At 36.9% G+C, this 62,183-nt stretch overlaps 3 protein-coding genes across 8 annotated transcripts; 2 read left to right on the plus strand and 1 right to left on the minus strand.

Moving 5' to 3' along the window:
* The first annotated feature begins 2,503 nt into the window (after positions 1-2,503).
* Positions 2,504-46,329, plus strand: LOC127811706 (uncharacterized). 4 transcript variants are annotated; one of them, XM_052351834.1, is made up of 9 exons: positions 2,504-2,665; positions 17,787-17,906; positions 21,285-21,354; positions 38,324-38,574; positions 42,240-42,356; positions 44,103-44,154; positions 44,721-45,234; positions 45,784-45,961; positions 46,050-46,329. In XM_052351834.1, the coding sequence occupies exons 2-7, from the start codon at positions 17,811-17,813 to the stop codon at positions 45,224-45,226; spliced, it is 1,092 nt and encodes a 363-aa protein (XP_052207794.1). In that variant the 5' UTR covers positions 2,504-2,665; positions 17,787-17,810; the 3' UTR covers positions 45,227-45,234; positions 45,784-45,961; positions 46,050-46,329. The 4 variants fall into 4 exon arrangements, with proteins under 4 accessions (XP_052207794.1, XP_052207793.1, XP_052207795.1 ...); XM_052351833.1 differs by lacking the exon at positions 2,504-2,665 and adding an exon at positions 16,098-16,702; XM_052351835.1 differs by lacking the exon at positions 2,504-2,665 and adding an exon at positions 16,098-16,702 and having other exon boundaries at positions 44,727-45,234.
* Positions 2,659-12,447, minus strand: LOC127811707 (TNF receptor-associated factor homolog 1b-like). Of its 2 annotated transcripts, none has more exons than XM_052351838.1 (5): positions 12,135-12,447; positions 10,020-10,178; positions 9,226-9,502; positions 5,256-5,368; positions 2,659-3,606 (listed from the first exon to the last, which is right to left on the minus strand). In XM_052351838.1, the coding sequence occupies exons 1-5, from the start codon at positions 12,194-12,196 to the stop codon at positions 3,513-3,515; spliced, it is 705 nt and encodes a 234-aa protein (XP_052207798.1). In that variant the 5' UTR covers positions 12,197-12,447; the 3' UTR covers positions 2,659-3,512. The 2 variants fall into 2 exon arrangements, with proteins under 2 accessions (XP_052207798.1, XP_052207799.1); XM_052351839.1 differs by lacking the exon at positions 2,659-3,606 and adding an exon at positions 3,621-5,100.
* A 1,631-nt stretch (positions 46,330-47,960) lies between the features above and the next one.
* On the plus strand, positions 47,961-53,718 carry LOC127810851 (cellulose synthase-like protein G3). Of its 2 annotated transcripts, XM_052350420.1 has the most exons (9): positions 47,964-48,788; positions 49,051-49,137; positions 49,586-49,708; positions 49,810-50,022; positions 50,135-50,237; positions 50,491-50,669; positions 50,809-51,156; positions 51,644-52,100; positions 53,430-53,708. In XM_052350420.1, exons 1-9 carry the CDS (start codon positions 48,201-48,203, stop codon positions 53,486-53,488), a joined length of 2,157 nt encoding a protein of 718 aa, XP_052206380.1. In that variant the 5' UTR covers positions 47,964-48,200; the 3' UTR covers positions 53,489-53,708. The 2 variants fall into 2 exon arrangements, with proteins under 2 accessions (XP_052206381.1, XP_052206380.1); XM_052350421.1 differs by lacking the exon at positions 49,051-49,137 and having other exon boundaries at positions 47,961-48,788; positions 53,430-53,718.
* Positions 53,719-62,183: the final 8,465 nt, after the last annotated feature.

Below are 62,183 nucleotides of genomic sequence, written 5' to 3' on the forward strand. Positions count from 1 at the left end.
CTAAACATTGAAAAATTTCATGTATACCCAATAATTTCACAAATTTCTAATTTTATTCATTCATAAATTTCTTGAATATTACACTTGTCATCGTTCATAATAGTTGTTTGAGATATATTAATAGATTTATAATTTCGAAAAAGTCATATTCAGTTATTTGGGAGATTGCAAGACAAAATACAATTTAGGGCACTAGGATTTTCTCGTGCAAGCCTTCAAATGCCTAAATTAGTCTTACACAAAAAATAAAAAAGTATTATAGTAATTTGTGCATAAGTTTTTGTATATCTAGGTAGTATTTGTTAACCAATATATAGATCGGAAAAATGGGGATATGAATAGCATTCCAGACAAAAGTGTATTCCATTATATTCGTTCAATTTATTTAGCGACACTTGAAAAATAAGTTACGTGACTTCTTATATGGATTTTTTCAGATAAATTTGTCTCCATTTCTCAAGATAAATTTATTTTGAACATTACAAATAAAAAAAATAATGCATGTGTTATCTAGTGCATTTCAAAAATTTTAATAAATTGTTTGATAAAAATATTAGAATGCTTCAAAACTTATCTTGACCATTCCATATTTTGTTTCCAAAAGTATTCAAATCTTATCTTGATACAATATTATCTGACTCATTTTAATAAACCTTACCCTAGAAAGTAAGAGATCACCCTTATTTATAAAGACTAAAGCTGATAGATGAAAGAATGTCTACATTTTTTCAAGATAGTTTATTCAAACTTTAAAGGCATTAGTTTTTTAAGTTAGTTGACTTAGTTTTTGAAGTTGATTTGAATGAAGTCTATGAAGACCTATATAAAAGAGAGTCGGTTCAACGGAGTTGGAGACTTTAGGTGAAAAGATTTGTTGAGGCTTTCGAGTATTAATTTTTTTTTATAAAAAAAAATAATACATTTTTTTACACAAATATTTTATTATTTTATTAAATAAAAAAAATAAAATTCAATCAACTATAAAATATAATAATCTTTTAATGATAATAAATTTTTAACTAAAATATAATATCTCAGAGATAAGAAAAAAAAAAAGTCAAACAACTTACAACAATAAACAAAGAAAAACAAAACTAATTTTTCCTAAAACTCTAAAAACGTCAGTGTGAGCAAAAAAATTATACAGTCATGATTCTCTTATAGAAAAAAAACAAAACAAAATATTAAACTGATAACATTAAAAAGATAAAATTCACCAATAATGAGTAACTTCTCATTCTATAAATATGTGAGTTTTATGGGATATTGGGATTTGGGAACACCACAACAACAATTAAAAATTGAAAAATGGTAAAGGGAAGTTAAAAATAAAATTATAATGTTTTGTATTTAATTTTTTTAATAAATACTAATTATTAAAAAAATAAAAAAATATACATAAATATTATAAATTTTTAAAATTTGGGGCCTTGTAATTTTGGAGGCTTAATGCCATAACATACATGACTTAAGGGTTGGGCCAGCCTTGATATAAAGGGATATCTCAATCATTCGTCATTTCTTCTTTTATCTTTTAAATTTGATTATTTTTTAATCTAACCCTTTTACAAATAAATGGTGATTCAAAACACATCAATTATAAAATTTCCTTTACCCTTGGAGAAAGATAATTTTTTGATATGTCAATCCTCCATTAATAGTCAATTGAGTTGTGTTTTCTCATCGCGATGAGGATTAACTCATACTAGCTTTGCGTTCTTATGTGCCTCGATTCACGCACTCCTTCCCCTCCCAAAATCTATTGCTTGCTATGTAGTGCCAAGGAATAACTAATTATATGATTTTGAATCATTTTACATGTGCATTTAATAATAATTAATTAACATAAATGTATAATTAGAGACATAATAAGATATGTAGTGCAAAGGTGTCGACAATGATGGAAGGTGCAAAGGCCATTGACAGCCTTCCACCACCGTCTATAGCTTTGCCCATTCATCTTCTACCTTTCACAACCAACAATGGCCTCTGCACTTGTTGTAATAGTCGTTAGCCTACACTTGCCTCGTAACTTACCATTGAAGAAAGAAATTGTGGTAGAGATGGTCGTGTGAGAGGTATATTTGAGCATTTTAAAGTACATGTGTTGCATACTTTAATTGAAGTATAGGCTCGGAACTTACCATTGAAGAAAGAAACTCTAGTAGAGATGGCAGTCATGCGAGAGGTAATTTGGGCATTTCAAAGTGAATTTGTTACATATTTTAACTGAAGTGTATAATTCACTCGAAAATATATAATTCAGGAATATAATCGAAATAATAAAAAAATTGAGTAACTGAATGAAAAAACATAAAAGTACAGAAATAAAAATATCTATTTGGACAACAAATATAATATATTTATGATATTTATTAATATTAATAAATAAATTATGCAATAAAATCTCTCAAATTGTTTTAGTTACGATCTAATTTTTTCTCACAAAAATTCCTATAAAATCTGTAATCCGCCTTCAACGGCCTTCAGATTGTCGTTTTGCCGTTTCGTTTCATATTCTTTGCAGTTTCACGCGTCCCCAACCCCCCGACACGACACGAAACCAGGTGGCGGTGACGGATCAGTGCAACCTCTGCTACTTCTTGACACGATAAAAACCCACAAAGAGTTCTTTTTGAGATCAGGAATCTCCTCGAGGGCACAGGTATTGGATTTCAATCTCTCGCTCGGCCCCTTTCGGATCAGAGAACATGGCAGAACACTTGCGAAACGAGTCTCTGTAAATTGTTTGCTTCTATCTCTTCCAAAGAAATTTTACTGTAAATTCCTTGTTTGTTTGCAGTTGTGTTTGTCTGCCATTGGGCAATTTTGAACTTTAGGTCTTTCAATTTTGAATTCCCTTCTTGTTTGCGTGCTCGTATTGAGCAGCGTCCCGAAATTTGTGACTTGCTCAACTTTTACTGCGCGAACCAGAAATTCAGAGAGAAGGTTGAGAAAGCAATAGGTTTTCGACTAGAATTGATGTATTTGTTTGGTTGTTATTTTAGGGTATTTGACCTAAAATTTGCCAACAACTAGAGTATGCTATAGTCTATGTTACCTGGACCAAATAGGGTGTCCGCTTGAGAGTCTAAGGTAAACGGCTCCCCACTGGGCTCTAATTAACCTCATTTAAAGTTAAAACAAGTGTAAAAATGAAGATATAGGCGTGAGGTTTAGTTGAAGATTTATTAAAATAAGTACGTAAATGGGGTTAATCGCTACACTTGTTGCATGTTTCTAATTGTCAGATCTGTCAAAGATTGATAAGAAAATTTATAATTATAAAGATATTTGAGGTAAAATGGAAGTTACGTGTAGGTGTTACACAGGTTTTAAGAAAACTTGTAAATTTTCAATGAGTACATGATAGAATTGGTATGTTGAACACACTTGTCCTGTTCAACTGCCCAAAGTTTTCGACAGGCCACTTCACAATTTTAGAAGAATGCCAGAAGTGCCCAACTATTGTGTTTAGTGGGTTTAAGATCATCAACAAGAGAAGCCTCATGTTAGGTGGGGTCAGTGTGTTCAAGATCATCTTCACGGATGAGCTCCTCTGGCCTTTTCAAAGCAACAGCTTCCTGGTATGTAACTTCAATTTTACTGCCGATGCATAAGATTAAAAAAAAAAAAAAAAAGAGTAGATAAACATCAGAAATTGGAACAAGAGGTATGATCAATTCACAAATCAAAGATTGCAACACTAAAGCCATCAAATATAAAAACAAGAGGGAAATCAAATTACTATATCCCCTGGATCCCATTAATGGCATTTCATCAACCACAGGATATGACTGTTTTACATGAAACATAAAAGGATTACTACATGCCGTACAAAGCCAGACCGTTCACATAATATTCCACTTTTGGTGGTCAGGAAATTAAGTACTACTTCACTACAAACAGGCAGAGGAAGCTAAGTATAGGGAACACCACACAAACATATATTGTACCAAAAGAACAAAGAGTAAAAATAACTTTGGTTTATTGAGGAAGTATGCTATCACCAAAACTACGTGTATATTGTACCATACGGCACGCTTATTTTAAAAAACAGAGTATGGCAACAAATCAACCAATTTAAATATTTGCACATCCACATGGCCCATACGACAAGAAAAGGCCATAAAAGAAGTAGGTAGCATATAATGTGAAAGGTATCCACAGTCCAACTTCCAATGCGAGTGAACAAAATATACAGCTAAAACAATTCAATTATGCTATTTCTGGTGACCAGAGATCTTAAAAAGAGGCCGCCCTTAGTTTGTAATGCAGAACTTGGAGTTGGACAAAGGTATAGGCACTTATTTGGCTATGAATTTTTTGCTGAAAAACATTTTGGTATTAACCGACATAAAATCATTCAAATCATGCATTGCTAAATTTTTCTGACTCTTCCCTCCGCAGAACACGTAAAAAGTATTAGGCATGTGTACATATAAAAATGGCCTCTTAATTCAACTCAACGTCTCACAGCTCATCATTGAATAAAGAATGTCCAAAGTAAACAAGCCCATCCGACAAACAAGGGCAAAACAGTGGATTACAAATATCAAGACTCAAATTTCTGACATCACTACGCTGTCCTCCCTCAATAAGTTATAAAGGAAACCAAAAACAAAAGGTTATATGAAGTAGCAATTGTCTTGAATGAGTTGATCAAATGGAAAAAGAAGTAATTTTCTCCATATTTGTAACCTTACGGCAGAAAGGAAAACGACAATGTAGATAGTTTCCCCTCTAATTAACAATGATCTAAGTATGTCATTCGCAGGTCAAATAAGAACAAAAGTAATCAAACGAAAAGAACTTTAGTGAGCTTAGCATCATACTAGTTTGATACAGGTAAATCAATCATTAGCAACCCAAGAGGCCCGAATAAAATGTCAATCAGTGAAAAGAGTATGTACTATTAGTGGACATTAAAAGAAGCTGGCATAATTTGGGTTTGTAATGTAATTTATCTTCAAGCTAATTCCACATGAAGAAGCATAATCAAAGTTATTGGTGCTGTCTAACTGGAATCAGAATGGAGAAAATTCAGAAGAAAAAGAGCTCTTAGGTCCTCTGCCAGATGTTGAGAAAAAATGGTAGCTTCTGTGGAATTAGGAAATTCAAACATTAAAAGGAATCAAAATACAAAAAGAAAGAATGTGTGCTTCATAACCCAAAACAGCAAATGAGTAAAAGAACAAAGTAAAGGGAAATAAGTTTTTAGGCGCAAGCATAAGCATAACAAATAGACAGGTTACCTGAATACATGGGCTAGGACAAATATTTCAATTGTCCTACGACCTAGCTCAGTAAGATGTCCTTCATCACGCTCAATGGAATCCTTGTTGAACTCCTCCCCAGCACACTCATCCTATAAGTAATGGTTGCAGTCAATGAGTACCAACACAAAAACAATCACAAGCCTAGATCCCACTAGGTGGGGTTGGCTACCTGAATTCCAGATCTCCATGCACCTCTAAGCAACAAACAAAAAAGGAAAGAGTAGCAAAACAAAACGACTTCACCAAATCAGCAATGAATTAATAAAATAAATGTTGAGCAAATAATAAATTATTCCACAGAAATTAACACATTATGATACATTCAAGGGATAGGTTGAGTTTTGGCATGACAGGTGGTGTAGTCACATGCTTCTTTGTGAACTTTACCAGAATCTCTATTAAGTAGCTATTAGTAAGGAAGCTGCTGCAACGGGTTGCTTCGCCATCATTCCTAGACGGTTATCATGTTAAGATAAAAACTACAGGACTCGAAAATCAACTAGTTGCCAGTTTTCTCAACTTGTAGGGTTATCCTCTAACAAGATAGGAAAGGATAAATAGGGCATGCAGGACATCATAAAGGAGGTTTTTGTTGTTTGCTCTTTTTATAGTGCTCATCTTTGCGAGAAATGATGCCAGGAATTTTCTTGAAAGCCGTGTGGAAGACAAGTTTCCCTCCCAAAGTTGCCTTTCTTTTGCAGACAGCTACCCATGAGTCTATTTTGAAAATTGATAATCTATTAATCTCAGGAAGATAATCTGAGACAGGGCAACCAGTTGGATTAAGATTGGTGCTACTTCTGTAGAAAGTGGCAAACCAATGATCACATCCTTCTATATTGTTTGTGACTTGGGACATCTAGGGGCTGTTTAGTTATGGGAAATGTTTTCTAATTTTCTATAAAAGCTCCAGTGTTCATTTTCCATAGAAAATTTGGAAAACACATTTAAATGTTAGAAGTGCAAAAATTAATTTCCAATATAGAAACCAAAATATATATTCAAAAAAGAGAGAAACAAAGAGGTTTTACATTTGTTTGATTTAGGGGAGAGAGATGATTTAGGAATGTTTGGAAAACTCCTGGACTCCAAGTTCACTTCTATTTTTTAAAACTGCATTTCCAAATCACCAAGTCTGTTTGGAAAATTTTTATATTTGAACAAGTTCTATAACTTTGCATTTTTTTGTGGAGACTTGGGCTGTTTCCCACAGCTAAACAGCCCCGCAATATTAGACGTTACCCAATCCAAGTTTAAGTGTTCTATGCATACCTCAGCGTACAGGTTTATACAATTATGGTGTAAGAGCTGTCCATAGATCAATTTGGAATAGAGGCGGTGCATATGGAAAGAGAGAAACAGAAGGGCATTCAAGGATATGGAGTGTTCTGTTCTGCAGCTAAAAGAGCATCATCATTACCGCTTCATTTTCTTGGTTTTGAACAAATATCCCTCTTTGGCTTCTTAGCCAGAACTTCTGTTTGTTTAGGCAGTTATCTTTTATTCATCTGTTACTTGCCAAAAAAAAGGAACTAAGACATCACATGGCATGGATAGTGAAAGCAACAAAGATATAAATATTGTAACAACCTTGAATAATATCAAGCAATGCATCTGAAAAAAATCATAAAGAGCAAATAATAGGCAAAGGGAGAACAGAATCAACCTAAGTAAATAGCAGAGGCATCAGGACCATATCATACTCCTCTATTCAACCACTTTCAAAATCATCTTTGTAAGATTATTGCAGTTGCTTCCTATCTTCTGGTGACAAGATAGATACAGAATTCATGTGTTCCTGACGTGCTGACAATTATAGAGCCAGGCTAGTTCCAGATTGTTACAGCCATCTTTTTTTTTTTTCTTTTTGCTATTGATGAGAATCAGCAGTCACTGCCCTCTCGGTGTGAGCCAGTAAACTCACCATATATGCACAATAGCCCGCAAACCAAGCACACTAGGTAAGCATACAAAAACCTGTGGGAGGGTTGGTGCATGTAGGAGCCCACTATAGCCTCTTTCCACCAAGCCAACCCTCAGCCTATTTTGATAACAAAAGCATGCAAGTTTTTGGGTTATCCAATGCAAAGAATCTACTTGCAAACATATAAATCATGCTTAGATTTTTTCCCCTTGCCCCACTTGTTTTAATACCTAATTTCAAAAACTTCAAATTTAGTAAGCCATTGAACTAGCACAATGTCTCAACACTTGATACAACTTCATCAACAGTTATCACACAATGAATATACACAACAGCACTTTACAATAATGCCTTCGCTTATTAACTGCCAAATGCCCAAGATTTAGACCAACACAACCAAACAAAACTAGTTAAACACACCACACAAGACTTCCAAAGGAACCCCTCTAACGAGCCATTTAAAATCTGGATTAAATAGTGATGGGATAAAGTTAAAGATGGGGTGAAATAGTGATAGGACTAAATAATTTTGTTCCATGTTTGGTATCCTAGGTTTAAAGGAGGTATAAATGAAAATTATACCTAGCCCATGTTTGGTATAGTAAATTTTGAATGAGGTATAGCTGGACTTTAATTGCTAAATGACAGTTTTACCTACTGACCAAATGCAACTTCCACTGGTAACCTACCGCCAGAGTTGCCACTTGCCAGTGACTCCGAAGTCACCATCCCAAAAGCCATGGGAGACAAATCTCCCAGACAATCTGGGAGCCTCATCTCCTATGGTAGAAACTCACTGGCAACTGGAGAAAGGATAAGAGAGGGGGAAGGGTTGGAAGAGAGAAAGTTCCTATGGCATTATACATGAGAGGCAAAATTGTCCAATGCAGCTAAAAAAACTAAACCCACAAAAGTGGGATTAAATTATACCAAGTCCCATCCCCAAGTAATACCACATGACATGTTTTCTTGAACAAGGTATGACCTTGTCAGTTGGTAATACCACCATTCACGCACCAAAGGGCCGCAAAAACCCATATTTGTAGCAGGCGGAGGCAGTGGGCGGGTGCAAGGGGTGGTAGCAGCATTGGTGGTTGATTATTGATGGTGCCAGGAACATGACGTGTGCAGGTAGACTAGTGGTGCTCAAGGTGTTGGTGGTGGGTGCCTGGCAGTGTTTGTCCATAAAAAAGTGAGAACAAGCTTTGGAAACTATAGGAAAAAATTATTTCTATAAATTTCGAAAAATATTTGAAAAGCTTTCAAAAAAAGCTCCAACAAAAGCATTATAAAACATCATTTCTTTCTCAGCTATCAAAAGTATGGAGAGAAAAAGAACAGAGAAAGCAAAAATTGTCACCAATCATGCCTCTTTTGAGTATCTTTAAGATTTTGTGAAGATATATAGTATAAAATGATTTTCCTAGACCAAAAATTATCCTGCAATAGAAACTGCATTCACTAAAATTATTACCTAGAAAATTGATTATAAGCCAATTAGGTAAGTAATATTTTCTCCTGGATGCATAACATTGTATAAAATGCAGCACAACACAAGTGTTGGTAAGTATCGGATTTTTTTAATCTACCATCCACGTCTAAACAAAATTGTATGTGGAAACTTCACTTCAGATATGATATATAAGAAAGCACGGCATAGCACATAGTTACAAACCCACTCAACTATACACCAAGGCATTCGAATGGCAGTTATCCACTGTGGTGTGTGCCTAATGGCTACTGTTAATGAACAATTACCTAAGCATCCAAGATAACTGCAACAAATAATAAGATGCAGTGCAATTGCTTACCCCAAACAAAGTTGAACCATATCTGACACCAATTGCTCATAACAAGCAGCTACACACCTTAACTAAAGTTACTAATTTATCAAGTACAATCCTTCCACGCGGTTGGAAACCAAAAGGTAATATTATGCACCAGGGAACCAAAAAAAATTGCAGTAAAAGAAAAGGGTCTCGTGATTCAATAAATTTCTAACACCATGTTCATGTTGCTCACCTTCATACGATTCTGAGGACCCTTATCATCCACAGCAGCCCTCTCAAGTAGTAGTAATACATCATCCACCAAAACAAACATATCCCTCTCTATGCATATAATAGGAACTGGCAACTCTTCTGCATCCAGTAATTGTCCCCTACCTATCTTGCTCTTTGTCTGGCCTTCTAGAGCCTTCAGACCACTGTATAAGGAATCCATGACCAAGGTAGAGGTGACTTCCTTTTCAATAAAGAAATGCTTCACAATAATTCTCAAAATTGCATCTGTTTTCTCCCTGGACATACAGCGCTTAACAGTTTGGTCAATGCCCATCCAGAAGGTGTAAAAGCGCCAGCCATCACAAAGTTGAGTCATCATTTAACCACAACAATACACCCACTAAAAATGGGTGTAGAAACAGATTATATATGAAAACAAACAATAAGATAATAGATGGGGAGTTAAGAATCATCATAAAAAAAATAATAAATAAATAAAAGGGGGAAAACGAAGTTAGAAGAAGAAGAAGGACAAATTCTTATGTTTGTAGCCTACAAGCAACAAACAAAAAATTAAAAGCTGGCTTGGAACTATAAGACGTCATACAACTCAGGGAGGTTTAAAGGTCTTAAATAGAAAGGCAATATTTCTGTTGATTAACCCAAACAAGAACAGCAGGATAGCAGGCAATATGAACTGGAAAATATTAGTGCAATTCAATGTCTTAAAAAACTATATTTCAAGAAAGAATACGTAATGTTAGTAGGACAACAATAAAAAAAACAAAAAAAAACAAACAAACAAATGCCTACCTTGACCATCTAGCTTTATCTTCTATTAATTTCCCAAGATTGCTTCTCTCCTCTTCCACAAAACGGCGACAAGTTTTCTCTACATCTGTTAAATATACTCGAACAAGTTCCCTCCTATACTGGCAATCAAAGTAAAGAAAGGGACGATCTGCTCTCTCCCTACAAACCAAAAGCATAACATGATATCAATTATCATAACGATCAATTCTTAATAAAATTATTAACACAACCAAGCAAAACCCAAAACACCACACACACATACAGGGATAGGATGTAACTATGCTGCAAAAATAATTGTTGTAGAAAAGGGAAGAAGGAAGTTATATGCTTCTCAATTATAGAGTACCAAAGTATTTTATTATTATTTATTTCTTATAAATAAAAAGCTAAAAATGTTAGACATAAACCAAAGGGGGAAAAGAATGAGAGAGCAAATGTAAAACTAGAGTACAGAAAAGTATAAATAAACTCAACAAAGAAAACATTCGCCAATATACGCATGTTTGAATTTAAAAAAGAAAATATTCTCTCATCAATGTTTAACCTACTTCACATTATACACATTAGGTATCATGCATTATCACAACGGTGAGCTAACAAACTTATCAGAAATACAATGAATTCTTTTTTTAAATACTCAGATATACCCAACAATATACATATAAATTAAGAAAAATATTACATTTCCAATATATAATAAAAGAAGCATACTCAACTAAACAAAGCCTTGTCCCAAACTAGGAGTGATTAGAATAATACCACATTTCTCCATGGCGAGTTAGAAGAATAAATTCTGATGGATCAGCCTAGAGGTTTTGAAATTAGCAGAAAAGAGGACAAGGTTTGCTTGTTGAAGAAGTCCTTCTATGGACTAAAACAGTCTCCTAGGCAGTGGTACAAGAAATTTGATTCATTTATGATAAGTCGAGGGTTTATAAGAAGCTTATTTGATTGTTGTGTCTACCTTAGGCATGTTTCCTCTAAAATAGCAATATACCTTCTATTATATGTAGATGACATGCTCATTGCAAATCATTCACCATCAGAAATTCAAAGTTAAAAACAGAAACTTAAGCCTTTGAGATGAAAGAGTTAGGTGAGGCTAAGAAAATTTTAGGAATGGAAATTACTAGGGATAGACATAACCGAACCCAGCTATCCCATAAAACCTACCTAGAGAAAATCATAAAGAAATTTCATATGGTGGATGCAAAACTGGTAAATGTACCCTTTGCACAACATTTCAAATTATCGCATGCCCAAACTCCAACAAATGAAGAGAACCTAAGAGAAATGGAAAGAATTCCCTATTCTAATGGTGTTGGCAGCCTTATGTATGCTATGGTGTGTTCTAGGCCGGACTTAGCGCATGCCATGAGTGTAATAAGTAGATTCATGGCTAACCAGAGAAACAACTTGCATTTATTGTACTTCGTTTTCAACTCCAAAACAAATCTATTGGTTGGTAAAATGTTTCAAAATATGATGTATTTATAATCAACTGATAGAAGTTTTTTTATACTGAAAACAAGGTGCAATAGATACATCTTATCCAAAAACAAGGTGCATTTATAGCACCTCATTACCCAAAAAATAAAAACACTAATAAATCAAAGAATATGCTCCTGCATCAAAGTGTGAACTTATCCAGCAATGCTTTTTACTAGCCACCTTAATCAAGTCAGGTAAAATATAAGCCTCCAATAAAATTAAACTTAAGGTCCCACAATCATATATATATATATATATATATATACATTTGCAGACATAATCTATAAGCACTGGCAATTTGCAAGTCATAAATGACTTTTTGACTGTTACCAGATTTTATTGGAAGCCCCGGCTATTACACTGTCTGATCACCCACAGTCAATTATGCTTCGCCTGGAGCGTAACAATTTTTAAAACCGAATTTCACATGACACCAGATTCAGATAGAACAAAATGCCTTCACTTCAGCTCATATATATATCTTATTTAGTAAAACCCCAAACCAGGTCAACAGACAGTAAAATCCCAAAACTACATTCCCCCTTCTTACTGTATTCCAATGCCTTTTAAGGAAATAGAAAGGACAACAAAATATAAAGAGTACATAATACTGGAGAGACCAACCAGCATACCGCAATCATCATCGTCAGTGTCCCAATAAGGGGGAGAGGTCGATGAAATCCCATTTTCCACCTGCTCGGATGACAGCCGTTCTGTCAATGCCTCCATGGATTGGCAAAGCCGCTGCTCACTCGAAACCCCCTTCAAAGACCTTCCATCTCCAGATTCCTCACTAACGGTCCCAGCCATTCCCCACTCCACAACTCCCCCCACAACCCTTCAATCACCTACTAGTTAGAAAGCACGGCCATTAGGGGGTCGAGCGAAACACAAGAAGATGGCATCCAATAAAGCAAAAAGTATCATAAGCTCGTCAAAAATCTATCCTTCTCCAAACAAACACAAGTTCCCTCGAGAATATAATTTATATCGTGGAATGTCTTCCTAAAAATAATATTATATTTCTTGAAATAAAATAGATAATTTATTAAAAAAATAATAATAATTTTTTAGGTATATTAAAAATTATTACATAATTTGATCTAATAATGCAAGAATATTTTTGACGATTTCAAAATGATGAGGTTCACTATCACTATCTAAGTCATAAGATTCAAAATAAATTGATAGCTTTGCTGGCTTCAAAAGTTAGAAGTGCAATCATTAAGAAAATCAAACAAACAAAATATTTTTCAGTAATGCTTTATTGCACTACTGATTTAAGTCACAAGAAACAAATAACTCTGATAATACGATGTGTGGATATGTCAAGGAGTCCAGTGAAAATAAAAGAATACTTTTTAGAGTTTTTAATTGTTAAATATATATCAAGATTAAGACTTTTTAATAAATTACAATATGTCCTAGAGTTTCTTGATCTTAAAATTGATGATGTTAAATGACAGAGTTATGATAATAGCTCTAATATGAAATGAAAACATCAAGGTGTACGAACAAAATTAGTTGAAATAAATCATAGAGTTTTGTTCATGCCATGTGGTTGTCATTCTCTTAATTTAACACTATATGATATGACAAGCTGTTGTATGAAAGCGAAATCATTTTTTGGGGTGTTTCAATGCATTTATCGTGTTTTTGCTAATTCTACAAAGCGTTGGAAGATTTTACAAGATTATGTAGATGGTTTAACTTTCAAAACATTGTCAACTACGCGTTGGGAAAATCGTATAGGGAGTGTTAAAGCAATAAAATCCCAAATTGCTCAAATAAAATAAGATTTATTTAAAGTAGTATAAACTAGTGAAGATGCTAAAACAAAAAGTAAAGCTGAAAGTTTAGCAACACATTAACTGAAAAAATTTAAGTTTTTATTAGACATGGTTATTTGGCATGATATTTTGTTGAAAATTAACTTAGTCAGCAAAAAGTTACAATCTAAATATATGTGCATTGATGCTACTTTAAAAATTTTGGAATGACTCGTTTCTTTTTTTGAGAATTATAGAGAAAATGAATTTGCATTTGATATGATTGAAACTAAAACTATTGCTTGTGATATGGGAATTGAACATGAATTTCCTAAAAAACATCAAAGTCATAGAAATAAACAATTTGATGAGAATGCCAATGATGAGACAGTACAATCAGTTGAATAGTCATTTAGAGTCAATTATTTCATCTATGTAGTGGATATGGCTATTTATTCATTAAGGAGTATATTTGAACAAATGCAAACATATGATAGTATTTTTTGGTTCTGGTTTAATTCAAATAAGTTAATTTCATTGGGTGATGAGAAATTGAAAAATTATTGTGTGAAGCTTGAAACTACTTTAAGAAATGGTGAATCTTTTGATGTTGATGCAAGTGATTTGTTTTCAGAATTACAGGTGTTGTAATATATTTTACCATCAACAATAAACACAACACTTGAAATTGTAGAGTTTGTAAAAGATACGGATTGTTTTTCAAATACTTAGATTGCCTATAAAATACTATTGTGTGTACTTGTGATTGTAATATTTGCAAAAATCAGTTTTTTTAAATTAAAATTATTGAAATCTTACTAGAGGCCTACCATATCACAATAAAGGCTAAGTGTGCTAGTAATATTATCCATTGAAAATGAAATGTTAGAAAATCTTGAATTTGAAAGTGTCATTGAGAATTTGCTTATCAAAATGCAAGAAGAAAATCATTTAACTAATACTTTTTTAGTTGTGATTTTGTTGTTTTTCACCATATCTTGCAACTGGTGATGATATATTGTCTATTGCTAAGGATGCAAAAGGATTTCAAGTAGGCTGCTATTGTTTGATTTGGCTATTGAGGAATAAAATATATTTTTATTTTGTTGGTTGCTAAGGATATATAGAGATTCAAGTAAATTGTTGCAGTTTGCTTTGGCTACTGAGCAGGGGCGGAGCCACCTGAGAGCCTAGTGGGGCTGTTGCCTCCACTGGGCCAGATTTTTTTTTAATTTTATTTTTTATACTGATTTACTATTAAAAATAAAAAAATTATATTATATTTCACTACTATAAATAAAAAAATAAGTATTGAAAAAAGTAAGTATATAATGGCCCATAATAACCATTACAACATTTTTTATAATTTGTTCATAATTTTATTTTTTTTTACAATGATGATACAAATAAAATTAAATATTAAAAAAAATTGTGAAGCAAAAAAAAAAAAACGTGGAATAAATTTATATTGAAGAAAATGAACAAATTAACAAAGCAAATATTAGGTAAATTGATGTTACATAAACTTCTTATGGATACCGGACTAAGAACTACAATAATATATTACAATATTAATTTTCAATATCAAATTAGAAAAATTTACTTGTAAAGAGATTTGTGTTAGTCTTGAAATCAAGACGATTCATTTTAGTTTGGTTCAATAAATCTGATGGTTAGTTGAAATATAGTATATGCAAATATGTCGCATTTTTTCTTATACTATTATTTTTTTTAAACAAATCATGGGGAACAAGAAGATGGTGACTTTTTTTGTGAAAGAAGGGTTCAGTAATTTAAAAAAAAAAAAGATTTTAAATTTATGTTGGAGATGCTAATAGTGCACACAATTAAGCTTTAAATAATTGTAAAACCTGAATGAATCAAGAGCAAAATATTAAGATAGTTTTATTTAGACAGTTAAAACAAACACTATGTGATTATCGAATTCGTCTAAATATATCAATTGATTGTGTTCGAGTTCTTATACGACAAGAATTAGCTTTTCGTGATCAGACGAGTCTAAAGATTCAAATAATTAATATAATTTTTTGAACAATTATAATTTTTAACATGAAAAGTTTAAAAGAATAATTGTACAACAAATTTATTTTAATATTATCATTATTATCTTATTTTTAAAATTATATTTTTTGTATTTAAGTTCGCCCCACTCAATCAAAATCCTGGCTCCGCCCCTGCTATTGATGATGTAAAGACATTTTTGTTTTGCTAGTTACAAATACTAATGATGTAAAGGGATTTCAAATAGATTGATATTGTTTTGCTTCAACTATTTAGCATGTAGATAATATTTTTTTTTTCGGGATGAAAAATAATTTATCTTGCTAGATAAAAAAGAACTTATTGAATTGTTATTAAGTATTTATCTTGTTTATATATTGTAGCATTTATTCTAAATTTTAATATATTGAAGTTTGAATCGATATAATTTATTTGACTTTAATGTTAAATTTGTAGTTAATTTAGATAAATTATTTATCGATTGAGAAAAATAAGGATAAATTTATCACTAAATTTAAATATATATATATATATATATATGGGGTCTAATTTTTACTTTTGTCGTGAATCCAAAAAAATCATTGGATTAATTACACGACTTAACAAGCAAGACGCAAATAAATCACCCAACCATAATCCAAACATTTAAGGGTTATCCAATTTAACTAATACATGATCCTAGGACTTCAAATATTAGCCTTTACCTTGTAAAATTTCTCGAAACCCATTTTAAGTCAACTTTGGTTTACATAAATTAAAATGATTTGATTTTAATTTATACATACATACATACAGACGGTCAGAAGGGGAGAGAGACAGAGAGAGAGGGGTTATTCAGAGGGAATGACGGCGACTGACAAAAGGAACAACTGTCTATCGCTCTCGCTCGCTCCGGCCTCCGTGCCTCCGTCGGACCGTCGCTGACTCGCTCGCCGCCTCGGCCACGACGGCTCGCCTCCCCTCGCCCTCGGTCGGTCGTTGCTCGCGGCTCGCCCTCGCCGGCTCTCCCATCGGTCGCTCGCCCTCGCCGGCTCTCCCCTCGGTCGCTCGCCTCGCTCTCGCTCCCTGCCTCTCTCGACTATCTCGCTCCGTCGCTCGCTGGCGTCGCCGCCTCGGCCTCGGCCTCGCCGGATCGCCCCTCCGGCCCTCCGTCGCTCGCTGCCTCTCTGGCTCTCTGTTGCTCGCTCGCCTAAACCCCTGCTTCACGTAATCAGTGAGCAGTAACGACGCCCTCACTGGAAAATTTTCCTGGCTCCGCCCCTGCCCAACACCCCCGACACGACACGACACGACACGACACCAGGAGGCGGTGACGGATCAGTGCAACGTCTGCTACTTTTTGACACGAGAAAAACCCACTAAGAGTTCTTTTTGAGGTCAGGAATCTCCTCGAGGGCACAGGTATTGGATTTCAATCTCTCGCTCGGCCCCTTTCTGCTCAGGGAACATGACAGAACTCTTGCGAAACGAGTCTCTGTAAATTGTTTGCTTCTATCTCTTCCAAAGAAATTTTACTGTAAATTCCTTGTTTGTTTGCAGTTGTGTTTGTCTGCCATTGGGCAATTTTGAACTTTAGGTATTTCAATTTCGAATTCCCTTCTTGTTTGCGTGCTCGCATTGAGCAGCGTCCCGAAATTTGTGACTTGCTCAACTTTTACTACACGAACCAGAATTCGGAGAGAAGGTTGAGACTTGAGAAAGCAATAAGTTTTCGACAAGAATTTATGTATTTGTTTGGTTGTTATTTTAGGGTATTTGACCTAAAATTTGCCAACAACTAGAGTATGCTGTAGTCTATGTTACCTGGACCAAATAGGGTGTCCGCTTGAGAGTCTTAAGGTAAACGGCTCCCCAGTGGGCCCTAATTAACCTCATTTAAAGTTAAAACAAGTATAAAAATGAAGATAGAGGTGTAAGGTTTAGTTGAAAATTTATTAAAATAAGTACGTAAATGGGGTTAATCGCTACACTTGTTGCATGTTTCTAATTGTCAGACCTGTATAAGATTGATAAGAAAATGTATATTTATAAAGATATTTGAGGTAAAATGGAATTTACGTGTAGGTGTTACACAGGTTTTAAGAAAACTTGTAAATTTTCAATGAGTACATGATAGATTTGGTATGTTGAACACACTTGTCCTGTTCAACTGCCCAAAGTTTTCACAGGCCACTTCACAATTTTAGAAGAATGCTAGAAGTGCCAAACTATTGTGTTTTGTGGGTTTAAGATCAATAACATCAACATGAGAAGCCTCATGTTAGGTGGGGTCAGTGTGTTCAAGATCATCTTCAAATTTTAGGATCAGAACAAATATTTGTTGTTTACTTATAGATCAGACATGTCATAATTGTTCATAAAAAGTGGTGGATTTTGTCATGGTTATTGCTTAAATACTAAATTGGCAATTATTATATTCTTGAATTCCAATCCAGCATTTTCACTTTTTTCATAGAGTAGCTTCATGCTGATATCAATCTTGCAGCTATATACCATTTGGTGAAACATCATGGACAAGCAGGAATTGCTCCCTTTGGAAGTTGGACAATTTGCTGAGTCAAGATCTTTCCAGATTGGATTCCGAAGTGCATGGTTCCGGTGCAAGGTACTGTTGGGTGATGCAACATTAACCTTTTTAGACATTACGTGCTTTATGTGGTTGTTGGTAATGGCTTTTTTTTACGTGATGTGCCTCACTAGGTGCTTTTTGTTGTTTTCCTTTGGAGCTTTCTTAAGCATTACAACTAGTGCACCGGGTTGTTCCTCAATCTTTCACTAATAAAACTCATTTGAGTTGATGACGTGCAAGCCCTTTTGTTGCATCACCTCCCTATGTTTTTCCAAATTGGTAGGTAGAGGTGGTAAGGGATTGAGTTGAATTTTCCAGCCCTTGTATATGGAAGTGCATGAGTTGAAGTGATTAGAAATTGTGACATTCCTATCATACAACCATGGTTTACTAGAAAGAATGCGTCAACATCCATAGGAATGACATCGCACCAAAATACAATCCTTATAGTAAAAAAATTGACTAGTTTAGGCAACAATCTGTCATAGCTGTGGGAGATGTGTCTGCCTATGGAACAATGCAAGGATTGGGATGAGGAACTAATTTTAACCCAAGGTGAGTTATCATGGAAGAGGAGTCTGCAGTCGTGCAATTTGGGACACTATCATAAAAAAATTTCATTTAAGTTTTCAAATTTTTCCATGTTAGATTCATAGACTTGCTCCTCTATGTGTTACTCATTTTTCACTTCTTTAATTTCTTTATTGACCAAAACCTTTTCATTCAAGACATTTGACTTGGGAGTTGGTGTTCCGGTTCCATTCAATTGGGACTTTACATTGTTTCTTTTATGGATGGTGTGTTGTGAAGAGGTGGACTAACAACGAACTTACTTTTTTGGGGAGTGACCTAATCTGAAGACGGGCAATCATCTCCACATCTAACATATTAAGGTTTAGACACAAGCTTATGATTCTAGGCCAGAGAATAATTGCCCAACATTTTGAGTCAATACAAAAGAGATGGATTAATAGCCACTTGATAAAAGTTCTCTTTTAACTTTAAAAGGATTTTATGATTGCATAAATTCCACACTGTTGAACCTCTTATCATAACTGAGCGATGGAATCCTACTGTTTTTTGTGTCTTGGGAGATCCTTCATAGTCTCTTCATTCAACTTGTACCTCTGCTTTGTTGGTCCTCCATCTTCCAACAAAGGAATTTCAACACATAAAGCCTTGCATGCGTGTCAACACATACACAATACTATATGTATATACTTATAGATGTAATTCTATGTATATAAGATGAAAACATCATGATATGTGACCATACAAGAAATATATAATTAGAAATAAGGTTAGAGTGGCTCTGGATCCTATTGAAGATAAGATGCATGGGACATGATCATGTTGATTTGGTCTTGCGAGAAGAAGACCAATAGAGGCTCTTGTGTGGTCAGTAGATGAAATGGAACAAGTATTTAGCAGAAAAGGTAGAGAAAGACCTAGGAAAACTTGGCTTGGTATGTTGTTGTTTCTTTCATAGTAGTTCTTTGTGGAGCAAAGAATTTTGAAATGATGGATATCATCTGTACCTTCATTTATATATATAAAAAAATCATCCATACTTTGTTGGTCATGCACTTTACTTCATTTAACATTCAGCTCAAATGCTAATTCTACAAACTTGGTTTTGAAAAAATTGTGGACCCTTGTCCTTTATTTAATTTGAATAATTTCATGGCATTTTAAATCTAGTTTTTAGCTAATTGTGGACTGGCCTTCTCCTCATCCAAGTTGTTGCTCATGTTTTATTCACATCCTTCACATGAAAACTGACAAGTAAGATATGTATTTAGGCCGAACTTTCTTCTTCCATGTAGAACTTTTCATCTTCTATATTGCAGGGTTTATTAACTTTTGTTTGTCTGTAAATGAATCATAAGGGTGTGGAAAGAGTAGAATTATCTGTTCACTGTTTGAAGGGGAACATAATTGTTATTATTATTTATTTTTGTTATGTAATGATAGGAAATCTTCTCCTATTTCCCTTTTTTACTGTTATTGGATGAATTCTTTACATCTAAAGATATTTAGGCTTGTCATACATGGTTCGTTTCTTTTAGGTTGTTCTTTTTTGTGATATTATTCTCAGTGTTGTTAAAGGCGCGCCTAGGCGCAAGGCCCCTCAAGGCACAGCCATCTTGCCTTGCCATGCCCAGGTGAGGCGAGATCCAGCCAGGCGCGCCTAGGCCCTTCAGGCGCACCTCCCTCAGGCGCACATCCATCAGGCGTAGCTGATTTTTCAGCATGTTTTATTTTTTAAACATTCTTCTTCTTCTTCCACTGCTGCTAAACTTCTTCTTCTTCTTCCGCTACTACTAAACTTCTTCTTCTTCTTCTGTTGCTGCTAAACTTCTTCTTCTTCTTCTTCCGCTGCTGCTAAACTTCGTCTTTTTCTTTTTCTTCTTCTTATTACGTTGCTGCTACTAAACTTCTTCTTCTTTTTCTTCGGTTGCTGCTAAACTTCTTCTTCTTCTTACTACGCTGCTGCTACTGCTAGCCTGCTTCTTCTTCTTCTTCTTTTCCTCTGCTTCTTCTTCTTTCTTATGCTGCTGTTACTTCTTCTCTTCTTCTTCTTCTTCTTCTTCTTTTTCTTCTTCAGTTCTTTTTTTTTTTTTAATTTTTATTTGTTGATGCCTGTTGTTGCTTCTTCTTGAAGTATGTTTATGTTGTGATTTATTTAATATATGTTGAATTCTTGAATTTTTTGATAACATAAATGTTGATATGTGATTAAGATCTATTTTATGACTTATTATTCAATTAAGAAGTATATTTTTCTTTCTTCTTAGTCAGCATGCACCTTGCACCTGCCAGGCGCGCGCCTCGCCTTGCGCCTCAGGCTCCAAGACCCTTTGCGCCTTAGTGCGCCTTGGGCCTTTAATAACACTGATTATTCTTGTTTAATAAAGAAAGATGCTTTTTTTAAGGAAGGAATTAAATTGGTTTCTGGATTCTAAAAATTTATTTGACATGACCAAGAAAGTGATGCAGAAACAAATATGTTTTCAAACTGCTCTGTTTTTGAAGGCACTTGAAAGTGAAAGTGAAAATGGAAATGTAAATAAGACGATGAAAGTCAAATCATGGACCCTCCATTTTTTTGGTTTTCCTCATTTTCGTTATTATGACCTGATATTGAAGCCTGTGATCGTGTTGAGCCTAATTTGATGATTTGGTTTGGTTGAAGTGTCTGGGGTGATATTTATCATGGAATCTACAAAATCATAGTCATGGACTGTTATGCTTGAAATCATGTGTTCTTTTGTTTTCTTTTCTCAACTTACCTCAAATATGAGAGTGATCTTGTTTTTAGATTTGGAGACAAATCTTCTTTCCTTTAGTGGAAGTTGACAATTGAGTGAAAGAAATTTGTGTGCTTACACCATATTTCTTTTATTCTGTCAGATTAAAGAGATTATCTGCAGACGAGGGCACATTGTGTATGCCTTGGAATTCTTTGATTATCCAGACGAAAGTAAGTAATGTATGTTCTTTATTTACTTTGGAAGTTCATGTTTTCACCTATGAACAGCAGCTGTAGCTCATGTTATAGGTTATGGGATTGAAGTTATATTGTAATCTTTAGCAGCCTCCTTAATTTTAAGTGACTAATGGTTAATGATTTACTTGTAATTAAAAGTTGTGCATTCCTATAGTTTTATCTCTTCATTCTTGTTAGAATGTCAAGTGGCTTAACAGTGAGCATTATACTTGAACAAGATCTGTATTCACTTGCAACGTTAAGTGGTAGAAGAGTGAGCTTTACACTGGAATAAATTGCACTTTTTTTTTTTGATATTTGAATGATCATACATCATATTCTCAAAAAATAAAATTAAATTACCCTTGATGAAATTTCATGTAAGTGTCAGAAGATGGTTTTTTAATCTTTTTGATGGCATATTAACGAGGAAGTAATGTGACTGTTCTTCAACCTTGCTAGCTTCCAAGAGACGGTACTTACAGGGATTCAGTCAAACTGCCTGGGCAATAGACTGCAATGCACACAATTTTGAGTTCAAAACATTAGACCTGTAGAGAATGAGAAGCATTTACCTCATCTAGATTATATGATATTTTCCCACTATGGTTGAGATATACAATTGAACTTAATATTGCTCCCTCTTGATGTTTTTGCTTCTTCTCCCATTTGTGAGTGGTTATTGATTCTTCCACCTCCCATTTGTGAGCAGTTTTGGCTTGTTTGCTTTTGAATTGAGGGGACTGTTTGAAAACCTTCCTTTTTGGAAAAGTTAAAAAGTAAGAAAATATCTTGTTGAAGCTTTGTCTCTCTTATGCTCCAAACCCATGAAAATATATTTTTGTGTTTTAAACATTACTTGAGCATTGATTAACAGACCTTATTTTGTTACTAATGTTTGAATCAATCTTCAACCTTGGATGTCTTTATTAGAGGTGTTAGTCAACATATTTGAGGGGCCAGCCCAATAAACAATTGAGCTGTGCCTGGTTGCAAGGGAGGCAGGTTAGCACGATCCATGGGTCCCAAGCGAGATGGGCAATGGTAGTTCAGGCATATGGGCCACCTTGGCAATTGGCCTGCCTGACATGTTCATCTTTAGATTTTATTTGAAAATTGAAAAAATACATAATTTTACACAATATATTGAAATCTATTTATGGAATAATATGTCAAATTATTTTTAGGGCAATTAGCACAAAAAAACCAAACCTTTTAAGTTTTGGCAATTTTATCCGATGCTTTCTATTTTGGCAAGAAGAGCCTAATTTCTGAAATTAGTTGCAATTTTAGCCAATGCCGAAATCAATTTTGCCCAGGTGGCATGCCACTTGGCATTTAATTTGTTTTTTAATTTAATTTAATTATTTTTTGAAGAAAAATGCTCTCTTTTCTCTTCTATGCCATGGCCGCCCCCTCTCTCCTCTGCCATGGCTGTTTTTCGCCTTGCCTCGTCGCTGCCTTACCTCGTTGCCTCCTTTCTACTTTGCACGAATTGATTAACACACATAACAACAATATACACACACAACAACATGTATACATATATATATATACACACACACACACAACAACAACAACAACAACAACATATACACACGTAGCAACGTATATACACACACAACAATATATATATACACACACAACAATATATATACACACACAACAAAATATACAGTGGTTGGCTGCAGTAGGGTGGTGATAGACGGCAGATCGAGCGGCAGTAGGGGGTGACGGTGACATTACCGGGAGGGAGAGAGAGAGTGAGAGGGTGAAAGAGACGATGAAGTCTGATTAGACTTCATCGAATATTAGACTGATGAAGACTGGAAAAGTCCGATTGGAAAAGTCCGTTCGGAGAAATCCGATAATGAAGGCCAGAGAAGTTCGATAATGAAGGCTATAGAAGTCTGATCGGAGAAGTCTAATAATGAAGGTCGTAGAAGTCCGATAATGAAGGCTGTATAAGTTCGATTGGAGAAGTTTGATAATGAAGGCTGTAGAAGTCCGGTAATGAAGGTTGTAGAAGTCCGATCGGAAAAGTTTGATAATGATTGGAGAAGTCTGATCGGACTTCTCCGATGAAGGGCCGTCGGACTTCATCCAGAGAAGTTTGATAATGAAGGCTATAGAAGTCCGATCGGAGAAGTCTAATAATGAAGGCCGTAGGAGTCCGATAATGAAGGCCGTAGAAGTTCGATTGGAGAAGTAGGCTGTAGAAATCTGATCGGAAAAGTCTGATAATGATTGGAGAAGTTTGATTGGACTTCTCCGATGAAAGGCCGTCAGACTTTATCATCGATCTCTCTCTTTCACCCTCTCCCTCCCTCCCACCCACCAGCGCCGCCGTCAGCCCCCAACGCCACTCAATCAGCCGTCTGTCGCCCCCCTGTCGTCGGCCACTGTATATTTTGTTGTGTGTGTGTATATATTGTTGTGTGTGTATATATATGTTGTTGTGTGTGTGTGTATATATTTTGCTCTGTGTGTATATAAATATATGTTGTTGTGTGTGTGTGTATATATATTTTGCTATGTGTGTATATAAATATGTTGTTGTGTGTGTGTATATATATATATAGTTGTTGTTGTGTGTGTTAACCAATTTGTGCAAAGTAGAGAGGAGGCGATGAGATAATTAGGCGACCCTGGGTGGCAGCGAGGCAATGCGAGATGCGGCGACCCTGGGCGACAACGAGGCAAGGCGAGAAGCGGCCATGGCAGAGAGGAAGAGAAGAGAGAGCATTTTTCTTTAGAAAATAATGAAAAAAATTTAAAAAATAAATTAAATGCCAAGTGGCATGCCACCTAGGCAAAGCCATATGCCGGTCAAAATTGATTTCGGTATTAGCTAAAATTGCAACTAATTTCAGAAATTGGGCTCTTCTTGCCAAAATTGAAAGCATTAGATAAAATCGTCAAAATTCGAAAACGTTTGGCTTTTTGGTGCTAATAGCCCTTATTTTTATTGTCTCTAAAATATTGGCAAATGAAGAGTTATGGACAACTTACAAGTATAACGTACAAAGTTACAAAGAACATACAAAAACTCTTTAACACAAGGTGACGAGGCTTATAGGATACATGCTTTTTTGCCACCTTGTCAAAATGTCAAAGAAGTTATTTTCTTCTTCTATAAATTGTGTTTGTCTACTTAAATAAAAATAATTTTTGTTAAATTCGGTAGCACAATGGATATGAATTATGTTTTGGTTGTTAGGTTATACTAGCTTAACTAAATTATATTTGTTGAATTGGGAGCATTGGAATGCACTCAATCTTGGCCAATTCCAGTCACATACACACGATTTGAATCCCAAAATATAGAAACAGAAAATAAGAACATAAACAGAAATCAAATGACAATGAAAGAGATACGCAAACCACAAGAAGACAATCGTTTATCCTAGTTCAGATTATCAAATGATAATCCTACATCCAGCCTCTTGATCTCGAGAGCAATCCACTAAGAACTTTGAAAAATCAGTACAAGATTCCCTCACACGAGTATAGTCGCTTACGAGATTACAAAGACTATCTTGAACTCTAGGCTTTCCTCTCAATCACAACACTCGTTACAATAGAATGAATGATACCGAAAGGACTGCCCTATGCCTTCTATTTATAGACATTTTGGGTGGACAATACAAGGAATATAAAAGACAACACAATACCTATTATACCCCTCATACATATGCTATCTCTAGACACAACCTAACTTAACTAATTCTGCCGCTTGAATATAATTGGACTCCACTGATTTCTTCTAGGCTACACTCTATGCAAACATACAACAATATTTATTTCCACTACTGGATTTTGTGCGATGATGAATGCTCTACATTTGTTTCTTTATTCCCATAATGGGACTCCTATATTCTGTAAATTTTGATAAATAAAACTTTTACATTATCTTTCGGCTGTGTGGTATCAATGTTCATAACAAATGAACTAAAATCTAGGAAGACTTCAACCACTTCCTATTTTTGCATAGATCTAAAATAGAAGCTATGTAATAGAGAGTTGGAATTTCATCCTAATATTTTCTAAATTTTACTTCCATTGGATATATAAATTTAAAATATTTACCATGTTGAACCTGTTGACATCTGGATGTGTGTTTGCTTTGTGTTGTGTTGCATTGCCTTGTGTTTTGCAACCCCTGTTGGACACTTTGCTCATGTTTCTTCATGTGCCTCAAGAAATGCCCCATTACACCTGCACTATCACATGCATAGTCATTTTTACATATTTTATATTGACTCTCTACCCCTTCCACTAGTTTGGAAAATATCAAACTTCACTCATTTGATTATGCTTGTTGCACCTTGTTGCTCTTTAATTGTTGGTATAGCTGAACTACTACCATGTTGTTGTTGCAATTCATAGTCCGTGAAATCAAGAAATTTTGATGGTGGAACTTCTACCTGAGTCTCATTTCAGGAGGGGGCTGCAGCCTAGCCCCTCGCTAGGTCAGGCTAGACTAGGCCCTGGCCAAGCATGGCTATGTTACCCTCTGGACCTATGGCTTTTGCAGCTCTAGTCTTTATGGTTTATTTCATTGTTAGGGGTTCCGTCTATCATCACTTTAGTAATTGGTTTCCTAAAGAAAATTCATATAAGAAAAGACAACTAACAAGTGGTAGTGGCATGCTTCTGAGTCACATGTGGTATGCATTTGACATTTAGAAGAACTAGCACTTTATATTTATATAAAATAGACAAAGGACATCGGATGTTTTGAAGTTTAGGGGTTATGTGTCAAGTCTCTGGATCGAGACTTGAATTTCCGATGTATAAGGGGTAACGAGAAAGGGAAAAAGGAGGGAAAGAGAGATAGAATTTAGAGGGAGAATTAAGAGAAAGAAATGAGAGGGAAATAATTCAATGTTATTATCATGAATGAATACCCATCCTTATGCATATAAGCCTTTTATAGGCCATGCATAGGCGGTAATAGCCTACACGTGAGGTATGACAGTCCTCACCCCCCACAACAGATCAGTTAGTTACACGGCTACTTCCAAGAATTTTAAAAAATTACAAAGGAGACCCTGGGGTCGTGACGCTCCCCTTTAGTAGCATTCTTGTCCTCAAGAAGTCTTCAAAGTAGGCTTGTCGTTCTGGGGAACTTTTTCAGTAACTCTGAGAGGTATTCCCAGGTGGTATGGTCTGGTTGAAGGTATGACCACTAGACTAAAACTTGGATGAGGGGAGCTGTGCCTTGGTAAACCACCCTCCGGTCTAGTATAGCTCGGGGCTCTCTCTGCTTTTCTAGTTCATCTTTGACCTCTGATAGCTGCTGACTTGTGGGTGCTCCTGGTTCAATGGACCTCTTAAGTAGAGACACATGAAACACGAGATGCATCTGTATCCTTTCTGGTAGTTTCAATTTGTAAGCTACTTTCCTTACTTTAGCTTCTATGACATAGGGCTTGAAATATTTGGGATTGAGCTTGGATATTGGTGTGGACGTGAAGGGCTGTTGCAGGAACCTCTTCACTTTCAAAAACACTTTGTCCCCTACCTCAAATTCTCTATCACTCCTCTTTCTGTCTACAGCCTACCTCATTTTGTTTTAGGCGTTAGTTAGCTTTCTTTTTAGGATAGATAGCATTTTCTGCCTCTGCTGTAAGTAATGCTCCATCGTTGCCAGATTAGATGACCCGCTTGCTATAGCCGATAGGAGAGGTGGCTTGTATCCAAACATTGCTTCGAAAGGGCTTTTTTTGATTGCATTGTGGAAACAAGAGTTTACCACCATTGGGCCAGTGGTAACCATCTGTTCTAGCTCCTTGGTTTGGTGAAGCACATGCACCTCAAATAGGTTTCTAGGCCCTGATTCACCCTCTCTGTTTGACCATCGGATTGAGGGTGGTAGGGAGTTGATAGGTGCAATCCTACTCCCAACTTCTTGAAGAGTTCCTTCTAGAAATGGCTGGTAAAGATCCTATCCCTGTCGGACACAATGGTCTTTGGAACTCTGTGCAGTTTGACCACTGAATCTAGGAACACCGGGGCCACTTCTTGTGTCGAAAAGGGGTGCATTAGACTAAGGAAATGCCCAAACTTTGTCAATCTGTCAACGATCACTAGTATTACATCCTTACCTTCGGACTTGGGTAGGCCCTCCACAAAGTCCATGGAGATATCTTCCCATGCTTGCTCCGGTACTCCCAGTAGCAGGCTCGGGTAAGGTACTTGCTCATGTTTGCACTGCTGACATGTTTCATATGCTAGTACAAAATCTACTACATCCTTCTTTTGCCTCAGCTCTTTTGCCTCGGCCAAAAGAACAATTTGTCTTATTTTGTGATAGGTAGCCCGGATACCTGAGTGATCCCCTATAGGTGAGCAGTGTAGGGATTTCAGAATCTTCATCTTCAACTCCTTGTCATATTCTATCACTAGGCGCCCTTGAAATATGAGGAGACCATTTGATAGGGAGTAGCCCTTTTATTCCCTTGTTTGCACCGCCAATTTGGTTATGAGAGACTGCACCCATCGTATGTTTTTATAACTCTGCTCCACCTCCTTTACCCACTCCGGTACTACTACAGTGATTCCATAACAATGGCCCTCATTTTCTCCCACTTCTCTCTTGGACAATGCGTTAGCTACTACACTTTCTTTACCCTTTCGATAGAGGATAGTGTAGTCCAACCTCATTAGTTTAGACACCCCTTTTCTTTGTAACTGAGATTGCAGTCTCTGTTGGGATAAAAATCTTAGGCTCTCATGGTCTGTCTTGATTATAAATGGATTGCTCTCTAGATAGTGTCTCCATTTATTCACCGCCTTCAACACTACCAACAACTCTTTATCATATACCCTCCATCCCTGGTGCTTAGGCCCCAAAGCTTGGCTTATGCATGCGATAAGCTTCCCTTCTTGCGTTAATACTGCCCCAACCCCCTTTTCACAAGAATTAGTCTCCAACACAAATTGTTTGCTGAAGTCTGGTAGGGCTAATATAGGGGCTTGTGTCATAGCATTCTTTAGATTTAAGAATGCTGCTTTTGCTTTGGGGTTCCAGTAGAATCCTTCTTGAGCAAGTCCGTCAAAGGTCTGCTGATCAATTCGTAGTGCTTAATGAACTTGCAGTAGTAACCTGTTAATCCCAAGAATCCCCTTAATTCCCTCACTGTTCGGGGTCTAGGCCACTCCACCATTGCTGTGACCTTGCTGGAATCGGTTTTGACTCCTCCTCCTGAAATGATGTGCCCAAGTAGCTTACCTCATCTTTGGCAAAAATACATCTGGATAGCTTGACATACAAATGGTTAGCTCTAAGGACCTCAAATGCGGTTTTAAGGTGGTTTAGGTGTTGGTCCAGGTTTGAGCTATATATGAGGATATCGTCAAAGAAGACTAGAATAAATTTTTGTAGATAGGGAGCAAATATTTGGTTCATAAGGGCTTGGAATGTGGTTGGGGCATTGGTCGGGCTGTCGAACACCGATAAATTAGATGAATAATGATTCGGATTTGCAATAAGGGTGCAACCCAAAGTCGTCTCCCAACGAACCTCAAACGGATTTGTCAAAACAAGACTAAACGGGGGGGTTTTTTTGATGAAAAAACAAAAACAAAATAAACAAGAACACAGTAAACCGAGATGCAACCAGTTGCAACCTTTCCTCCCTACCCGGGTATCATCATCCACCATATAAAGAATCTATTTATCTTTAATCCCCAGATCTAAAAAAAATGCTTGACAATCGCCGAAGACTAAATCGAAACAAATATAAAAATCACAGAAGATCTTCTTAATCAATATACAAGTTTCAATTTTTTTTTAGCACACAGATCTGAAACCGACATGAACAATCGCCCACTAAGTTTATGTTGTTTCTTGAAAACCAATACCCCAATCGAGCCTATTAGTCAAATCTGCCCAAGCATCATGCATGCATTCATACGATCGCATAAAATACATACACACTTGAGAAGAAGCAAAGAAACAAAACCATAAGATTAAAGATGAAAACAGATATACAAAAACGTCCAAAGATTCAAACCAGATAAGGAGTATGGCATGCAACCGGTTACAAAATCCTTAGCCTTCCATCTTGACAAGAACAATGGAGAAAAGGAAAATTGGCTACTGTTCACGTGAGAAAAGAATAATCCTCCCCTAATGGCCTCTTAATGTGCTTAAATAGAGCTTAGGGAGGAAACCCTAGGTTACCGAAACTTCACAGTTGATTTCGAATAGGATAACGTGCGTTCTGGGCTTTGGGCCCTTCATAAAAATTGTAGATCAGGAAGAGTAGATGAATTTGGGCTTTTTAATCACTTGATTTGGATATCGGACGCCCAAGTTATGGCCTTTTAAAGATTCAGCGTCTGTGCAGCTTTCCTAATTTGACCCAATTTTTCGGCCCCAACTTTGAAGTGATGTTTGGAGGCCCAAACGAACTCGGATTTGGACAAACCATACCATTCCAGAAAGCCCAAGAAGTCCTCTACAATATCTCTGAAGACATCATTCACGTTCTGGGATTATAACTCGGCCAAAAATTTGAAAGAAGCACAAAAGGTCAAATTTGTCAGCACACTTTTGCTTCTTTGTCTCCAATCTCCTTGTTTCCCTTCTTGCCATCAAAATTCCTTATGACCCAGGAAACCCTAATTTGTCCAAAATAAAATAAAATAGTGTGAAGCCCAATTCCTATAAAATAAAATAAAACAAAATCAAGATGAATAAAATGACACAACTAACGTGCAAAAAAGACTAAATATGAGGGCTAAATAATATGAAAATATGCGCTCTATCAAATTCCCCCACACTTAGACTTTTGCACTCCTGGGCAAAACACTAGACTCTATGATTCAAAACCAAAGATGTGGAATGGTGCAAAGTTATATGCGAGGCAAGTCTTCAAGAATTCAGCATTCAAATATCATCTCTCCTAAACTTCCAAGAAAACAAGTAGTATGGCAATTCATTCAATAGGACAAATCAAAAGAAGCAGTCTCTCACAGGACAAGTGTATGCTCTCAAATCTAAGAGGTGGTGGTAACTATTTCGCTCAAATTCACCCAATCACAATTCCACTACCATAAGCTTGTTTATCTTCTCAATCTCCACTATCCATGTCACATGCATACCACAAATCAAAAGGACTTTATTCAAGGGTTGTAATGTGGGGAAGAAAGAAATGGAAAGACAATAATGAAGGAAAACATGCCTTAGGTCGAGAAAACACTTCATGCAACTCCAAGATCAAGAGATAGAATTTCCAAGCATAGACATTATGAAAAACTTTGCATCTCTATTTGGTTGAGTGCGTTTTACGCTCCGCCTCAACTTTGCTTTCTTCTTTTTCTCATCATTTTTTTTTCATCATTTTTTTTTTTTTAAGAGGTGAGTGCGTTTTACGCTCCTTCTCACCATTTTATCCTTTTGCTTGCTTTTCTTTTTCTTTTTTTTTTTCCCAGATGCAAATGGCCTTTGGCCTTATGACTTGCACTCCCTTTGTTCCAGACTTCCCACCAAGGTTAACCGTTTGCAGCCAATTTCTAGTGTGACTTCCAGCTTGTTGAAATAGAAGGTTAGGGGGCTAACCGTCCTCATCCAATCCACCCCTAGCACAATATCACAGCCACCTAGCTCTAGGATCCTCAGATCAGCTTTGAACTCGTTACCTTGCATTATCCAAGTGAACCCCGCACACTTGCAGTGGTTATACATCTTATGTCTGTTGGCTACAGTTACTGACAAGGGGTTAGTGTGGGTCAACTTACATCCCAGTTCCTTGGCTGTAGCTTTGTTGAGGAAGCTGTGGGTACTACCATTGTCTATTAGTACCATGAGTTTCTTTTTCCCTAGCTGGCCCTTGACTTTAATTATCTTTCCCATCGGTCCCCCTTTCAAGGTGTGGAAAGAGATCTCCCCACCTTCTGGTCCTTGTTCTTCCTCCAGTGTTTCTGATGGATACTCTTCTTTCTTCTCGTCTTCTTCTTCATTCCCTTCTCCACCTTCCATCTTAAACAATTGTCTCCTACACTGATGCCCTGGACTATATTTCTCCCCGCACCTGAAACATAATCCCAGCATCCTCCTCGGGTCTAGAGAGGTGCTCCTGTTTGGCCCCGCGTTGAATCCCCATTTTTGACCCCTTGTGGTGACTACTAGCACCATAGCCTTCGAATTACCCCCACATGGCCCCCTCCCATAGTAGACGATTTAGCCATGGACTTGTTCCTTTTGAAAATGGCTTCAAGCATCAGTTCTTGAAGCCTTGCCTTCTCTGTTGCCTCCCTCACCGTGGCTGGCATCATCATCTTCACCATTGATTTTAATTCGTCTTTGAGGCAACTGATAAAGCTGGACACGAAGTATTGGTCGGTTAAGGTGGGCTGAGCACTCCAAATGAGTGATCCCAATTCCTCAAACTTCTCTTGGTACTTAGTCATGATTCCCTCCTGCCTCAACTTATTAAATTCCTTGATTACATCAGCCATAGTTCTCTCCCCAAACCTCACCCAAGTCTCTTCTGCAAAGTCGATCCATCTTGCCCCCATACCTCTAGATCTCGACCAACCTTGGTACCAACAATTGGCTACGTCGTTAAGATAAGTCGAAGCTATTGTGATCCGCTGATTCTCGAGAATGCTGTAAAATTGGAAGTATCTCTCACACCTTCGGATCCACCATCTCGGTTTAAATCCTTCAAATAGAGGTATCTCTAGCCTTGGTACGAGTCCATGATTAACCCTAGGGGAATTAAGATCCCTTACTTGATCGCATGTCTCCTCAGTGTGTACATTATGAGCTTCTCTCGCTCCTGGAGGCCTAGGAAGTATCCCTTGCCCCGAAGTTCCCGTCTGCAGTGTTGATCGAGGGGGAAATCCAGGTGGTAACCTGAATTGAGGAAGCACAAACAACATGTTGATCACACTGCTAATCCGCTACTCCATTGACTCCCTTTGTCGGGTTAATTCTCTCATCATACCTTCTCAGGAAGCTACAATGTCCTCCCGCAATTCTTCTCTAATGGATCGAACCTCCTCTCAGCTCTGAGTCACTTCTTCTTGCGTTTGTGTCATACCAAACTTCATCCTATTCTGCAGTTGCTTTGTTTGTGTTCCCTCAGCCATTTTGAATTCCGTTGTCCAAGTCGCCTCCGATGATCGACCACTGATTCGGAATCACAGCCTAGGACCACCGGCTTTGATACCAATTGTCAAGTCTCTGGATCGAGACTTGAATTTTCGATGTGTAAGGGGTAACAAGAAAGGGAAAATGGGGGGGAAAGAGAGATAGAATTTGGAGGGAGAATTAAGAGAAAGAAATGAGAAGGAAAGAATTCAATGTTATTATCATGAATGAATCCCCATCCTTATGCATATAAGCCTTTTATAGGCCATGCATAGGCGGTAACAGCCTACACGTGAGGTATGACAGTCCTCACCCCCCACAACAGATCAGTTAGTTACACGGCTACTTGCAAGAATTTTAAAAATTACAAAGGAGACCCCTGGGTCGTGACATTATGGGATGTAGTGTCATGGTCCTAGGGTTTAGCCTAGGACTAGAATGGAAATCGGAAGGATCTGATGCCGCTAAAGTTAAGAACATAATGTATAGAAGGGAAATTGAAGAATAATGGGGGAAGAAAATTAGAGGGAATTGAGGGAGAACGGCAGAAGAACGAGGGAGAGAGATTAGAGAGAAATTGTAGAGAGAAATTGGAATTTCAATTATCTTTCAACATGGCAATCCCCTCCATTTACAACAGCCTTTTATAGGCATATTTGTCTCCTAATAGCCTTGCACATGCAATCATGTGCACCTAACTAATTGCTAAAATATCCTAAACAAAATATTCTACCATATTACAATAACCCTTTATTGTCATAGGGTCATGACAATTTCCCCCTATTTAAGAGAGTTCTTGTCCCCAAGAACTTGCAACAAGTAGCCATGGCTTTTCATCCAATTCTAGCCTTCTCTATCTGGTTCATCCTTCTTTCATTCTTCCTCCTTCTAGGTCTCTTCTTCCTCATTTTTTGGTTCTCAATTGAAACAAAAATGATAATCATTGCAGACAAGGCTGCATCTTCCTCCAAAGAGTAACATATTATTTCCCTTGGGTTTGCAATAGCTACCAATTTAAGGTTGCTAGTACTAGTTTGGGGATCCAATATAATTCCAAAACCTGTCAATGTGTTCAGATCAAATGCCTTCAGAATTTAGCCGCTCCTTATCGTAGGTAGCAACTAAAATCTACAACCAGGCCTTCAAATGTCTATCATTCCAAAACTCTAACCAACTAGCTACCACATATATTCCCCTATTCTCATTATCTTCAAAATTGGCAGCAATACGGTGGCATCGTCTAGGATCAACAAGTCTTCCTTCTGTTGGTGTTGTCTTCTTCTTATCGTTTGATAAAGAACCCTCCATGTTATCTAAAACCAAAGGCAATGGAACAATATCCTTAGGAACTCCACTCTCAATTCCATTTCTTACAGAATTTTGATCCAGAATACCACCTAATCCTTCAGTCCATGCGTTAGATGCTGAGGGTAATAAGTTGGCCTTGGTTTCGTTGGTTACTTGATCAAATACTTCCCAGCTTTCCTCTTGCAACCTTTTGGTAATTGCCCTTTGATGTATTAATTCTTCTTCTATCTTGTCAATCTTAGTCGGATAATTTTTTTCGAACTCCAAAAACTCATGGCTGCCTTATGTTATCTCTATCATCCAACTAATTGCATCATTCAGCTCTAGTTTTGGCCTTCCTTGAGTATCATTCGGAACATCCTCATCAGGAACTTCTTTTTCGAAGGAACCAGTGTGTTCCTTTAATTCTCCTTTTGCCCACAGACCTTGTATCGAACCCTCGCAAAGTCCGCTATTGCTGCCAACACCGCCAACACCTTTCTTGTCCATTCCACCTAGGCCGATATACTTCTTTCACTCTGTATTGGAGGTAGACAGTGAATCTGCTTCTTGCCTCCTAAATTTCTCCTTCGGTTGCTCCATTTTAAGGAATTCATCTTTGTTAAAACTTCCGTGATAATCATCAAAGTATTCCACCGGAAAGTTGTAATGATACTTCTTAATCAATATCATTGCAAACTCCTGCAGCTTCTCGCGGAACATTCGACCGAATTCCTTGCACTCTTCATGTATTACACTTCTTGTTTCCTTGTCAACTTGGTTGATCCCCTTCTCTTGTTCCCTGTTGCTGCCAACTGGAAATGCAGCCTTCTTTGGTTGCCATTGAGGTTCCATTCCAGTTGAAAATGAAGCATTTTGTTTAATGTATTGTCATGACCCTAGGAGCAATAAAGGGGCATTATTGTAATAGGGTATAATAGTTAGTTAGAGATATTTTACAAGTTGTTAGAAGCACATGGGTGCTGTTAGGATATTGTTAGAAATGAGTTAAGCATCTAGCTATGCCTATAAAAAGGCTAATTGTAAGTGGAGAGGGGTATGCTGAAATTGATATTGAATCTCTATTTTCCTCTCTAAATTTCTCTCCATTCTCCCTCTCATTTCTCTTAACTTTCTCCCTAATTCTGTTCAATATCCCCCTTCATTTCTTCTCTGTTCTTCCCCAAATTCCTTTCAATTCCTTCTAAGACCCTAGCTAAATTCTAGGGTCATGATAAATGGTATCAGAGCAACGATTCTTGGCTGTGGTTCCGATTCGTTTGAAGGTAGCGATTTCAGTGGGTTTCTCATGGCCGAGTGAGTTGCGATCTGATCGAAAGTTCCGATCCCAACTGGTGAAGCAAACCGGTGGCAATCAAGCACTACCACCTTGATCGGAAGCTCCGACCCATACTAGTGAAACAAACCGGTGGCCTTAAAGAGCGACCCACCCTGATCGGAAGAAGGTTCTGACTCGTTCTAGAGAGGCGACATTGAGGCTGAAAGAAGAAGACGCGGTTCTCTCAATTCTGATTAGAGCAAGGCACGAAGTTATGCCAGGAGGTTGGTCGAACAACAATTTATACAGAGAAGATTGTTGAATCTGCAGCCATCGCGAGCAGAGCCGATTCTAGCAAGCGACAACAGAGACGGCGGTGTTGGTCGGTGATTGGGTGGTAGCTGCATGGCTATGGTTTCAATTCGAGTTGAAGGTAGGGAAATCCGACTTTAGGTCCAGATTGAAAAAACTTGAAGGCGACTTGGCTGGGCAGTGTTCTAGCGACTTTGGAGATCTGGAAGGTGGTTGATGTTAGGAGATATTAATCTCCAACAATGATTTACGAAGGAGATCCAGCAACAGATTCGGAATGGGCGAGGCAAGATGTTGACGAATGGATCATTCCGATTGCATTATGTTCTTGATCGTCACTATATCAGATCATTCCGATTTCCATTCTGTCCAAGGTGAGCGTGATTCCGTCACAGGTGAAGCGGACGGCCCAGAGAGTTGCGACCAAGAAAGGGACATTATTGTAATAGGGTATAATAGTTAGTTAGGGATATTTTACAAGTTGTTAGAAGCACATGGGTGCTGTTAGGATATTGTTAGAAATGAGTTAAGCATCTAGCTATGCCTATAAAAAGGCCAATTGTAAGTGGAGAGGGGCATGCTAAAATTGATATTGAATCTCTATTTTCCTCTCTAAATTTCTCTCCATTCTCCCTCTCATTTCTCTTAACTTTCTCCCTAATTCTGTTCAATATCCCCCTTCATTTCTTCTCTGTTCTTCCCCAAATTCCTTCCAATTCCTTCTAAGACCCTAGCTAAATCCTAGGGTCATGACATGTATACACTGCCTCCCCTAGCTTCACGAGTAGGACACCCTACTGAAAATGAAGCCTTATTTTGTTGCAATTGAGTCTCCCATGGCCTCATGTGTGCACTGCCTGCCTTGGCAGAACTTTCATTGGCAAAACGGGACACAAGCCAAGGATTCGGAACGTTGTCCGCCTTGCTTTGCCTCCTAAATTCAAATGTTCAGTTGAAGGGTTGCTCTCTCTCTCTTGGAAATTAACCACGTTAGCTGGCAATAGCCTAAACGGATCGAAATTTACTTGGTTAGTTTGCTGATGACATCCATCTCTGAAACTCCAAACCTCAATGCTACGACAGTTGTCGATAACCCCAGACATCGGCATCAATTTCCGAAAATCAGCCTATATCTACTTCCCTGGAAATATCGCCCGACCAATTTGCCTTCAAGCCTTCTCACCCTGGACCTTAACTATGGAAACTAATTTCCCTGCCTTCAACTCAAATCAAAATCGAAAGATTGGCTACTGCCCAATTACCGTCCAAGGCTCCTAGCCCAATTTGCGCTCGTTTCTGATTCCAAAATCACCAGAACTCACTGCTAGTTCAACCGCTACACCCACTCCATAGTCCAAATCTCAACGTTTTGCTGTGCAAATACTTCTAGAACTTGATTGAATCGGTTTGGCCTCCAGATTCACCTCACGAAATGTCCACTACAGTCACCGTCTGGGCTGGAATCCCCAACCGATCAAAGCGGCAGCATCAACAATGCACCTGATTGGATTCGTGCTCGCCTCCCCCCAAATCGCTTCCCACCGTTTGGATTGGACTTGCTTGCTCGCCATGGATTTCGGAAACCTGCTTCGCAACCCAGCCTCTGAGATCACCCTCTTGAGTCGCACGCTCCCGGCTGGAATCGCCTTACTTCCAGAAAATCCCTTTTGATAATCGCTGGCCTGTTGCAACTCTAAAAATCACTCCAAGTTCTAACAGCGATCGTCCCTTAGGTTTGGTCAGACTTGTGCTCTCTAATGGAAAGCTTCGCACCTAATCAGTCAGCAAATTTGCTTAGCCTCTCGTCTCCTTCCTCCAATTTCACTCTACCTGCGATCACTTCCATTCGCAAACCTCTTGCCAGTGATAACCCAACTAGAGATGAATCAACGCTTCCTTCCTCAGGTTCTGCCCAATCACCGACCAAACCACGATTGCCAGAAACTCGCTGCACAACCGCGATCGCTTGGAACTCTTGCGCCAGTCGCGACCTCCTGAGCTAAGGACCACTAGCCGATGGTAGCTCCTTGAATTCGCATGGGTTGCTGAGAATTGTGGCCATCACCTCCTACGCTACTCAGCCTTTCAATTTCGAATTGCTTAGGATTAATTGATGCAGTTGGCAAGAACTGCTTTGCTCTCTCTGGTTCACTACCGATCTTAATATCCTTCAAAACGAATTGGAAACAATCGCCTATCAATAGTCGATAATTACCATCGGAACTCACCGATAATCACCGTCGGAACTCGAATTAAAACCACAGCCAAGGATGGACTGCTTTGATACCAATTTGTGATGGTCCTAGGGTTTAGCCTAGGACTAGAATGGAAATCGGAAGGATCTGATGCCGTTAAAGTTAAGAACAAAATGTATAGAAGGGAGATTGAAGAAGAATGGGGGAAGAAAATTAGAGGGAATTGAGGGAGAATGGCAGAAGAACGAGGGAGAGAGATTAGAGAGAAATTGAAATTTCAATTATCATTTAACATGGCAATCCCCTCCATTTACAGCAGCCTTTTATAGGCATATTTGTCTCCTAACAGCCTTGCACATGCAGCCATGTGCACCTAACTAATTGCTAAAATATTCAAAACAAACTATTCTACCCTATTATAATAATACCCCTTTATTGTCATAGGGTCATGACATGTAGCAGCTGAGCCAATGCTTTAGAGAGCTTGTTGGAGAAAACTTAAGTAGCGCCTCTTCCCTTTATACACATTCAGTTACACACCTGTATTTGTTTTGAATTTTGCATAAAGGAAGTAACAAATTAGGGAACAAAAGCAACTTAAGTTGAAGTTGGTTTAGGTTAGGCTGAGGCTTATGTATTTCCATTTAACAATTCAGGTTCATGGCCTTTGTTTATTTTTGAAATTAAATCTCATTTGGGAATTTTAGTGATCTTTGTTTTCAGTTTCAATTTAAGGATATTGCATATATCAATATCAGTAGTAGTGGAATTGTACATCTGCAGAAGTAACATGGACCAGAATTTACCAAATGCCCCGTACTTGTAAGAAGTCAAAGGAGATGAAAAGGCATTTGATGGTGCGGCCGCAATATCCACCTATTTACCATGAAAGTCAAGCTCCTCGTGATAATACATCAGAAGTAAAAGTTGTCATCAATGGTGATTGGAGGGTGGGGGATTTGGTGGATTGGTGGTGTAATGGTTGTTATTGGTCAGGAAGAGTGACTCAGCTTATCGGCAAGGATAAGGTTCAGGTAATAATTTCTCTGCTTTGCCACTTTTTTGCAATTATCTATTAACTAATTTGAGCATTTTTTTGGGTTATAACGGGATAAAAATCCACTTGACATTCTGGTCAGCAATGATTTAAAGAGTGCATAATGCTGGAAAAAATCTTGCACTTGTACCTGTGAGCCACTTCCCTAGTACCAATTCTTTTAAGAGAGCTCAATGACGTTGATGAATCTGCTTTAAGTTGAAGGGAGTGAATATGATTGTAATATTAATATTCATATAATAATATTGCATTAATATACTATAATAATATTATAATATTATATTATATTTGTTATGTTATTTTACTGTTATATTAATAAAATATTATTATGAATATAAATAATATCATGAAATTAGAAGGCTTCACCTCACCCAAACTCACGTCTACCTCTTCAAAATCATGAGGTTGAGTTGAAAAAGTTGGTGTTGCACCAAACATTCAAGTTATTGAGTTTGTATCCAAACTCAAACAGAGGTGAGGCCTTCTTTTGCTCATGGATGAGGACTTGAAAGTACTGGTTATTTCTTGACCCCTTTGTTGGTAGCTTGTGTTGGTCATGACCATGGGAATTTCCCCATTCTTTCATTAGTTTCAAAAGTTGTGATATTTAAATGGATGGTATGGATATGTTTTGATTGGTGATTGCTAGCAAGGGGGGTGACAAATGGCTTCTCTGGGGGTGACAAATGGCTTCTCTGGCTGAGACTACCATTGTTGAAGGTACGGACTGACTTGTAGGATCTTAAAATAAATAGTAATGCTGTGGTGCTGAATCTTCTTATATTTTGGTTTAAGCACTCTCGATTTTAACTTCATCTTGGGCTTTGGTTGAGTTGTGCCCGCTTCCTCAAGGATGTCTGTGTACTCATGATGTTAAATATGTTGGATATGAAAACCTTGTTGTCTCTTCCCTTGACAAAGTATGTGTTGGGGATCAGTTAGGTTTTGAAATAGGAAAGTTTCTGAGCTAACAACTTGGCTGTTACCTAAGGTCCTCCTCCAAGTAAAAATACCTTTTGTGGGTGGATGTAGTTTTGTTGGAAGGATCTGGGGTCCAAAGGAGAAGGTCAAGTACAACTTCCTGAGTTGGAGACTAAATTTCATCTTGCACATATCCGACCATGTAGATTTCTGGCCTTAGCTTTCCAGTGTGTGGCGGCTTATCTAAGATGTGTTAGCTTCCTGAAACCAAAGAGCCATCGCTGGTTGGCTTTAGCCCAGTGGTGGCAGAATGCTAGCTATTGCAGCTCATTGAAAATGTCACTCTTTGAAGCTTTTTTTGGGTTCAAACCACCACATCTTCTGGTTATTGTGGATTCTTCTTCTTCAGTGGCAGTTGTGGATCAATATTTAAAGGATCGCTAAGACTTGCTGCAACTCATTAAAAAAGAACTAGCTACTGCCCAGAACAGAATGAAGCAGTATCTTGATGAGAGCAGGAGTGAGAACATTTTTTGTAGGTGAAAAGGTTTATCTACAAATCAACCATTACCATCAGAAATCCTCTTCTCACTCTCCCTTTTCTAAGCTTAGTCTAAAGTATTTTGGCTCATTTCCTATCGTTGCTTTGGTAGGACTTGTTGCTTATTGCCTCTACAGCTCCCTCCTGACAACAACATGCATCCAGTTTTCCATGTTTCGTTACTGAGGAAATCAATTGGGTCATCTAATCAGCACAGTCTTACTTTACCTACACTAACTTCTGAAGGGGATATCAAGGTGGAACCCTTGGTCATTTTGGATAAATGAGTTATACGCAGGAACCAAGTTCTCCTTATTCAAGTCTTCGTTCAGTGGTCCCATTTACACTTGGATAACAACACTTGGGAATATCTGCTAGATCTCCTAGCTCAATTTTCTCGAGTTGCTCAGTTTCTTTGATTTTCTTGAGGATAAGAAAAATTTGAAGGGTAGGAAAATGTCGGGTATTAGAGAATTAGGAGCAGTTGTGTGTCAGGAATCAAAGAATTAGGAGAAGTTGTGGATAGGGGAGTGTTATTTACAGTTGTGGAGTAGTGGAATATTATTTTTTTACAATTGTGTAGTAGTGGTAACTACTGGATAGCCATATATAAAGATATGCCACAATATGCTGAGATTATGAAGAAATATTTGAAGTTTCTTTCATTTTCTCTCTATCTATTCTTTGTTTCCCTCTATTCTTCTCTCTGCTCTCTCCCTAAGTTCTCTCTTCTTTGTCTCCCTATCTTTCTTCTTTCTTGATTGTCAACTAGAAATCCTAGATTTTTGACCTAGGATCTTGACGGCTTGTTTGTGAACAATAAATGAGTTTGTTTGTGAGCAATAATCAAATTTATTTGTGACCAAAAAAGGAAATCATGAAAAATAAATGAGCTTATTGATAGGTATAAAAAAACAAGCTTTTTCTTTGACATAATTGAGTCGAATAAACCTATGTTCAGGCTTGGCCAGTTTATTAAACCTTATTTTAATCTTGTTCAAATTCATTCAAATTAATAAATGAACATAAACTAGCTAAAACTGAACTTATTCATGAGTTGTTCAGGAAGCTTATTGGCTCATTTACACCTTTAAGCAAGGAGGCGTTCAAACAGGCTGTGGTTGTAGGGGCGCAGCCTATAATAGGTAGGTTGTGTCTGTTTTCTTATAATATATAAAGTATATTATATTTTAGCATAATAACTAAGGAATTGGTCTGCTTATATTATAGTATAATAATTTTCATGTTATATATTTTTAATCTTAAACAATGTTATTTTATTGAACTTCTGAATGTTAGTAAAAAATGAGAAATTATTTTACTAAGTTTTATTATTTTTTATATATCTGTACAATCTTCTATTGCTTAGTTTATAATTTATTTATTATAGATATTGTTCTTAGTTAAGATTTTTAATTTTGTGAGTGATGTTCATTTCTTATTCATTATTTGTCATACCATATCAATGACAAATTCCATATTATACACCTTTATTGGTATAATATATATTATTAAGATATTATAGTGATATATTTGAAACAGTGCATGGTATTATTCAATACCAATTCTGATACCATACAGTTCTTATGAAAAATCTGGTACCTTGTTTGGTACAATAATGGCGATCATGTTTATATTCTAAGGTATCCCTTCATATTCATGCATTTTTTTTTATTTCATCTAACAAGACAATGAAATCAAAAAATAACATATGACAAGGCTTAAAGTATCAAAAGCTTGCAGCTCCATATGAGCTTCACCTTAATTGTGGCTTTGAGATGGGGTTGATAAAAATGATTATAAGGGTTTCTCAGAAGTTTGGAATCCTTGGATTGTGATGGAAGTGCACTAGCTTTTGGAGGCAATAGGGAAAGTTATTTGCATTTACTTGTTAACTCTATTTGATCCAGTGGTGGCATGTTTTGTCCTTGACAATATGGTTTTGTATAATAAATCACCAGCCTGCTATTGCACCTTCTCACTTGGTAATTCTAGCAAAGGATCAAGGTCGGGATAACCAATATTTATTCTTTAATTTCATCCATGGAATCTTTTCTAATGAATAAAAGATGTTGCAGGTCTTGTTGATGCTTTCAGGATTAGAGGATTTGCTACTAAAGAGATTTTTTGTTGTTCAGATTCTACTTGTACTTAATTTATCCTCAATCTTATTCTGCCAGATTGACTTGCCTCCTCCCCCGATCGGTGAAGGAAAATCATATGAAGTTTTCTGTAAGGACCTACGCCCGTCTTTGGTTTGGTCTCCAGAACACAGTTGGAGTGTTCCCACATCTAAGGTGGCTACTTTATCTTTTATGACATTCTGTTGTTTCCACAAATTTGCATGTGATCACTGTCCTGCACACTAAAAATTAATGCATGTGTTGGACTACTCACTGGAGTAGGGGAATGACATGGCTAAGTTAAGATTGTAATTCCACGGTTCCTTCTGAATTGGAAGAGGGAATTGTTTTGGGTTGCGTATGGCTGTGAAATATTTTGAACTCAATTCTCTACATTGTAAGATGAAGCTAATAACTTAATTTCACTAGACTTTTGTTTTTGGATTTACTCTTGAAATTTCTGCAGAGCCCCAGATTACTGTCTTTTTATAAGACTCAGAACACGTTTAAAGGGAACTCTAGTTAAAAAAGTTAAAACATTCTGGGGTTCTGTCCATTGAATGTTTGCATTTCTCCTTTCTGGCTGTTGATCCTTTGACATATACAGGGTGGATACGGGATTCTTGTTCAATGGCGGTAAAATTTAGATAGAATTGTTGAATTTTTTTTCTTAATTTATTAGAAAAATAATTTGTAACAATGAAATCCCAAATATTCATTGACTGTATAAATTTGATTGTTGTAGTTTTTTAAGTTTATTTTGTGGGAAAAGACTGAAAAAAGATGTGTTCTTAAAAATAGCTACAAAAGTTGGATATTGTTGCAATTTTCATGCGTAAAAGATTTCAGTTCAAGGCAATCTTACTTGCATTTTAATTGAATGGACAAAAAGAAGTATAGAGAAATGGCATAACTTGGACATCTCAGTGGCGGCAAATGTCCCCACTTGTTCCAGTGTACGTCTGCCCTTGGTGGTAATGAAACATAGTGTGAAGGAAAAATTGAAATTTTTGGATTGCCTTGCACTTTATAATAGACTTAAATAGTCTTTTGTCCAAATATTTCCTATCTACATGTTACGAGGTCATGGCAGGTCATAGGTGTTGATGACAAAGAACGTTTTATTGATGAATTTTGTTTTTCCACCTGGGTAACACGTTAAAGGCTTTTTTTTTTTACCAATGACATCATGATTGGAGGAAATAACTGTATATGTTCTCTGTTTGTTCCAACAGTTTTTTTTCCCAACTGTATTTAGCTTCCTTTCTTTTCAGTGTTTTCTATATTTTTACTGAGGTTCTTGCTTATATTTTGTTTTTCATATTATATATTGCTTTCTTATTATATTTGGAGGTTGGGCATCATCTGCTGCTTCCCTATTTTAATTGGTAATGGTGACTAGTAACTTTTTCCCTCAGCCCAATAGTGTACTGAAACAGGAAGAAGAACTAAAGATTTTGAAAATCAAATCGTCAACTAAAGATGTTTTTCTGAATCAGGGAAAGATGTAATGTATTGCTTCTATTACTATCTATGTATGATTTTAATCCGGCTTTCCAATTTTAAGATGACAAAGTAGTCTGTTAACTTTTCATTTTTTTAAAATAAAGAGTCTTGTGGATTTTAAGTTTTGGATGAATTTTCAGTGTTATATCTTATATACCAATGACCATCTTTGCTTTCTTTATTGTTAGTCATTATAACTCAGTCATTGCACCTGGTGGCTCGTGTTTGACGAAATTACTAAACACGAATCCTTGGTCTATTTATTTTTTCAATCTGTTATCTGTTCCTGTATTTTGTGCTTCTCTGTTCCATAGGTTTGTGGTCCTTCAGTTTTAGAGTTTGAAAGCTGCATCTTCTGCCGTATATGCTGATTTTGTCCGTTATTACTTAACTTCTTGCATTTACATGATATAGGAAGGAGAAACTTCTTGCCATTGTGCTCAGCTAATTAAACCACTGAATCAAGGTAAGAGCAGCAAGTAGGCTGAACATAGAGGTTGTTAAGTTTGTGCTTTCTTTTTGTGGAAATTGTTAAGTTGGTGAATTCTTTTTGTGGAAGTGGAGTGGGAAGAGTCTGGCTTGTCTTTTTTTGAGGTAGTGATTCATTCTCAAAGTCTAAGGTATTGTAGGTTGATGAATGCAAATTCAAATTGTTCTTGTGGAACTCAAGCAATTAAAACTTTATGCTACTGGAGTTTGTTTCTTTTTGTTAAGCTTGTTTGTCCTGATGGCACTACTTGGGCAAGAGCTGCACAAAATGGTGTGAGATTTACTGATTTGCTTAATTATTTTAAAATATTGATTAGCCTTTTGGTGGAGCTATTGAAGTTCCTTGATCTGGTCGAGATGTGTTTTGACCTTTCCATTGTTAACTCAACCATTATTATCACCCATTCGAGTTGATCATGTTTGAGTAGTTAATTGGCCATTTTGCCACGTACTTGTGTGATGTTTCCCATGGATGATATATCTTTCATTTGGTAGGGTGTTTTTCCATCAGCTTTTCAGGTGCTTAACATTTGAATTTTGTAGCTGCAGCAAGTCTTCCAAATTTGAAGATAGATGCAGTGGGTGAAGAAACAGAGGACACTCAGGCTACAGCTGGATCACCATTTGATCCTTCAGTTTCGTCTCCAATTTCAGCTCACTCAGAGGAGTCCCCTGGACAACCTTTGATCAGTCGTATTCCGGAGGGAGAGCCCGGAAGTCCTGAAGCAAATATGGATGGCAGTGTCATTGGAAAGATTCCTTGCTCTGATAGTGTCTCCATTTCAGATTTTAGTGATGCTTCATCTGAAACTGCAGGGAATAAAGACCAGAATTGCAGTAGGTGCTTCAAGAAGATGAGAACTAGTGGAAGTATTTCTTTAAATTCTATGCATTCTGACTCGCTTGAAGCCTCAATTTTGGATTTGGAGGAACTTGTTAACAAGGTTAAATGGTTAAGGAACATATTAGAATCTGATGTTCCTTTGCCAAATGCTGGGAGGCTTCCGTGGAGGTTTATAGAGCATCGTGCATCTTCTGTGCCAAAATGACTGGTCGGGTAAGTGCAACTATGAACAAGCAGAAATTGATTGCTTACTTGCAAAGTTGTTATATATTTTCAAGTTCTTTATTTCTGAATTATTGAAATGTGTTTAATTGTTTTCCACCAATTCATTAAAAGGCTTTAGTTGTTAGTAAGGAATTTATATACCTTTAGTAAATCTGAATATGTCTGTTAAATGCTGGAGTATCCATCATCGTATGTGGTTGACATGATGCAACTTCTTAGCATTCATCCATAGGCGCTACTACCCATACAAGTTTCAATATCTTTTATCAGATGCAACAGTGCATTTAAATGTTCAGATGTTGCTCATATGTTTGAGTTGCACTGTTGGACTTAGCTGCTTTTATTTGTTTTGTTGATTTTCTGTCCTTTATGAAGTTAACTTTTTATATCTTAAAGCTAACACTCAGCCAACCTCAACCACTTTCTCCTGTACTTGCTTGAACTCTCTTGATCAATCTTTGCTTAATACGTTTTGAAGTTTGTTACATTTTTACGATTCAAGTTATAACTCAAACCTAATGACTTGGCTAATGCTAGGATGTGCTTTTTGGACGACTGACTTACGAATTACCACAACCGAAGCGAAGTTAACTTTGGTATTCCAGCAAGATCTTGGATCTTCCGTCTTCAGTCAAGCAAGGGATGTTTCTGCTGTACTTAACATCACTAATATTGCTCAAACTGTCTTATAGGATGCCCCAATCTGATGAATGAGGTAAAGTTGAAGCTCTCTTCCGCTCTTGCTTGCTTAAATGGTTCATTTATATCCAGGATTGGACATTCAATTCCTGTTATTTCTACAGGAGGTTGGTAGTGAGAGATAAGATAGTGTATGGCAAGGTATGTTTTGTTCTGAAAAGCAGAGCCCAATTGCAAGAGACATCACAATTTCGAACGCATGACAAGGCTCCATTTTGGCCTGGTTTTAGCTTTATTTGTTGTGCTACAAACAAACATCCTTGTACAAAATTTCTTGCTTCTTGGTTTTAGGGAAAGCCAAAACTGGTATTGGAAACTTATAAATATATATACATAGATACATATTAATAGGCACACTATTTTTTGAAGTGTGAATTGGATAAATTGACTGGGCACGTGTAATAGTTAACAAATCGTGTGTCATCTAAACCTTTTAATATGAATTCCAGGAAAGCTACTTACACTATAATTACTTGTTAATGGATTCATCCTCTCCAAGTGTGAAATTAGCTCATGCCAACGTTGTCCAAATTGATTACGCCTTTCTCTCAATTATTGAAAAGTAATCGTTGCTTTCTCCATCAAATCCAACTTGGGTTGGGGGGCGGCAAAATTTTTATATGAACAAATTATGCAGACGATATTGCAGCGACGACTTCGTAACTATAAGCTAACAATGTAGTCTTATTCAAGCAGTGACGTGATTTTATATAATGTTTTATTTAATATTTGCTTACTCATCTATATAAGATGCAAAAGACATTATCTTATAGTTAAATAAATACTGTACTGTGGCGTGTCTGTCTCCGCTATCAGGTTGCCGCCTTAGAGGTCAATGCTTCTGTCCTGACGAAACCTCCAAACAAATAAATAAACAGCAAAAATGCAAACCCATAAAAAATACATTCAAATGCAACCTCCTCCCCCATGTGTTACAATCAACACATTATAAGGGACCTAAGTTTACCCTCCAATAGGCATTAATTACCTTGGCTAGTATTAGCTAACCCATATATAATTCTTTCATTTCTCTTTCAATACCCATGTACGTGATGCATTTGGCTAAGTGTGATGGTAACATGAATAAAATTTTATTCACAATGATACGATCTGTTTTTGGACTGATGAATTGCAGAGGAATAAATCATTTAAACTAGCATCTTTATGTTAAAAATTTCAATATGTATAATGATGTAATTAATACAATTTTTAATTGGATTTAATATATATTTAAAAATGGCTTATTAGCTCATAATAGCATTTATCTTATTATTTTTAATTTGTGAAAAAAAAAGTGATCAAGAATACAATAACTTGATGGGAGTTAGCATTAGCAAAAAAAGTCTAATTATTAACTATTTAAAACATTATCATCAACTCTTATGGTTGACGATCATCTAACTGGCTGCTTAGATATTATATATATATATATATATACTTAATTAAATTTAGTACACTAACGATTCAAAAAGACAATTAACAATTAATTATTCAAGACATATATATAATGCAATTAACCATTCCCTTCCTACCCTTAAACCCGTGCTAGCTGGAGACGACGCCGGAGGTGAAGGATCACAGCTGGAGAGGGATCACAGCTGGAGAGAGAGAGAGAGTTAGAAAGTTGGGAAATGCAAATAAATCATTTTAACTATAAGATAACTAAGGATAACCCGTGCCTGAAGGCACGGTGCAACTAAAAAAAAATCAAATATTAAATTTGAACGCAAAATAATCAAGCACTGAATTCAGATTCGTATCCCTTTACCTCAAAGAACAATGCCGTCTGCTATCGCTGCTCCCGATTCGCACCCGTCCCGTCGGTAAACTGACATTGGGAAATGCAAATTTTTTAAAATAAAACTTTTTTTTTTTGTAATAAAAAACGGTGAGAATAAACGTTCAACGGCCAAAATTGACAAGGGATTTGTTCACCCCCGTTATAGATTAGAGGGTGAACAAAATCAAAATCGCACTCTCTGTGTAAGGGCCCACAGCCCGGGCCCAGCCGCCACCCCCCCCCCCCTCCCCCTCTGCGAAGCTTCGCCCCTGCCCTTCTCCTCCTCTCGCTTTTGCTGATTCGCTAGCTCCCTTGCTTCTCTCGCTCCGTCGCCCTCTCGCTCTCTCGCCTCTCACTGCTGTGCTCGGTCGCTCGCCCTCGCGGCCGGTGGCTCGCTTTCTGTCGCTCACTGCCTCTCTCTCGCCCTCTCGCTTCGTCGCAGTTTACATTTCGCCTCAGGTACGACACTGTTGACATGGCGTCTCTCAGCCTCAACACCATCAAAGTTCATCAAGCTCGAGCCGCCATTAACAGACTTCACATCATCTTCCACCTCGCAGCCACCCTAACCCTACTTCACTACAGGGTTTCAACCCTCTTCCATGGCGACGTCCCCCTTTTTGCATGGGGGCTGATGACCACCTCGGAGTCCATTTTCGCTTTCTTCTGGCTCCTTTCGCAGGCTTTCCGGTGGCGGCCGGTCACCCACGCCAGCCGTCTGGAGAACATCCCCGGGGACGCCGAGCTCCCGGGGGTTGACGTGTTTGTCTGCACGGCCGATCCTAAGAAGGAGCCGACGGTTGAGGTGATGAACACGGTGCTGTCGGCCATGGCCCTTGACTACCCGCCAGAGAAACTGGCGGTGTATCTCTCCGACGACGGCGGTTCTTCCTCGACGTTCGTGGCCATTAAGGAAGCTTGCTTGTTTGCACGGTGCTGGATCCCGTTTTGTAGAAAATATGGCGTGAAGACTAGATGTCCTGAAGCTTACTTCTCTTCTTATGGGGGTAATGAACGTCTTCTTCGCAGTGATGAATTCAAAGAAGAGGAAATAAATATAAAGGTAAATTGGATGCATTATAATTGTGTCTTTTCATATGAAATTCTCAATGATTAATATGATTAATTTAATTTGTTTCAAACCAACGGTATCATTCCCCCATAACAACATTCTCTTTCAAGCCTTTCAACCAATTGATACGGCCCTAAAGGGCAGCTTTTGCTAAAACTCAAGCAGCATTTTGAAAATTGAAAATTCGCTTCAAATATCAAATTTTGAGTATTCAGATATATGCTCTTAGCTCATTTAACCCTTTATTTGACAGGAAAAATACGAGCTATTCAAGAAAAATGTGGACAAACCCATTGGTACAGAAGATTTTGCTTTTCACGATCAACCACCTCGAGTTGGGGTACATTTTTTTCCCCCCAAATATCTTGTTGAAGTCTTCAAAAGAAAAAAAAAAAAAAAAAGGACTCATGGGGTGTTTGCTATGGGCTGGGATTAGGGTTTTTTGGGCCAAAGGTTAATGTCAGGTTTTGTTCTCTTAGTATTGTGGTTTCCATGTTTGTAGCTAGAGTTTATCCACTGTATTTGTGTATCAATCAGTTTGAGGTTTTGTATTTCGGTACATTTGCTCATCTTTATAATGAATGTTGGTAAAAAGTTATTTTTACGATATTTTAAAAAAAGGTTAGTTAAAACACAGAACTTTGCAATATTACGTTTCTTGACATTTTCTTAAGAAAAGCTCGTGAAAAAGTCAGGAAAGAAAAGTCAACAATTGTCCTATTGTATAGGAGTTATATAAATTAAAATTATCATATATGGTTTCTTTAATTTATTATAATATGTTACAGATAATTCATGATAATAAAAAAGATGAATTGGACGACGACAAGATTCCTCTTCTCGTGTATATGTCTCGTGAAAAAAGGCCATTACATCCTCACCATTTTAAGGCGGGTGCTCTCAATGCCCTTGTAAGTACTAAATGCTTGATCTCCCATGATATTCTCACAAAATTTATGCGCACAAGAGGCATGTTCAAGCTTAATTAGTTGCTTTATTGATTCTTGGGCAGCTTAGAGTTTCTGGGCTGATGAGCAATGGCCCCTATTTACTAGTTCTAGATTGTGACATGTACTGCAATGATCCAACCTCAGCCAAGCAAGCCATGTGCTTTCATCTGGACCCTGAGGTCTCTCCTTCTCTTGCATTTGTACAGTACCCTCAAATCTTCTACAATGTTAGCAAGAATGACATCTATGATGGCCAAGCAAGATCAGCTTACAAGGTGCATGCAGCTTAATTTAACCAAAGGCTTAATTGATTTCTTTGATGAGTTTGTAATCAAAGAATTAATTTAATTTAATTAATCTCAAATCCTAGTATGGGCTTGGTTTCAGACAAAGTGGCAAGGCATGGATGGGCTGAGAGGCCCCATGCTCACTGGCACTGGCTACTACTTGAAGAGGAAGTCTCTGTATGGAAGCCCGAATAATCAAGAGGGTATGCATATTAATTTCAAAAACTGTTGTTTTATACTGTAGAAATGATCTCTTAGCACAAGTATATTTAATGTTATGCATGTAAAAAAAAAGGATGTTTTGGTGCATGAGAGCTTTTGTATTGTAAAGATCACAAGAGAATCGTATTTGTGAGGCTTATTTAGTGACTAATTAATTCGTTGCAAAATAAATTTTTTATCCGTAGTATTTCTCATAATAGAAACTTACATTTTTGGGATTCTTCTTTTGAACAGATGTTTTTCTTCATAATCCAGAAAATAATTCTGGTTTGTCAAGCAAGTTCATTGCTTCATTGAAGGGTACAAGTGAGCATCACACAAATGGTGAAGGGCTCTTACCAGATACAGTCCTCGAGGAAGCTAGGAACTTGGCTTCTTGCACCTTTGAGAAGGGCACAAAATGGGGTAAAGAGGTAATAATGCCCCCCCCCCCCAAAAAAAAAAAACTAAACCCAACAGTAACGGTTAATCCAAATCCTGTTCTAGCAATTCATAATATACACTTGGATGAGCTTGAAATTAATTATCAACCTTGTTGGTCTTGGTTAACAGATAGGTTATTCCTATGATTGCTTGTTGGAGAGTACAATCACCAGCTATCTTCTGCACACTAGAGGCTGGAAATCTGTGTATCTCTACCCAGAAAGGCCATGTTTCTTGGGTTCCACCACCATTGACATGAAAGATGCCATGGTTCAACAAATGAAATGGAGCTCAGGGTCCCTTCAACTTGGTCTTTCAAGGCTTAGCCCTCTCACATATGGCATCTCCAGAATGTCCACTCTCCAGAGCATGTGCTATACCTACTTCACATTGGTGGCCATCCAATCCTTTGCTTTCTTGCTCTATGGAACTGTCCCTCAGTTGTGCCTTCTCAGTGGCATTCCATTGTATCCCAAGGTGAGTTCTCTAATCACATTCCTTGCTAACTTTTTTGAAATGCTGATCATTATAGAGAGGATGCCTTTTATGCAACTCCTTTATGAAAGTCACATTCTAATTGTGGAGGCAACTTTCTCATAAAAAGGTAAAGAGAAGACTATGTTTCCTAACTGTCACAAAAGTAAAGATAGACTATGTTCCCTAACTGTCACAAAAATGGAGGATGCCTTTTATGCAAATTATTGTAGAATTTAATGTCACTACACTGAAAGCCAAAGGGGTATGTTGCACTAGGGGATATTATAATAAGGGTCATTATTTATATTTAGTTTTTATTTTGCTTTTATGTAAAAGGTTATTTTCATAACTTGAATCACCTAGCAATTTTTCTGTTGCTACCAATACTCACCCCAAATTCTAATACGCCAAATGCATCGAAGTTGAATTCATCAATAGGTATGTACATGTAAATCAAAACTGAATCTCCTTTTGCAATTCATTTCAGGTTTCCGACCCATGGTTTGGAGTGTTTCTAAGTCTATATCTATCCTCCCATTGCCAGCATTTATATGAAGTCCTGTTCACTGGCGGCTCGCTGAGGACATGGTGGAATGAGCAAAGAATTTGGATGATAAAGTCAGTGACAGGATGCTTGTTTGGCTGCCTAGATGCCCTAATGAAGTGGGTAGGCATAGCCAAAGTGAATTTCAGGCTGACAAACAAGGCCATTGATCAAGAAAAACTTGTGAAGTATAAGAAAGGGGAATTTGACTTCAAAGGAGCTGAGTTGTTCATGGTGCCCTTGGTGATGCTTGTTATGTTGAACTTGGCTTGTTTCATTGGCGGAGTGAGGAGGGTAATTGCTGAGAGCAATTTGCAGGAGATGTTTGGGCAAGTGTTTCTTTCATCCTTCGTCCTTGTTCTCAGTTATCCCATACTTGAGGGGTTAATACCAAAGAAAGGCAAGTAAAAATTTTACTGTCAGCTGTTCGAAAGTGTGGATGCTCGGTAAATCCACTCTTTATGTTGGTTACATGAATTTTAGACAAATTTTAATTTTACCGCTGGACGATCCAATTGTATGAGCTTGTGCAGGTATTTGGCCCACAAATTTTGGGCCCGTCTATGAGCTGTAGTGCACCCTAGATAAAATATTTGTTTGTTTATTAAGATAAAAGGAAGAAAAAATTAAATATAAAAAATATTCTAGAGTCTTTTTAACGTGTTTGTTAAATTTATTTAATCATTTTTAAAAAAGTCTTTAAATGACCTCTTATTTTTTTTTCAAAATAAATTTATTTGATCTATCTCTTTAGATAAATTTATTTGACATTTTTTAGATAAATTTCAATTACTTATATGTTTTTCGTAGAATAGTTAATGTTATTTAATATATTTTAAAATTTTAAATTTATTAAAAGAATTTATTTATTTGTCTTATAATTAATATTATTTAATATATTTTAAAATTATTATATATTTTGATAAATTTTAAAATTTAAATGACATTATTTCTTCATTTCATTGATTTTTAAAGTTTTAATTTCTCCCACTATATATATTTGATTAACTAATACAATTCTTTTATTAATTTTTAAATTATTTTATTTAATTATATATTTTATTATCTATTATAAAAATATATTTTGGATATTTTTAATTATTTAGGTGAAATTATTATAATTTTAACAATAATTATTTTTACTTTTCAACTCTTTTTAAATTTTTAATTTTTTGATAATTTATATTAATAATAAAATACTATTTTAATCATAAATTTATTGTTGATGTTAATTGTTTTATCATAGGTAAAAGTCCATTAAAAGGTCAAGTCAGTTCAAAAGCTCAAAATATTTTTTTGAGTTAAAAAACATAAATTTTTCATATGTGGGGGTTCTGCACAAAGCGTGTAAATACGATAAGTTTGATATTTAAAAATTTTTTTGAATATTAAAAAAAAAATACTAGATAATTATTCATACGGAATTCTAATTTTAAAATGATTATAAAATATTTGGATAAGCATTATCTCTAAGAAATTTTATCTCTAAAAAGGACAAGATAAGCGTCATCCATCAAGATAAGTGTTATCTAAGAGAATTATAATTTTGTTACATTTTGAATCATTCCATATTTTTTTATAAATAAGAAGTAATTCATTTTTGGAGGGGGATGTTTTTAATATTAATTTCAATATAGTTTTTTTTATCATACTTAGTGTCTAACTTAAACGTCGGAGTGTTTGCGCGGAGAGTTCCTCACGCTCTTTGACTATTTTTTTATTTTTGCAGACTCAGACGGTTTGAAGACGACGTTTTCATTTAACAAATTTATTGTTGTATCCATATAACAACAATTAGCGCCGTGTATGAGAAACGTCCAAAAAGCCTATGAGTATTACAACAACTTTTACTCAATCTCAAGCCGTATGAAGCGTCAATTGAGAAAAAATGCATTACACGTGTACAATAATCTCATTAACGGTACGTCAATTAGTTTAATATTTTTCGCACTTGCTATCGTTTCATTTTTCAATTATTATTTTATGTAAAAAGAAAAAATAATTAAAAAAATGGCATAAGAATTTATGTGTATTATAAGACACTTTTCGTGGAAGCTAGAGCAAGTTTGGCAGAATCATAGATTTATATATATATTTGTTTGAAAAGCTCAGGAAGCTTGGCACAATCATAGATTTATATACATATAGGAAGCCTATTGTGGAATCCTAGCAGATTAAGTAAGAAAAGAAGTGTCATATTATATATATAATATTAAAGGCGAAGCTTCTTGGAAAAGGGGGGCAATACCTAGAAGCCACCATGGATGAGCCGGGCGATGGCCGTAGCAAGCAACGAGAATGGCAAACATGGCTGCAGTGGAAGCTCCGTTAATGTCGCTTTGGTTAAAACTTATTTTCCTTGTTTTATCATTGTAGTGTTTTAACTATTATTCATTGGAGAATTGCTAGATATATAGGTAAAAGAAAAAGGTTTTAATTTGAACCAACAAGGGAGAAGGAGAATTCAATGACGAAGTCGTCCATGGCATCGAAGCTAAAAGCGTACTGGCTTTCAATGATCCTCTCCACACGCACCTGCTTGCTTCCGCCGCCATCCCATGCATGAGCCTTGCAATGCCTTACTGTTTTGTTGAGTGTGTGAGTGGTTGTGTGGGCCGAGCATTGCGGCTTGCTATGCGCGGGGTGGTTGTGTGGTTGCCTGCTGCTTCTGCATTTTCTCCAATTGTCGCTTCCAATGGGATTTTTGGCTTAACAACAGAAGGGGATTTTTTGCTTACCAACAAAAGAGTTATCATCACTGTTATCTTGGAGTCTTGGACATCTCTATTATTTGAAGAGACGTGATAAACCCAACATGTATATCATATTCTAGGCCACGTAGCCACAAGTTAAAAGGCAAAACGGGCAAACTAGTGAGCAATAGTTGGTTTAGTTCCGATTCCAAATCTGTTCGAGATTTGGGCATGGAGTTTTTTCTTCTTCTTTTTAATTTAATTAATTTCTTTATGCTGATACTATTGATTTAAATTTTAATTAATTCTGTTAAAGTGTTTAGGGGTCAATAAACGTGAGCGGACAAAAGACTCGCCTCGAACACATACGGATGTAGGCGGTATGCCGAACCGCGAAAATAAAATATTATTATTCTTTAATTGCGGATGTAGACGTTATGTCGAATTGCGAAAATAAAATATTATTATTCTTTAATTACAGACGTAGGCGTTACGTCGAACCGCAAAAATAAAATATTATTATTCTTTAAATTGCGAGCGTAGACGTTGCATCGAACTGCTAAAACAAAATATGAATATTTTCTCTTAGTGCGGATGTAGGCGTTACGCCGAATTGCAAAAACAAAATACTCTCGGATTGTGGATGTAGGTGTTACGCTGAACCGCGTAAATAAAATATTGTTATTCTTTAATTGCGACATAGGCGTTACGCTAAACCACGAAAATAAAATATTATTATTCTTTAATTACGGATGTAGGCAGTATGTCGAACCGTGAAGATAAAATATTGATATTCTTTCGAATTAATGTAGACGTCGCCCAGAATTCCAACAAGCATATACACACGAAACTGGGGAGCCGTGACATTATAGCAAAAAACCAAAAGGCCTGTTGCCTTGCAAATAGTCCGGCAATGAGGGAAAAACAACAAGTCAATTGTCTCACACATAGTCCGATAATGAAGGAAAACAAGCACGTTGTCTCGCTAGTAGCTCGATAACGAGGTAAAAACAAAAGTCACATTGGCCTGCTCATAGCCCAGCAACGAGGAAGACAACAAATCCGTTGCCTCGCATATGGCCCCATAACGAGGAGAAAACGAAGCCTGTTGCCCCGCGCATAGCTCAGTAATGAGGGAAAAACAAAAGTCCAGTTGCCCCGCTCGTAACCCGGCAACGAGGAAGACAACAAACTTGTCGCCCCGCACATAGCCCGGTAACGAAGAGAAAATGAAGCCCGTTGCCCCGCGCATAGCTTGGTATCGAGGGAAAAGCAAAAGGCCTATTGTCCTGTGCATAGTCCGACAATAAGAAGAAAATAAAATCGTTGTCCTGCGAATAGCCTGACAGCGACGAGACATAGTTAGTGTACTCTTCCCTTTGCCTTGTAGTCAAAGGCAACAGTGTTACGCAATTGTTGTGTCATAGGTAAAAGTCCATTAAAAGGTCAAGCAAGCCTAAAAGCCCAAAATGTCTTTTTGGGCTAAAAGGCATAAATTTCCCATATATGGGGGGTCTCGCACAAAGCGTGCAAACACGATAAGTCCGACATTTAAAAATCCTTTTGAATATTCCAAAAAAATGTTAGATAATTATTCATAGCGAATTCTAATTCTAAAATGATTATGAAATATTTCGATAAACATTATCCTTAAGAAATTCTATCCCTAAAAAGGGTAAGATAAGCGTCATCCATCAAGATAAGCGTTATCTAAGAGAATCATAATTCTGTTACATTTTGAATCATTCCATATTTCTCTATAAATAAGAAGTAATTCATTCTTGGAGGGGGGGACGTCTTTAATATTAATTTCAATATAGTTTCTTTTATCATACTTAGTGTCTAACTTAAGTGTCGGAGTGTTTGCGCGGAGTCTTTTTCGCGCCCTCTGATTGTTTTCTTATTTTTGCAGTGTCAGGCAGTTTGAAGACGACGTTTCCATTCAACAAATTTATTGTTGTATCCATGTAACAACATTAACAAATAATTTTGAATGAATTTGATAATAGAGATATTTTGATAATTTTTTTTTTTATCTTGATGTTTATCATATGTATTAACAAATATATAAAAAGAAAAAGTATAATTATTAGTAGATTCTAAAAAAATTATTAAACAGTCTCATAGAAATCTTAGAATGCTTTCCACCCTTATTTTGATCATTCCATATCTTGATCCGAAAAGTATTATATCCTTATTTTGATTTCTCTTATCTTGCTCATTTTAACAAACGTCTCTTTAGATAATAAATTTATCTATTTCTTCCATATACAATTCAATTTGCTTTATTCTTTATTTGAAAAAGAAAAAGGAGAATATGTTGGAAAATAATACAATTTTAGTGTCAAGCCCAATTTTGGAGGCCATGATCAATTGGCACTAGTCCTTAAGAAACTGTAGATTTTAATAGAGAATAGTGAATCTTATTTTATATTATTTAAACATCTCATGTTCACTATGAAAATCACCATAATCTTTATTTCAAGATTTAAGTGTCCATCGGGTTGAATTTCATCATTTGAAGTTACTAGAGTACAAAAAAAAAAAAAGGAACATCAACTTCCCATTCACAAATCCCTTGAAGTGTGGTTAATGTGTCTGGGTAGAATATATTTAGCGTTTATGCAGTTAGAATCACCTATCATGATCTTTACCATTAGAGTCGATGTCAACCAACAAATCTGAAAATATTAATGGATAAGTTTACTACAGATTAATAAGGGGTAAAGAGCATTATAATGGGGATTCATAATCAATGCATTAAGAGATAAATTGGCATGCCATGTCATACCAACAATTATTAAGACAATATAAGAGATGATGAGTAATCATGCATATTTAGGCCCCGTTTGTTGCAGCTTAATTAGAGAAATTATAGTTTCCATCTTCTCAGATTATACCTTCTAAAACTTATAATAAGTTGTGAATTTGTTTGCTGCATCTTCTTAGAAGTTGTAGTTAAACAGTTGTAGTGTTTGATACCATAAGTCGTAAAATAACTTATTTTTATATAATTGTCCATAATATTCTTAATAGTTGTAAAATGATAATTTAAAAATTAATTAGTGTATATGTATAAGTTTTAAGTGTTATAAAAAAATTAATTAGTGTATAGAGAAAAGAGAGAGGGGGGGAGATAACGAGAGAAAAGAATAGATCTGAAAATGGAGATGGCAGTGGAGAAGAGAAATGCTTGATTGCGTGGATAAAGAGTAATTCTTTGTTAAAAATAAGGGCAAAATTGTCACAAAAATGTCATTAAAATGTGACCATTTAAACAGAAGTTGTAGAAGTTAGGGTTGTAACATCTCGCCTTCCAGGGTATTAAAATATATGCTAAGATTTTTTTTATTTTATTTTATATACATCAAACATAAATCGACAATAAATCCTCAACATGACATTTATTTAATAACACTCCCAAACATAGTAAAGGAATGATACACTTTAAACATAAGCGAAAGCAAGATCAGAACCTATAAGAAACCTCGAAAACATAATATGGGTTCATAACATCATTTACCCAACACATTTATTTAAAATCTAAATAATATAGCCGAATGAAATATATGGTTCTAGCCCTACATGGGACCCACAAAATTTCCGTTGCGATCAGGCCTCGATCATCTCCTTGCCTTTCCAGCCGCTTGCCTCGCCTAGAATGTGAAATATTCTAAGGATATAGTCCAATATTAGAAGATGAAATCTTCTAAGTGAGGGTTAGATAAACATAAATGAATGAATGATGCATGAACATTTATAAGCAGATACTTTTAGTGTAACTTCCATAACCTACCAGCCCGGCACGGAACCCTAAGTAAAATCCCAAACCTTTGCGGGATAACTCTAACGTTGTTTCATTAATTGCCCTCGGGGAATTACGGCTACACTCTTAGGGCGACATTCCAATCCCATGCACGAGTTTTAATATGACGATAATATCATGCTATGTAAGTATCACAACTTTCCATGCAACAATATATGAACAAATATGACGAAATTGATTATAACATATGTAAATATTATGCATAGAAAGGTAATCATATCGAATATGGGTTATAGGGATAAAACTACTAACCTTTCACATTTATCGGGATACCTCGAAAAATATGTAAATTGCCTTGATTTACGTGCTAACTTTGAAATTCATACCAAATGTTTTATCTCAAGTCTAAAAGCACCCTAGGCAAGATATTTATTTAAATAATCAATAAACACTATTTTTCCTCGATTTTCTTGTATTTTTTTCTATTTTTCTTCAATTTTTCCTTACTAATAACCCAAAATAAATACCTACATAACTTATTTTACAAATATTTTTTCATGAAAAATCATAAAATAATTTTCTAAAATTTTTAAAAAAATTACAAAAGATTCTAAGCCCGCACGCACCAGCGTATGGTAGGGTGTGTATAATGATGCTAAAAATTAGCATCATTAAATTTTTTTAGCATCATTATGTTAAAGATGCTAATCATTTAAATTAGCATCTTTATGTTAAAAATTTCAATATGTATAATGATGTAATTAATACAATTTTTAATTGGATTTAATATATATTTAAAAATAGCTTATTAGCTCATAATAGCATTTTTTTTATTATTTATAATTTGTGAACAAAAGTGATCAAGAATACAATAACTTGATGGGAGTTAGCATTAGAAAAAAAGCTTAATTACTAACTATTTGAAATATTATCATCAACTCTTATCGTTGGTGACCATCTAACTAGCTGCTAGACATCATATATATATATATATATATATATACTTAATTAAATTTAGTACACTAACGATTCAAAAAGACAATTAATATAACACAAAAATCTGTACGTGCACTCGCCCCATAAAAGTTTAAACATCAATTGCCCCGTAATGAACTAATCTATAGTTTTTCTTGTTGCTTTCAGTATCTCATATTGTTTGATCTAACAAGAGTTTTTTTTTTTTTTTTTGCATGTCGATTATCTAGCATGAGCCTCCTCTTTGGGTTTGGGATCAACAGTGAATAGAAATGTACAGCAGAATTGGAGCTTTTCACTCTCTCCATTGAACAAAAACAAAAAGGGGCAAAAGCTGTAGCACAAATACTAATGTTGTCAAAAGACAAAAATTTCTGGGTATAAAAGTTTCCAGCTCTGTTACAAAGTTCATGTTCATGAAGAACTTAAGTGAACCTGCAAGTGAAGAATCTTATGTGTGGAGTTTAAAAAAATTTCCCAAGTGTTAAAGAAGTGAAAAGAAAAGTAAATGTTGAGCTCATTTCAAGAAGTTTCTGGGCATAGAAATTTCCAGCTCCATCAATCCCCTGATGAGGGGGCGTCAGTGCGAACAATCCCTTCTCTCCTACGAACATTAAATGCCTATTTTCCAGGAGTGTCACGAGACTGTTGCTGATTAGATCTTTTCGTGCTTAATAAGCATATATCCTAAATGTAATTAGAACCCTTACAATCAACTAAACAGAGCAGTTGTAGTTATCTGATGATTTTATCCATTATCAAGCACAGGGTGACGATTTTATCCATTATCTTAGAAACACTTGCAATCAGTCTATTTCAGAAATTCAACTGAAACATAACATCTTCCTTAAGCTCTGTTCCAAATAGATAATAGTCTTCTGTACACACTTTTGGCCAAAGAAAAACAAGTAATCACAGAGCGAGAGATGGGCGACACGCCAGAGAGAGAGAGAGAGAGAAGGGGAGATGTTACTGTTGGAAGGGACACCGGATGATAGAAGCCGATGCTAGTGAGGACCAACGTCGGTAGGAGCAGACATCCCCAAAGGTGTAGGGGGACGACACGCCGAAGAGAGAGAGAGAGACGCCGCTGCTGCTGGAAGGAAGGCCGGAGGACTGACGCCGCTGTTGGTGAGGGCCGGTGATGGCAGCAAGAGACGACGCCGGAGGTGAAGAATCACAACTGGAAAGAGGGATAATTAGAAAGAAATTGTTGCGTGGGTAAACGTGATGACATTAGGGAGTGTAAAATATTTTAAAATAAAATTTTTCTTGTTAGGCGGGTATTGGGAAATGCAAAATATTTTAAAATATTTTTTTTTTAACAAAAGTAGAGAGAATAAACTTTCAACGGCCAAAATTGACAAGGAATTTGTTCACCCCCGTTATAGATTGAAGGGTGAACAAAATCAAAATCGCACTTTCTTTGTAAGGGCCCGCTGTCTAGGCCCAGCCATCCACCCTCTCCCTCTCCCCCCGCCCTTCTCTTCCTCTCGCTTTCGTTGATTCACTAGCTATCTTGCCTTTCTCTCTCTGTCGCCCTTGCCCTCGCTCTCACTGCTTTGTCGTTCGTTGCTCCGTCACCCTTCGCCCTCTCGCTCTTGCCTCTCACTGCTCTGCTCGGTTGCTCGCCCTCGCCCTTACGACCGGTGGCTAGCTCTCTTTCGCTTACTGCCTCTCTCTCGCTTCGTCGCAGTTTCAGACCCTTGCTAGCTCGCCCTTGTCTCTTGCCTTTGTGGCTGATGCCCGGTGGCTTGCCCTCGTGGCCGGTTTGGGGGCTTATTTTTTACATTTCTCCTCAGCACCCCAAAATCTCAGGTACAACATTGTTGACATGACGTCTCTTAGCCTCAACACCATCAAAGTTCATCAAGCTCGAGCCACCATTAAATGACTTCACATCATCTTCCACCTCGCAGCCACCCTAACCCTACTTTACTATCGGGTTTCAACCCTCTTCCATGGCGATGTCCCCCTTTTTGCATGGGGCTGACGATCACCTCGGAGTCCATTTTTGCCTTCTTATGGTTCATTTCGTAGGCTTTTTGGTGGCGGCCAGTCACCCACACCAGCTCTCTGGACATTACAAGAAGAAGGGGTATTGTCAGCGAAATTTTCCTGACGGTTTAAACAACTGTTGGGAAAATACATAATTTTTGGCGGTTTCAAAATCGCCGGCTATGGTATATAAATATCCGGCGATTTACAGTTGTGATGAACCATACCTGACGATGTAACTGACCTATTCCCCGCTGTTTTAAAACCGCCGGGATATGATATATAAAACACCAAGATTCCCACCTCCCCCGCCCCCGCCCAAATCTTCCCATCACCTCTTTCTCTTCCAAAATCCCCCCCTGCGCGCAAACCCTAACCCTCTCTCGCTCGCACCTCGCCGTGTCTCTGTCCCTCGCTCTCGCTGCTGAGTCGCTGCCTCCCTCGCCCTCGCTCGCTCACTCTCAGTCGCTCTCGCCCTCGCTCTCGTCTCGCTCGATCGCTTCTGCCTGCTGCTCCATAATAGCGACTGTAAGTTTAAGCGTGACGTCGATACGGGCGTCACGCTCCTCGACACCTCTGAGAGCTTCGGCCCTCACACCAACGAGATCCTCCTCGGCAAGGTCAATTACGTTTCGCTTTCTGTGATTTTTTGAAGCGGCCTGATTGGGGAAATTGGTGGACAGGCGTTGAAAGGAGAGATCAGGAAGAAGGTTCAATTGGCGATCAAATTCGGCATCTGCTTTGCGAGGATCAGGAAGAAGGATCGTGAGGGGCGATCCGGCCTACATCCGGGGAGCTTGCGAGGCCAGCTTGAAGCGGCTCGGCACCGATTACATCGATCTCTACTACCAGCACCGTGTCGACACCAAAGTTCCGATTGAAATCACGGTTTGGCCTCTTTTCCCCCATTTTTCTTTTACTTTCCCTCTGAAACCAAATGCTCGTAGAATACAAACTATGTTTGGGCTAATCTGCAGCTCTACTAATCACTTGAAAAAGACTTTAGGGCTTAGAAAAAATTAAAAATGGTAAGTTCACAACAAGAAGGAAT

The sequence above is a fragment of the Diospyros lotus genome, chromosome 10, assembly GCF_014633365.1.
Source record: "Diospyros lotus cultivar Yz01 chromosome 10, ASM1463336v1, whole genome shotgun sequence".
NCBI lineage: Eukaryota > Viridiplantae > Streptophyta > Magnoliopsida > Ericales > Ebenaceae > Diospyros > Diospyros lotus.

Excerpts from the sequence above, each read along its gene's own strand:
- LOC127811707 (XM_052351838.1), bottom strand. The coding sequence starts at position 12,196 with ATGGGATTTCATCGACCTCTCCCCCTTATTGGGACACTGACGATGATG. Across the intron at positions 10,179-12,134 it reads ATGATGATTGCGGTATGCTG|GGAGAGAGCAGATCGTCCCT; the intron begins GTTGGTCTCTCC and ends TTTGGTTTGTAG. Across the intron at positions 9,503-10,019 it reads GATAAAGCTAGATGGTCAAG|GGAGAAAACAGATGCAATTT; the intron begins GTAGGCATTTGT and ends CTGTATGTCCAG.
- LOC127811706 (XM_052351834.1), top strand. The coding sequence starts at position 17,811 with ATGGACAAGCAGGAATTGCTCCCTTTGGAAGTTGGACAATTTGCTGAG. Across the intron at positions 38,575-42,239 it reads TCGGCAAGGATAAGGTTCAG|ATTGACTTGCCTCCTCCCCC; the intron begins GTAATAATTTCT and ends TTATTCTGCCAG. Across the intron at positions 44,155-44,720 it reads AATTAAACCACTGAATCAAG|CTGCAGCAAGTCTTCCAAAT; the intron begins GTAAGAGCAGCA and ends TGAATTTTGTAG.
- LOC127810851 (XM_052350420.1), top strand. The coding sequence starts at position 48,201 with ATGGCGTCTCTCAGCCTCAACACCATCAAAGTTCATCAAGCTCGAGCC. Across the intron at positions 48,789-49,050 it reads AAGAGGAAATAAATATAAAG|GAAAAATACGAGCTATTCAA; the intron begins GTAAATTGGATG and ends TTTATTTGACAG. Across the intron at positions 50,023-50,134 it reads AAGCAAGATCAGCTTACAAG|ACAAAGTGGCAAGGCATGGA; the intron begins GTGCATGCAGCT and ends GCTTGGTTTCAG.